Source organism: Eschrichtius robustus, chromosome 8 (genome assembly GCF_028021215.1).
Source record: "Eschrichtius robustus isolate mEscRob2 chromosome 8, mEscRob2.pri, whole genome shotgun sequence".
In the NCBI taxonomy this organism is placed as follows: Eukaryota; Metazoa; Chordata; class Mammalia; order Artiodactyla; family Eschrichtiidae; genus Eschrichtius; species Eschrichtius robustus.
Genome location: NC_090831.1, coordinates 43,846,751 through 43,918,570, shown reverse-complemented (window position 1 = coordinate 43,918,570; position 71,820 = coordinate 43,846,751).

Sequence of the window (71,820 nt, the reverse complement as noted above, 5' to 3'; positions counted from 1 at the left end):
TATCCTTTATAACTCTGCAGTTTTGTGAATTGCAGTGCCCCTGAGCTCCATTGTTCAACTCGCTTACTTGGGAGCTGGCCGCAAAAGCACAGGATTGCTTCAGGCCCTATTCTGGTCCCGGGCGGCAGGCTGAGCCTGTGGTTAATTCTTCTTCCTGATGGGAAAATAGAGTGACCTGTGCCAGTCCCAACACCTAGAGCTAGTCTCTCATTGGTTCCCCCTCTTCCCGTTCATCCTCAGGACAATTCGCAACCTGTACGGAACAGGAGGTTAAAGGTGCTGAGTCTCCAAGGAGGGAGATTGCTAGTAAAGCGGCTGGAATGGCGAACCCGAGCACAAGGAGGTGAGAAATGAGGCGCGTTTTAGAAACCTTTCCCGATCACACGGTGTACCAGCTTCTGGGTTTCTCATGCATGTTTTCGATGTAGGAAGATGCCCTTGAACCTGGAGATTTGGGACCCATGGGATGGGTACCACGCAGTACTACTTTAAAGGGTCTGCGTTTGCTCACCCAACCTCACCAAACCTCTCAGCCCCAAGAGTGTCCACCCTTATGTCTCCGTCAGCTGTGGGTCTAGATATGGTCAATCCAGGTGGCATCACAGCCCCTGAACGAAGTTTGTAAGAATTTCTCTCTCTTTCACTGTCTTTGTTTCACGGGTTTTTAAAAGTAATTGATTTTTATAATGGGGTTTAGCTGCTTTTCACTGCTGTGTTTATGCCGCTTTACACCCACTTGACTCACTTACAGAGAGATATCAATACATAGGTTTAAGATTCTTACTAGTCAGATATATTCTTGGGCGGTGAGTAGGGGGTGTTGAGTCCAGTTCCCTGAGCAAGGAGTAGGTCTTGTCTATTACATATTGGGTTTATGGAACGGTATCTGAGCTAATTTGAAACCCGTGTTTTATGCATCCCCCCGCCTCACCTTTCCCGTTGAGCAGCCATAGTGTGTTTTCTAAACGTGTGACTCTGTTCCGTTTTGTAATTCAGTTCAAGTGTAGCGGTTTTTACATTCCCTCTATTAGTGATATCTTATGACAAGTGTCTTTTTCTGTGTGACTTTTTTCACTTAGAATCGTCGTACCTAAATCCACTCATCATGCTGCTACTAGCCTTCTGACCTTGATTTCATGGGTGAGTGATATTCCATTGTACATAAGGACCACAACTTCTTTATCCTTTTTTCTCTTTCCTGGGATATTTAAGGTGTAACGAAGTGGAGGTTCTTGTCAAGAGAGCAGCCCTAAACTTTGGGGTGCCTGTGTCTTGCTGATTTTTTATTTTTCCCAATGTATACGCCCATGAGTGGAAGTGCCCTATGCTCTCTAAGCTGAGTTTTTTAGATGTTTCAGGACACACCGTACACTTCTCCAGAGTGGCTGTTGGCAATTTACATCCCGCCCATCAGCGTAGCAAGGCTCCCGGTTCTCCATGGCCTGTCCTGCATTTCTGGTTTTGACACTTTATTCAGCATGGCCCTTTTGACCGATGGGAAGCGAGACTTCTTTGTAGCGCTGATTTGCCTTTCCAGGTTGCTTGGTTGGCCAAAAAGGGCGTATGCGTTTTTTCCTGAATATATTCAGGAAAAAACGCATACGCCCTTTTTGGCCAAGGGCATGATTGTCGAGGTTTGGCCGCTTTTCCTGTGCTTTCAAGGCGATTCGAATCTACCTCCTGAAATCTGTTTCCTGCAATTCTGCCTTGCTTTCAAATCCTCTTCGGTGCCTTCCCTCAATATATTTGTGGACAAGAGTTATCCTTTATAACTCTGCAGGTTTGTGAATTGCGGTGCCCCTGAGCTCCATTGTTCAACTCGCTTACTTGGGAGCTGGCCGCAAAAGCACAGGATTGCTTCAGGCCCTATTCTGGTCCCGGGCGGCAGGCTGAGCCTGTGGTTAATTCTTCTTCCTGATGGGAAAATAGAGTGACCTGTGCCAGTCCCAACACCTAGAGCTAGTCTCTCATTGGTTCCCCCTCTTCCCGTTCATCCTCAGGACAATTCGCAACCTGTACGGAACAGGAGGTTAAAGGTGCTGAGTCTCCAAGGAGGGAGATTGCTAGTAAAGCGGCTGGAATGGCGAACCCGAGCACAAGGAGGTGAGAAATGAGGCGCGTTTTAGAAACCTTTCCCGATCACACGGTGTACCAGCTTCTGGGTTTCTCATGCATGTTTTCGATGTAGGAAGATGCCCTTGAACCTGGAGATTTGGGACCCATGGGATGGGTACCACGCAGTACCACTTTAAAGGGTCTGCGTTTGCTCACCCAACCTCACCAAACCTCTCAGCCCCAAGAGTGTCCACCCTTATGTCTCCGTCAGCTGTGGGTCTAGATATGGTCAATCCAGGTGGCATCACAGCCCCTGAACGAAGTTTGTAAGAATTTCTCTCTCTTTCACTGTCTTTGTTTCACGGGTTTTTAAAAGTAATTGATTTTTATAATGGGGTTTAGCTGCTTTTCACTGCTGTGTTTATGCCGCTTTACACCCACTTGACTCACTTACAGAGAGATATCAATACATAGGTTTAAGATTCTTACTAGTCAGATATATTCTTGGGCGGTGAGTAGGGGGTGTTGAGTCCAGTTCCCTGAGCAAGGAGTAGGTCTTGTCTATTACATATTGGGTTTATGGAACGGTATCTGAGCTAATTTGAAACCCGTGTTTTATGCATCCCCCCGCCTCACCTTTCCCGTTGAGCAGCCATAGTGTGTTTTCTAAACGTGTGACTCTGTTCCGTTTTGTAATTCAGTTCAAGTGTAGCGGTTTTTACATTCCCTCTATTAGTGATATCTTATGACAAGTGTCTTTTTCTGTGTGACTTTTTTCACTTAGAATCGTCGTACCTAAATCCACTCATCATGCTGCTACTAGCCTTATGACCTTGATTTCATGGGTGAGTGATATTCCATTGTACATAAGGACCACAACTTCTTTATCCTTTTTTCTCTTTCCTGGGATATTTAAGGTGTAACGAAGTGGAGGTTCTTGTCAAGAGAGCAGCCCTAAACTTTGGGGTGCCTGTGTCTTGCTGATTTTTTATTTTTCCCAATGTATACGCCCATGAGTGGAAGTGCCCTATGCTCTCTAAGCTGAGTTTTTTAGATGTTTCAGGACACACCGTACACTTCTCCAGAGTGGCTGTTGGCAATTTACATCCCGCCCATCAGCGTAGCAAGGCTCCCGGTTCTCCATGGCCTGTCCTGCATTTCTGGTTTTGACACTTTATTCAGCATGGCCCTTTTGACCGATGGGAAGCGAGACTTCTTTGTAGCGCTGATTTGCCTTTCCAGGTTGCTTGGTTGGCCAAAAAGGGCGTATGCGTTTTTTCCTGAATATATTCAGGAAAAAACGCATACGCCCTTTTTGGCCAAGGGCATGATTGTCGAGGTTTGGCCGCTTTTCCTGTGCTTTCAAGGCGATTCGAATCTACCTCCTGAAATCTGTTTCCTGCAATTCTGCCTTGCTTTCACATCCTCTTCGGTGCCTTCCCTCAATATATTTGTGGACAAGAGTTATCCTTTATAACTCTGCAGGTTTGTGAATTGCGGTGCCCCTGAGCTCCATTGTTCAACTCGCTTACTTGGGAGCTGGCCGCAAAAGCACAGGATTGCTTCAGGCCCTATTCTGGTCCCGGGCGGCAGGCTGAGCCTGTGGTTAATTCTTCTTCCTGATGGGAAAATAGAGTGACCTGTGCCAGTCCCAACACCTAGAGCTAGTCTCTCATTGGTTCCCCCTCTTCCCGTTCATCCTCAGGACAATTCGCAACCTGTACGGAACAGGAGGTTAAAGGTGCTGAGTCTCCAAGGAGGGAGATTGCTAGTAAAGCGGCTGGAATGGCGAACCCGAGCACAAGGAGGTGAGAAATGAGGCGCGTTTTAGAAACCTTTCCCGATCACACGGTGTACCAGCTTCTGGGTTTCTCATGCATGTTTTCGATGTAGGAAGATGCCCTTGAACCTGGAGATTTGGGACCCATGGGATGGGTACCACGCAGTACTACTTTAAAGGGTCTGCGTTTGCTCACCCAACCTCACCAAACCTCTCAGCCCCAAGAGTGTCCACCCTTATGTCTCCGTCAGCTGTGGGTCTAGATATGGTCAATCCAGGTGGCATCACAGCCCCTGAACGAAGTTTGTAAGAATTTCTCTCTCTTTCACTGTCTTTGTTTCACGGGTTTTTAAAAGTAATTGATTTTTATAATGGGGTTTAGCTGCTTTTCACTGCTGTGTTTATGCCGCTTTACACCCACTTGACTCACTTACAGAGAGATATCAATACATAGGTTTAAGATTCTTACTAGTCAGATATATTCTTGGGCGGTGAGTAGGGGGTGTTGAGTCCAGTTCCCTGAGCAAGGAGTAGGTCTTGTCTATTACATATTGGGTTTATGGAACGGTATCTGAGCTAATTTGAAACCCGTGTTTTATGCATCCCCCCGCCTCACCTTTCCCGTTGAGCAGCCATAGTGTGTTTTCTAAACGTGTGACTCTGTTCCGTTTTGTAATTCAGTTCAAGTGTAGCGGTTTTTACATTCCCTCTATTAGTGATATCTTATGACAAGTGTCTTTTTCTGTGTGACTTTTTTCACTTAGAATCGTCGTACCTAAATCCACTCATCATGCTGCTACTAGCCTTATGACCTTGATTTCACGGCTGAGTGATATTCCATTGTACATAAGGACCACAACTTCTTTATCCTTTTTTCTCTTTCCTGGGATATTTAAGGTGTAACGAAGTGGAGGTTCTTGTCAAGAGAGCAGCCCTAAACTTTGGGGTGCCTGTGTCTTGCTGATTTTTTATTTTTCCCAATGTATACGCCCATGAGTGGAAGTGCCCTATGCTCTCTAAGCTGAGTTTTTTAGATGTTTCAGGACACACCGTACACTTCTCCAGAGTGGCTGTTGGCAATTTACATCCCGCCCATCAGCGTAGCAAGGCTCCCGGTTCTCCATGGCCTGTCCTGCATTTCTGGTTTTGACACTTTATTCAGCATGGCCCTTTTGACCGATGGGAAGCGAGACTTCTTTGTAGCGCTGATTTGCCTTTCCAGGTTGCTTGGTTGGCCAAAAAGGGCGTATGCGTTTTTTCCTGAATATATTCAGGTAAAAACGCATACGCCCTTTTTGGCCAAGGGCATGATTGTCGAGGTTTGGCCGCTTTTCCTGTGCTTTCAAGGCGATTCGAATCTACCTCCTGAAATCTGTTTCCTGCAATTCTGCCTTGCTTTCACATCCTCTTCGGTGCCTTCCCTCAATATATTTGTGGACAAGAGTTATCATTTATAACTCTGCAGGTTTGTGAATTGCAGTGCCCCTGAGCTCCATTGTTCAACTCGCTTACTTGGGAGCTGGCCGCAAAAGCACAGGATTGCTTCAGGCCCTATTCTGGTCCCGGGCGGCAGGCTGAGCCTGTGGTTAATTCTTCTTCCTGATGGGAAAATAGAGTGACCTGTGCCAGTCCCAACACCTAGAGCTAGTCTCTCATTGGTTCCCCCTCTTCCCGTTCATCCTCAGGACAATTCGCAACCTGTACGGAACAGGAGGTTAAAGGTGCTGAGTCTCCAAGGAGGGAGATTGCTAGTAAAGCGGCTGGAATGGCGAACCCGAGCACAAGGAGGTGAGAAATGAGGCGCGTTTTAGAAACCTTTCCCGATCACACGGTGTACCAGCTTCTGGGTTTCTCATGCATGTTTTCGATGTAGGAAGATGCCCTTGAACCTGGAGATTTGGGACCCATGGGATGGGTACCACGCAGTACTACTTTAAAGGGTCTGCGTTTGCTCACCCAACCTCACCAAACCTCTCAGCCCCAAGAGTGTCCACCCTTATGTCTCCGTCAGCTGTGGGTCTAGATATGGTCAATCCAGGTGGCATCACAGCCCCTGAACGAAGTTTGTAGGAATTTCTCTCTCTTTCACTGTCTTTGTTTCACGGGTTTTTAAAAGTAATTGATTTTTATAATGGGGTTTAGCTGCTTTTCACTGCTGTGTTTATGCCGCTTTACACCCACTTGACTCACTTACAGAGAGATATCAATACATAGGTTTAAGATTCTTACTAGTCAGATATATTCTTGGGCGGTGAGTAGGGGGTGTTGAGTCCAGTTCCCTGAGCAAGGAGTAGGTCTTGTCTATTACATATTGGGTTTATGGAACGGTATCTGAGCTAATTTGAAACCCGTGTTTTATGCATCCCCCCGCCTCACCTTTCCCGTTGAGCAGCCATAGTGTGTTTTCTAAACGTGTGACTCTGTTCCGTTTTGTAATTCAGTTCAAGTGTAGCGGTTTTTACATTCCCTCTATTAGTGATATCTTATGACAAGTGTCTTTTTCTGTGTGACTTTTTTCACTTAGAATCGTCGTACCTAAATCCACTCATCATGCTGCTACTAGCCTTATGACCTTGATTTCACGGCTGAGTGATATTCCATTGTACATAAGGACCACAACTTCTTTATCCTTTTTTCTCTTTCCTGGGATATTTAAGGTGTAACGAAGTGGAGGTTCTTGTCAAGAGAGCAGCCCTAAACTTTGGGGTGCCTGTGTCTTGCTGATTTTTTATTTTTCCCAATGTATACGCCCATGAGTGGAAGTGCCCTATGCTCTCTAAGCTGAGTTTTTTAGATGTTTCAGGACACACCGTACACTTCTCCAGAGTGGCTGTTGGCAATTTACATCCCGCCCATCAGCGTAGCAAGGCTCCCGGTTCTCCATGGCCTGTCCTGCATTTCTGGTTTTGACACTTTATTCAGCATGGCCCTTTTGACCGATGGGAAGCGAGACTTCTTTGTAGCGCTGATTTGCCTTTCCAGGTTGCTTGGTTGGCCAAAAAGGGCGTATGCGTTTTTTCCTGAATATATTCAGGTAAAAACGCATACGCCCTTTTTGGCCAAGGGCATGATTGTCGAGGTTTGGCCGCTTTTCCTGTGCTTTCAAGGCGATTCGAATCTACCTCCTGAAATCTGTTTCCTGCAATTCTGCCTTGCATTCACATCCTCTTCGGTGCCTTCCCTCAATATATTTGTGGACAAGAGTTATCATTTATAACTCTGCAGGTTTGTGAATTGCAGTGCCCCTGAGCTCCATTGTTCAACTCGCTTACTTGGGAGCTGGCCGCAAAAGCACAGGATTGCTTCAGGCCCTATTCTGGTCCCGGGCGGCAGGCTGAGCCTGTGGTTAATTCTTCTTCCTGATGGGAAAATAGAGTGACCTGTGCCAGTCCCAACACCTAGAGCTAGTCTCTCATTGGTTCCCCCTCTTCCCGTTCATCCTCAGGACAATTCGCAACCTGTACGGAACAGGAGGTTAAAGGTGCTGAGTCTCCAAGGAGGGAGATTGCTAGTAAAGCGGCTGGAATGGCGAACCCGAGCACAAGGAGGTGAGAAATGAGGCGCGTTTTAGAAACCTTTCCCGATCACACGGTGTACCAGCTTCTGGGTTTCTCATGCATGTTTTCGATGTAGGAAGATGCCCTTGAACCTGGAGATTTGGGACCCATGGGATGGGTACCACGCAGTACTACTTTAAAGGGTCTGCGTTTGCTCACCCAACCTCACCAAACCTCTCAGCCCCAAGAGTGTCCACCCTTATGTCTCCGTCAGCTGTGGGTCTAGATATGGTCAATCCAGGTGGCATCACAGCCCCTGAACGAAGTTTGTAAGAATTTCTCTCTCTTTCACTGTCTTTGTTTCACGGGTTTTTAAAAGTAATTGATTTTTATAATGGGGTTTAGCTGCTTTTCACTGCTGTGTTTATGCCGCTTTACACCCACTTGACTCACTTACAGAGAGATATCAATACATAGGTTTAAGATTCTTACTAGTCAGATATATTCTTGGGCGGTGAGTAGGGGGTGTTGAGTCCAGTTCCCTGAGCAAGGAGTAGGTCTTGTCTATTACATATTGGGTTTATGGAACGGTATCTGAGCTAATTTGAAACCCGTGTTTTATGCATCCCCCCGCCTCACCTTTCCCGTTGAGCAGCCATAGTGTGTTTTCTAAACGTGTGACTCTGTTCCGTTTTGTAATTCAGTTCAAGTGTAGCGGTTTTTACATTCCCTCTATTAGTGATATCTTATGACAAGTGTCTTTTTCTGTGTGACTTTTTTCACTTAGAATCGTCGTACCTAAATCCACTCATCATGCTGCTACTAGCCTTATGACCTTGATTTCATGGCTGAGTGATATTCCATTGTACATAAGGACCACAACTTCTTTATCCTTTTTTCTCTTTCCTGGGATATTTAAGGTGTAACGAAGTGGAGGTTCTTGTCAAGAGAGCAGCCCTAAACTTTGGGGTGCCTGTGTCTTGCTGATTTTTTATTTTTCCCAATGTATACGCCCATGAGTGGAAGTGCCCTATGCTCTCTAAGCTGAGTTTTTTAGATGTTTCAGGACACACCGTACACTTCTCCAGAGTGGCTGTTGGCAATTTACATCCCGCCCATCAGCGTAGCAAGGCTCCCGGTTCTCCATGGCCTGTCCTGCATTTCTGGTTTTGACACTTTATTCAGCATGGCCCTTTTGACCGATGGGAAGCGAGACTTCTTTGTAGCGCTGATTTGCCTTTCCAGGTTGCTTGGTTGGCCAAAAAGGGCGTATGCGTTTTTTCCTGAATATATTCAGGTAAAAACGCATACGCCCTTTTTGGCCAAGGGCATGATTGTCGAGGTTTGGCCGCTTTTCCTGTGCTTTCAAGGCGATTCGAATCTACCTCCTGAAATCTGTTTCCTGCAATTCTGCCTTGCATTCACATCCTCTTCGGTGCCTTCCCTCAATATATTTGTGGACAAGAGTTATCATTTATAACTCTGCAGGTTTGTGAATTGCAGTGCCCCTGAGCTCCATTGTTCAACTCGCTTACTTGGGAGCTGGCCGCAAAAGCACAGGATTGCTTCAGGCCCTATTCTGGTCCCGGGCGGCAGGCTGAGCCTGTGGTTAATTCTTCTTCCTGATGGGAAAATAGAGTGACCTGTGCCAGTCCCAACACCTAGAGCTAGTCTCTCATTGGTTCCCCCTCTTCCCGTTCATCCTCAGGACAATTCGCAACCTGTACGGAACAGGAGGTTAAAGGTGCTGAGTCTCCAAGGAGGGAGATTGCTAGTAAAGCGGCTGGAATGGCGAACCCGAGCACAAGGAGGTGAGAAATGAGGCGCGTTTTAGAAACCTTTCCCGATCACACGGTGTACCAGCTTCTGGGTTTCTCATGCATGTTTTCGATGTAGGAAGATGCCCTTGAACCTGGAGATTTGGGACCCATGGGATGGGTACCACGCAGTACTACTTTAAAGGGTCTGCGTTTGCTCACCCAACCTCACCAAACCTCTCAGCCCCAAGAGTGTCCACCCTTATGTCTCCGTCAGCTGTGGGTCTAGATATGGTCAATCCAGGTGGCATCACAGCCCCTGAACGAAGTTTGTAAGAATTTCTCTCTCTTTCACTGTCTTTGTTTCACGGGTTTTTAAAAGTAATTGATTTTTATAATGGGGTTTAGCTGCTTTTCACTGCTGTGTTTATGCCGCTTTACACCCACTTGACTCACTTACAGAGAGATATCAATACATAGGTTTAAGATTCTTACTAGTCAGATATATTCTTGGGCGGTGAGTAGGGGGTGTTGAGTCCAGTTCCCTGAGCAAGGAGTAGGTCTTGTCTATTACATATTGGGTTTATGGAACGGTATCTGAGCTAATTTGAAACCCGTGTTTTATGCATCCCCCCGCCTCACCTTTCCCGTTGAGCAGCCATAGTGTGTTTTCTAAACGTGTGACTCTGTTCCGTTTTGTAATTCAGTTCAAGTGTAGCGGTTTTTACATTCCCTCTATTAGTGATATCTTATGACAAGTGTCTTTTTCTGTGTGACTTTTTTCACTTAGAATCGTCGTACCTAAATCCACTCATCATGCTGCTACTAGCCTTATGACCTTGATTTCATGGCTGAGTGATATTCCATTGTACATAAGGACCACAACTTCTTTATCCTTTTTTCTCTTTCCTGGGATATTTAAGGTGTAACGAAGTGGAGGTTCTTGTCAAGAGAGCAGCCCTAAACTTTGGGGTGCCTGTGTCTTGCTGATTTTTTATTTTTCCCAATGTATACGCCCATGAGTGGAAGTGCCCTATGCTCTCTAAGCTGAGTTTTTTAGATGTTTCAGGACACACCGTACACTTCTCCAGAGTGGCTGTTGGCAATTTACATCCCGCCCATCAGCGTAGCAAGGCTCCCGGTTCTCCATGGCCTGTCCTGCATTTCTGGTTTTGACACTTTATTCAGCATGGCCCTTTTGACCGATGGGAAGCGAGACTTCTTTGTAGCGCTGATTTGCCTTTCCAGGTTGCTTGGTTGGCCAAAAAGGGCGTATGCGTTTTTTCCTGAATATATTCAGGTAAAAACGCATACGCCCTTTTTGGCCAAGGGCATGATTGTCGAGGTTTGGCCGCTTTTCCTGTGCTTTCAAGGCGATTCGAATCTACCTCCTGAAATCTGTTTCCTGCAATTCTGCCTTGCATTCACATCCTCTTCGGTGCCTTCCCTCAATATATTTGTGGACAAGAGTTATCATTTATAACTCTGCAGGTTTGTGAATTGCAGTGCCCCTGAGCTCCATTGTTCAACTCGCTTACTTGGGAGCTGGCCGCAAAAGCACAGGATTGCTTCAGGCCCTATTCTGGTCCCGGGCGGCAGGCTGAGCCTGTGGTTAATTCTTCTTCCTGATGGGAAAATAGAGTGACCTGTGCCAGTCCCAACACCTAGAGCTAGTCTCTCATTGGTTCCCCCTCTTCCCGTTCATCCTCAGGACAATTCGCAACCTGTACGGAACAGGAGGTTAAAGGTGCTGAGTCTCCAAGGAGGGAGATTGCTAGTAAAGCGGCTGGAATGGCGAACCCGAGCACAAGGAGGTGAGAAATGAGGCGCGTTTTAGAAACCTTTCCCGATCACACGGTGTACCAGCTTCTGGGTTTCTCATGCATGTTTTCGATGTAGGAAGATGCCCTTGAACCTGGAGATTTGGGACCCATGGGATGGGTACCACGCAGTACTACTTTAAAGGGTCTGCGTTTGCTCACCCAACCTCACCAAACCTCTCAGCCCCAAGAGTGTCCACCCTTATGTCTCCGTCAGCTGTGGGTCTAGATATGGTCAATCCAGGTGGCATCACAGCCCCTGAACGAAGTTTGTAGGAATTTCTCTCTCTTTCACTGTCTTTGTTTCACGGGTTTTTAAAAGTAATTGATTTTTATAATGGGGTTTAGCTGCTTTTCACTGCTGTGTTTATGCCGCTTTACACCCACTTGACTCACTTACAGAGAGATATCAATACATAGGTTTAAGATTCTTACTAGTCAGATATATTCTTGGGCGGTGAGTAGGGGGTGTTGAGTCCAGTTCCCTGAGCAAGGAGTAGGTCTTGTCTATTACATATTGGGTTTATGGAACGGTATCTGAGCTAATTTGAAACCCGTGTTTTATGCATCCCCCCGCCTCACCTTTCCCGTTGAGCAGCCATAGTGTGTTTTCTAAACGTGTGACTCTGTTCCGTTTTGTAATTCAGTTCAAGTGTAGCGGTTTTTACATTCCCTCTATTAGTGATATCTTATGACAAGTGTCTTTTTCTGTGTGACTTTTTTCACTTAGAATCGTCGTACCTAAATCCACTCATCATGCTGCTACTAGCCTTATGACCTTGATTTCATGGCTGAGTGATATTCCATTGTACATAAGGACCACAACTTCTTTATCCTTTTTTCTCTTTCCTGGGATATTTAAGGTGTAACGAAGTGGAGGTTCTTGTCAAGAGAGCAGCCCTAAACTTTGGGGTGCCTGTGTCTTGCTGATTTTTTATTTTTCCCAATGTATACGCCCATGAGTGGAAGTGCCCTATGCTCTCTAAGCTGAGCTTTTTAGATGTTTCAGGACACACCGTACACTTCTCCATAGTGGCTGTTGGCAATTTACATCCCGCCCATCAGCGTAGCAAGGCTCCCGGTTCTCCATGGCCTGTCCTGCATTTCTGGTTTTGACACTTTATTCAGCATGGCCCTTTTGACCGATGGGAAGCGAGACTTCTTTGTAGCGCTGATTTGCCTTTCCAGGTTGCTTGGTTGGCCAAAAAGGGCGTATGCGTTTTTTCCTGAATATATTCAGGTAAAAACGCATACGCCCTTTTTGGCCAAGGGCATGATTGTCGAGGTTTGGCCGCTTTTCCTGTGCTTTCAAGGCGATTCGAATCTACCTCCTGAAATCTGTTTCCTGCAATTCTGCCTTGCTTTCACATCCTCTTCGGTGCCTTACCTCAATATATTTGTGGACAAGAGTTATCATTTATAACTCTGCAGGTTTGTGAATTGCAGTGCCCCTGAGCTCCATTGTTCAACTCGCTTACTTGGGAGCTGGCCGCAAAAGCACAGGATTGCTTCAGGCCCTATTCTGGTCCCGGGCGGCAGGCTGAGCCTGTGGTTAATTCTTCTTCCTGATGGGAAAATAGAGTGACCTGTGCCAGTCCCAACACCTAGAGCTAGTCTCTCATTGGTTCCCCCTCTTCCCGTTCATCCTCAGGACAATTCGCAACCTGTACGGAACAGGAGGTTAAAGGTGCTGAGTCTCCAAGGAGGGAGATTGCTAGTAAAGCGGCTGGAATGGCGAACCCGAGCACAAGGAGGTGAGAAATGAGGCGCGTTTTAGAAACCTTTCCCGATCACACGGTGTACCAGCTTCTGGGTTTCTCATGCATGTTTTCGATGTAGGAAGATGCCCTTGAACCTGGAGATTTGGGACCCATGGGATGGGTACCACGCAGTACTACTTTAAAGGGTCTGCGTTTGCTCACCCAACCTCACCAAACCTCTCAGCCCCAAGAGTGTCCACCCTTATGTCTCCGTCAGCTGTGGGTCTAGATATGGTCAATCCAGGTGGCATCACAGCCCCTGAACGAAGTTTGTAGGAATTTCTCTCTCTTTCACTGTCTTTGTTTCACGGGTTTTTAAAAGTAATTGATTTTTATAATGGGGTTTAGCTGCTTTTCACTGCTGTGTTTATGCCGCTTTACACCCACTTGACTCACTTACAGAGAGATATCAATACATAGGTTTAAGATTCTTACTAGTCAGATATATTCTTGGGCGGTGAGTAGGGGGTGTTGAGTCCAGTTCCCTGAGCAAGGAGTAGGTCTTGTCTATTACATATTGGGTTTATGGAACGGTATCTGAGCTAATTTGAAACCCGTGTTTTATGCATCCCCCCGCCTCACCTTTCCCGTTGAGCAGCCATAGTGTGTTTTCTAAACGTGTGACTCTGTTCCGTTTTGTAATTCAGTTCAAGTGTAGCGGTTTTTACATTCCCTCTATTAGTGATATCTTATGACAAGTGTCTTTTTCTGTGTGACTTTTTTCACTTAGAATCGTCGTACCTAAATCCACTCATCATGCTGCTACTAGCCTTATGACCTTGATTTCATGGCTGAGTGATATTCCATTGTACATAAGGACCACAACTTCTTTATCCTTTTTTCTCTTTCCTGGGATATTTAAGGTGTAACGAAGTGGAGGTTCTTGTCAAGAGAGCAGCCCTAAACTTTGGGGTGCCTGTGTCTTGCTGATTTTTAATTTTCCCAATGTATACGCCCATGAGTGGAAGTGCCCTATGCTCTCTAAGCTGAGTTTTTTAGATGTTTCAGGACACACCGTACACTTCTCCAGAGTGGCTGTTGGCAATTTACATCCCGCCCATCAGCGTAGCAAGGCTCCCGGTTCTCCATGGCCTGTCCTGCATTTCTGGTTTTGACACTTTATTCAGCATGGCCCTTTTGACCGATGGGAAGCGAGACTTCTTTGTAGCGCTGATTTGCCTTTCCAGGTTGCTTGGTTGGCCAAAAAGGGCGTATGCGTTTTTTCCTGAATATATTCAGGAAAAAACGCATACGCCCTTTTTGGCCAAGGGCATGATTGTCGAGGTTTGGCCGCTTTTCCTGTGCTTTCAAGGCGATTCGAATCTACCTCCTGAAATCTGTTTCCTGCAATTCTGCCTTGCTTTCAAATCCTCTTCGGTGCCTTCCCTCAATATATTTGTGGACAAGAGTTATCATTTATAACTCTGCAGGTTTGTGAATTGCAGTGCCCCTGAGCTCCATTGTTCAACTCGCTTACTTGGGAGCTGGCCGCAAAAGCACAGGATTGCTTCAGGCCCTATTCTGGTCCCGGGCGGCAGGCTGAGCCTGTGGTTAATTCTTCTTCCTGATGGGAAAATAGAGTGACCTGTGCCAGTCCCAACACCTAGAGCTAGTCTCTCATTGGTTCCCCCTCTTCCCGTTCATCCTCAGGACAATTCGCAACCTGTACGGAACAGGAGGTTAAAGGTGCTGAGTCTCCAAGGAGGGAGATTGCTAGTAAAGCGGCTGGAATGGCGAACCCGAGCACAAGGAGGTGAGAAATGAGGCGCGTTTTAGAAACCTTTCCCGATCACACGGTGTACCAGCTTCTGGGTTTCTCATGCATGTTTTCGATGTAGGAAGATGCCCTTGAACCTGGAGATTTGGGACCCATGGGATGGGTACCACGCAGTACTACTTTAAAGGGTCTGCGTTTGCTCACCCAACCTCACCAAACCTCTCAGCCCCAAGAGTGTCCACCCTTATGTCTCCGTCAGCTGTGGGTCTAGATATGGTCAATCCAGGTGGCATCACAGCCCCTGAACGAAGTTTGTAAGAATTTCTCTCTCTTTCACTGTCTTTGTTTCACGGGTTTTTAAAAGTAATTGATTTTTATAATGGGGTTTAGCTGCTTTTCACTGCTGTGTTTATGCCGCTTTACACCCACTTGACTCACTTACAGAGAGATATCAATACATAGGTTTAAGATTCTTACTAGTCAGATATATTCTTGGGCGGTGAGTAGGGGGTGTTGAGTCCAGTTCCCTGAGCAAGGAGTAGGTCTTGTCTATTACATATTGGGTTTATGGAACGGTATCTGAGCTAATTTGAAACCCGTGTTTTATGCATCCCCCCGCCTCACCTTTCCCGTTGAGCAGCCATAGTGTGTTTTCTAAACGTGTGATTCTGTTCCGTTTTGTAATTCAGTTCAAGTGTAGCGGTTTTTACATTCCCTCTATTAGTGATATCTTATGACAAGTGTCTTTTTCTGTGTGACTTTTTTCACTTAGAATCGTCGTACCTAAATCCACTCATCATGCTGCTACTAGCCTTATGACCTTGATTTCATGGCTGAGTGATATTCCATTGTACATAAGGACCACAACTTCTTTATCCTTTTTTCTCTTTCCTGGGATATTTAAGGTGTAACGAAGTGGAGGTTCTTGTCAAGAGAGCAGCCCTAAACTTTGGGGTGCCTGTGTCTTGCTGATTTTTTATTTTTCCCAATGTATACGCCCATGAGTGGAAGTGCCCTATGCTCTCTAAGCTGAGTTTTTTAGATGTTTCAGGACACACCGTACACTTCTCCAGAGTGGCTGTTGGCAATTTACATCCCGCCCATCAGCGTAGCAAGGCTCCCGTTTCTCCATGGCCTGTCCTGCATTTCTGGTTTTGACACTTTATTCAGCATGGCCCTTTTGACCGATGGGAAGCGAGACTTCTTTGTAGCGCTGATTTGCCTTTCCAGGTTGCTTGGTTGGCCAAAAAGGGCGTATGCGTTTTTTCCTGAATATATTCAGGAAAAAACGCATACGCCCTTTTTGGCCAAGGGCATGATTGTCGAGGTTTGGCCGCTTTTCCTGTGCTTTCAAGGCGATTCGAATCTACCTCCTGAAATCTGTTTCCTGCAATTCTGCCTTGCTTTCAAATCCTCTTCGGTGCCTTCCCTCAATATATTTGTGGACAAGAGTTATCATTTATAACTCTGCAGGTTTGTGAATTGCAGTGCCCCTGAGCTCCATTGTTCAACTCGCTTACTTGGGAGCTGGCCGCAAAAGCACAGGATTGCTTCAGGCCCTATTCTGGTCCCGGGCGGCAGGCTGAGCCTGTGGTTAATTCTTCTTCCTGATGGGAAAATAGAGTGACCTGTGCCAGTCCCAACACCTAGAGCTAGTCTCTCATTGGTTCCCCCTCTTCCCGTTCATCCTCAGGACAATTCGCAACCTGTACGGAACAGGAGGTTAAAGGTGCTGAGTCTCCAAGGAGGGAGATTGCTAGTAAAGCGGCTGGAATGGCGAACCCGAGCACAAGGAGGTGAGAAATGAGGCGCGTTTTAGAAACCTTTCCCGATCACACGGTGTACCAGCTTCTGGGTTTCTCATGCATGTTTTCGATGTAGGAAGATGCCCTTGAACCTGGAGATTTGGGACCCATGGGATGGGTACCACGCAGTACTACTTTAAAGGGTCTGCGTTTGCTCACCCAACCTCACCAAACCTCTCAGCCCCAAGAGTGTCCACCCTTATGTCTCCGTCAGCTGTGGGTCTAGATATGGTCAATCCAGGTGGCATCACAGCCCCTGAACGAAGTTTGTAAGAATTTCTCTCTCTTTCACTGTCTTTGTTTCACGGGTTTTTAAAAGTAATTGATTTTTATAATGGGGTTTAGCTGGTTTTCACTGCTGTGTTTATGCCGCTTTACACCCACTTGACTCACTTACAGAGAGATATCAATACATAGGTTTAAGATTCTTACTAGTCAGATATATTCTTGGGCGGTGAGTAGGGGGTGTTGAGTCCAGTTCCCTGAGCAAGGAGTAGGTCTTGTCTATTACATATTGGGTTTATGGAACGGTATCTGAGCTAATTTGAAACCCGTGTTTTATGCATCCCCCCGCCTCACCTTTCCCGTTGAGCAGCCATAGTGTGTTTTCTAAACGTGTGACTCTGTTCCGTTTTGTAATTCAGTTCAAGTGTAGCGGTTTTTACATTCCCTCTATTAGTGATATCTTATGACAAGTGTCTTTTTCTGTGTGACTTTTTTCACTTAGAATCGTCGTACCTAAATCCACTCATCATGCTGCTACTAGCCTTATGACCTTGATTTCATGGCTGAGTGATATTCCATTGTACATAAGGACCACAACTTCTTTATCCTTTTTTCTCTTTCCTGGGATATTTAAGGTGTAACGAAGTGGAGGTTCTTGTCAAGAGAGCAGCCCTAAACTTTGGGGTGCCTGTGTCTTGCTGATTTTTTATTTTTCCCAATGTATACGCCCATGAGTGGAAGTGCCCTATGCTCTCTAAGCTGAGTTTTTTAGATGTTCAGGACACACCGTACACTTCTCCAGAGTGGCTGTTGGCAATTTACATCCCGCCCATCAGCGTAGCAAGGCTCCCGGTTCTCCATGGCCTGTCCTGCATTTCTGGTTTTGACACTTTATTCAGCATGGCCCTTTTGACCGATGGGAAGCGAGACTTCTTTGTAGCGCTGATTTGCCTTTCCAGGTTGCTTGGTTGGCCAAAAAGGGCGTATGCGTTTTTTCCTGAATATATTCAGGTAAAAACGCATACGCCCTTTTTGGCCAAGGGCATGATTGTCGAGGTTTGGCCGCTTTTCCTGTGCTTTCAAGGCGATTCGAATCTACCTCCTCAAATCTGTTTCCTGCAATTCTGCCTTGCATTCACATCCTCTTCGGTGCCTTCCCTCAATATATTTGTGGACAAGAGTTATCATTTATAACTCTGCAGGTTTGTGAATTGCAGTGCCCCTGAGCTCCATTGTTCAACTCGCTTATTTGGGAGCTGGCCGCAAAAGCACAGGATTGCTTCAGGCCCTATTCTGGTCCCGGGCGGCAGGCTGAGCCTGTGGTTAATTCTTCTTCCTGATGGGAAAATAGAGTGACCTGTGCCAGTCCCAACACCTAGAGCTAGTCTCTCATTGGTTCCCCCTCTTCCCGTTCATCCTCAGGACAATTCGCAACCTGTACGGAACAGGAGGTTAAAGGTGCTGAGTCTCCAAGGAGGGAGATTGCTAGTAAAGCGGCTGGAATGGCGAACCCGAGCACAAGGAGGTGAGAAATGAGGCGCGTTTTAGAAACCTTTCCCGATCACACGGTGTACCAGCTTCTGGGTTTCTCATGCATGTTTTCGATGTAGGAAGATGCCCTTGAACCTGGAGATTTGGGACCCATGGGATGGGTACCACGCAGTACTACTTTAAAGGGTCTGCGTTTGCTCACCCAACCTCACCAAACCTCTCAGCCCCAAGAGTGTCCACCCTTATGTCTCCGTCAGCTGTGGGTCTAGATATGGTCAATCCAGGTGGCATCACAGCCCCTGAACGAAGTTTGTAAGAATTTCTCTCTCTTTCACTGTCTTTGTTTCACGGGTTTTTAAAAGTAATTGATTTTTATAATGGGGTTTAGCTGCTTTTCACTGCTGTGTTTATGCCGCTTTACACCCACTTGACTCACTTACAGAGAGATATCAATACATAGGTTTAAGATTCTTACTAGTCAGATATATTCTTGGGCGGTGAGTAGGGGGTGTTGAGTCCAGTTCCCTGAGCAAGGAGTAGGTCTTGTCTATTACATATTGGGTTTATGGAACGGTATCTGAGCTAATTTGAAACCCGTGTTTTATGCATCCCCCCGCCTCACCTTTCCCGTTGAGCAGCCATAGTGTGTTTTCTAAACGTGTGACTCTGTTCCGTTTTGTAATTCAGTTCAAGTGTAGCGGTTTTTACATTCCCTCTATTAGTGATATCTTATGACAAGTGTCTTTTTCTGTGTGACTTTTTTCACTTAGAATCGTCGTACCTAAATCCACTCATCATGCTGCTACTAGCCTTATGACCTTGATTTCATGGCTGAGTGATATTCCATTGTACATAAGGACCACAACTTCTTTATCCTTTTTTCTCTTTCCTGGGATATTTAAGGTGTAACGAAGTGGAGGTTCTTGTCAAGAGAGCAGCCCTAAACTTTGGGGTGCCTGTGTCTTGCTGATTTTTAATTTTCCCAATGTATACGCCCATGAGTGGAAGTGCCCTATGCTCTCTAAGCTGAGTTTTTTAGATGTTTCAGGACACACCGTACACTTCTCCAGAGTGGCTGTTGGCAATTTACATCCCGCCCATCAGCGTAGCAAGGCTCCCGGTTCTCCATGGCCTGTCCTGCATTTCTGGTTTTGACACTTTATTCAGCATGGCCCTTTTGACCGATGGGAAGCGAGACTTCTTTGTAGCGCTGATTTGCCTTTCCAGGTTGCTTGGTTGGCCAAAAAGGGCGTATGCGTTTTTTCCTGAATATATTCAGGAAAAAACGCATACGCCCTTTTTGGCCAAGGGCATGATTGTCGAGGTTTGGCCGCTTTTCCTGTGCTTTCAAGGCGATTCGAATCTACCTCCTGAAATCTGTTTCCTGCAATTCTGCCTTGCTTTCAAATCCTCTTCGGTGCCTTCCCTCAATATATTTGTGGACAAGAGTTATCATTTATAACTCTGCAGGTTTGTGAATTGCAGTGCCCCTGAGCTCCATTGTTCAACTCGCTTACTTGGGAGCTGGCCGCAAAAGCACAGGATTGCTTCAGGCCCTATTCTGGTCCCGGGCGGCAGGCTGAGCCTGTGGTTAATTCTTCTTCCTGATGGGAAAATAGAGTGACCTGTGCCAGTCCCAACACCTAGAGCTAGTCTCTCATTGGTTCCCCCTCTTCCCGTTCATCCTCAGGACAATTCGCAACCTGTACGGAACAGGAGGTTAAAGGTGCTGAGTCTCCAAGGAGGGAGATTGCTAGTAAAGCGGCTGGAATGGCGAACCCGAGCACAAGGAGGTGAGAAATGAGGCGCGTTTTAGAAACCTTTCCCGATCACACGGTGTACCAGCTTCTGGGTTTCTCATGCATGTTTTCGATGTAGGAAGATGCCCTTGAACCTGGAGATTTGGGACCCATGGGATGGGTACCACGCAGTACTACTTTAAAGGGTCTGCGTTTGCTCACCCAACCTCACCAAACCTCTCAGCCCCAAGAGTGTCCACCCTTATGTCTCCGTCAGCTGTGGGTCTAGATATGGTCAATCCAGGTGGCATCACAGCCCCTGAACGAAGTTTGTAAGAATTTCTCTCTCTTTCACTGTCTTTGTTTCACGGGTTTTTAAAAGTAATTGATTTTTATAATGGGGTTTAGCTGCTTTTCACTGCTGTGTTTATGCCGCTTTACACCCACTTGACTCACTTACAGAGAGATATCAATACATAGGTTTAAGATTCTTACTAGTCAGATATATTCTTGGGCGGTGAGTAGGGGGTGTTGAGTCCAGTTCCCTGAGCAAGGAGTAGGTCTTGTCTATTACATATTGGGTTTATGGAACGGTATCTGAGCTAATTTGAAACCCGTGTTTTATGCATCCCCCCGCCTCACCTTTCCCGTTGAGCAGCCATAGTGTGTTTTCTAAACGTGTGACTCTGTTCCGTTTTGTAATTCAGTTCAAGTGTAGCGGTTTTTACATTCCCTCTATTAGTGATATCTTATGACAAGTGTCTTTTTCTGTGTGACATTTTTCACTTAGAATCGTCGTACCTAAATCCACTCATCATGCTGCTACTAGCCTTATGACCTTGATTTCATGGCTGAGTGATATTCCATTGTACATAAGGACCACAACTTCTTTATCCTTTTTTCTCTTTCCTGGGATATTTAAGGTGTAACGAAGTGGAGGTTCTTGTCAAGAGAGCAGCCCTAAACTTTGGGGTGCCTGTGTCTTGCTGATTTTTTATTTTTCCCAATGTATACGCCCATGAGTGGAAGTGCCCTATGCTCTCTAAGCTGAGTTTTTTAGATGTTTCAGGACACACCGTACACTTCTCCAGAGTGGCTGTTGGCAATTTACATCCCGCCCATCAGCGTAGCAAGGCTCCCGGTTCTCCATGGCCTGTCCTGCATTTCTGGTTTTGACACTTTATTCAGCATGGCCCTTTTGACCGATGGGAAGCGAGACTTCTTTGTAGCGCTGATTTGCCTTTCCAGGTTGCTTGGTTGGCCAAAAAGGGCGTATGCGTTTTTTCCTGAATATATTCAGGTAAAAACGCATACGCCCTTTTTGGCCAAGGGCATGATTGTCGAGGTTTGGCCGCTTTTCCTGTGCTTTCAAGGCGATTCGAATCTACCTCCTGAAATCTGTTTCCTGCAATTCTGCCTTGCATTCACATCCTCTTCGGTGCCTTCCCTCAATATATTTGTGGACAAGAGTTATCATTTATAACTCTGCAGTTTTGTGAATTGCAGTGCCCCTGAGCTCCATTGTTCAACTCGCTTACTTGGGAGCTGGCCGCAAAAGCACAGGATTGCTTCAGGCCCTATTCTGGTCCCGGGCGGCAGGCTGAGCCTGTGGTTAATTCTTCTTCCTGATGGGAAAATAGAGTGACCTGTGCCAGTCCCAACACCTAGAGCTAGTCTCTCATTGGTTCCCCCTCTTCCCGTTCATCCTCAGGACAATTCGCAACCTGTACGGAACAGGAGGTTAAAGGTGCTGAGTCTCCAAGGAGGGAGATTGCTAGTAAAGCGGCTGGAATGGCGAACCCGAGCACAAGGAGGTGAGAAATGAGGCGCGTTTTAGAAACCTTTCCCGATCACACGGTGTACCAGCTTCTGGGTTTCTCATGCATGTTTTTGATGTAGGAAGATGCCCTTGAACCTGGAGATTTGGGACCCATGGGATGGGTACCACGCAGTACTACTTTAAAGGGTCTGCGTTTGCTCACCCAACCTCACCAAACCTCTCAGCCCCAAGAGTGTCCACCCTTATGTCTCCGTCAGCTGTGGGTCTAGATATGGTCAATCCAGGTGGCATCACAGCCCCTGAACGAAGTTTGTAAGAATTTCTCTCTCTTTCACTGTCTTTGTTTCACGGGTTTTTAAAAGTAATTGATTTTTATAATGGGGTTTAGCTGCTTTTCACTGCTGTGTTTATGCCGCTTTACACCCACTTGACTCACTTACAGAGAGATATCAATACATAGGTTTAAGATTCTTACTAGTCAGATATATTCTTGGGCGGTGAGTAGGGGGTGTTGAGTCCAGTTCCCTGAGCAAGGAGTAGGTCTTGTCTATTACATATTGGGTTTATGGAACGGTATCTGAGCTAATTTGAAACCCGTGTTTTATGCATCCCCCCGCCTCACCTTTCCCGTTGAGCAGCCATAGTGTGTTTTCTAAACGTGTGACTCTGTTCCGTTTTGTAATTCAGTTCAAGTGTAGCGGATTTTACATTCCCTCTATTAGTGATATCTTATGACAAGTGTCTTTTTCTGTGTGACTTTTTTCACTTAGAATCGTCGTACCTAAATCCACTCATCATGCTGCTACTAGCCTTATGACCTTGATTTCATGGCTGAGTGATATTCCATTGTACATAAGGACCACAACTTCTTTATCCTTTTTTCTCTTTCCTGGGATATTTAAGGTGTAACGAAGTGGAGGTTCTTGTCAAGAGAGCAGCCCTAAACTTTGGGGTGCCTGTGTCTTGCTGATTTTTTATTTTTCCCAATGTATACGCCCATGAGTGGAAGTGCCCTATGCTCTCTAAGCTGAGTTTTTTAGATATTTCAGGACACACCGTACACTTCTCCAGAGTGGCTGTTGGCAATTTACATCCCGCCCATCAGCGTAGCAAGGCTCCTGGTTCTCCATGGCCTGTCCTGCATTTCTGGTTTTGACACTTTATTCAGCATGGCCCTTTTGACCGATGGGAAGCGAGACTTCTTTGTAGCGCTGATTTGCCTTTCCAGGTTGCTTGGTTGGCCAAAAAGGGCGTATGCGTTTTTTCCTGAATATATTCAGGAAAAAACGCATACGCCCTTTTTGGCCAAGGGCATGATTGTCGAGGTTTGGCCGCTTTTCCTGTGCTTTCAAGGCGATTCGAATCTACCTCCTGAAATCTGTTTCCTGCAATTCTGCCTTGCTTTCAAATCCTCTTCGGTGCCTTCCCTCAATATATTTGTGGACAAGAGTTATCATTTATAACTCTGCAGGTTTGTGAATTGCAGTGCCCCTGAGCTCCATTGTTCAACTCGCTTACTTGGGAGCTGGCCGCAAAAGCACAGGATTGCTTCAGGCCCTATTCTGGTCCCGGGCGGCAGGCTGAGCCTGTGGTTAATTCTTCTTCCTGATGGGAAAATAGAGTGACCTGTGCCAGTCCCAACACCTAGAGCTAGTCTCTCATTGGTTCCCCCTCTTCCCGTTCATCCTCAGGACAAATCGCAACCTGTACGGAACAGGAGGTTAAAGGTGCTGAGTCTCCAAGGAGGGAGATTGCTAGTAAAGCGGCTGGAATGGCGAACCCGAGCACAAGGAGGTGAGAAATGAGGCGCGTTTTAGAAACCTTTCCCGATCACACGGTGTACCATCTTCTGGGTTTCTCATGCATGTTTTCGATGTAGGAAGATGCCCTTGAACATGGAGATTTGGGACCCATGGGATGGGTACCACGCAGTACTACTTTAAAGGGTCTGCGTTTGCTCACCCAACCTCACCAAACCTCTCAGCCCCAAGAGTGTCCACCCTTATGTCTCCGTCAGCTGTGGGTCTAGATATGGTCAATCCAGGTGGCATCACAGCCCCTGAACGAAGTTTGTAAGAATTTCTCTCTCTTTCACTGTCTTTGTTTCACGGGTTTTTAAAAGTAATTGATTTTTATAATGGGGTTTAGCTGCTTTTCACTGCTGTGTTTATGCCGCTTTACACCCACTTGACTCACTTACAGAGAGATATCAATACATAGGTTTAAGATTCTTACTAGTCAGATATATTCTTGGGCGGTGAGTAGGGGGTGTTGAGTCCAGTTCCCTGAGCAAGGAGTAGGTCTTGTCTATTACATATTGGGTTTATGGAACGGTATCTGAGCTAATTTGAAACCCGTGTTTTATGCATCCCCCCGCCTCACCTTTCCCGTTGAGCAGCCATAGTGTGTTTTCTAAACGTGTGATTCTGTTCCGTTTTGTAATTCAGTTCAAGTGTAGCGGTTTTTACATTCCCTCTATTAGTGATATCTTATGACAAGTGTCTTTTTCTGTGTGACATTTTTCACTTAGAATCGTCGTACCTAAATCCACTCATCATGCTGCTACTAGCCTTATGACCTTGATTTCATGGCTGAGTGATATTCCATTGTACATAAGGACCACAACTTCTTTATCCTTTTTTCTCTTTCCTGGGATATTTAAGGTGTAACGAAGTGGAGGTTCTTGTCAAGAGAGCAGCCCTAAACTTTGGGGTGCCTGTGTCTTGCTGATTTTTTATTTTTCCCAATGTATACGCCCATGAGTGGAAGTGCCCTATGCTCTCTAAGCTGAGTTTTTTAGATGTTTCAGGACACACCGTACACTTCTCCAGAGTGGCTGTTGGCAATTTACATCCCGCCCATCAGCGTAGCAAGGCTCCCGGTTCTCCATGGCCTGTCCTGCATTTCTGGTTTTGACACTTTATTCAGCATGGCCCTTTTGACCGATGGGAAGCGAGACTTCTTTGTAGCGCTGATTTGCCTTTCCAGGTTGCTTGGTTGGCCAAAAAGGGCGTATGCGTTTTTTCCTGAATATATTCAGGAAAAAACGCATACGCCCTTTTTGGCCAAGGGCATGATTGTCGAGGTTTGGCCGCTTTTCCTGTGCTTTCAAGGCGATTCGAATCTACCTCCTGAAATCTGTTTCCTGCAATTCTGCCTTGCTTTCACATCCTCTTCGGTGCCTTCCCTCAATATATTTGTGGACAAGAGTTATCATTTATAACTCTGCAGGTTTGTGAATTGCAGTGCCCCTGAGCTCCATTGTTCAACTCGCTTACTTGGGAGCTGGCCGCAAAAGCACAGGATTGCTTCAGGCCCTATTCTGGTCCCGGGCGGCAGGCTGAGCCTGTGGTTAATTCTTCTTCCTGATGGGAAAATAGAGTGACCTGTGCCAGTCCCAACACCTAGAGCTAGTCTCTCATTGGTTCCCCCTCTTCCCGTTCATCCTCAGGACAAATCGCAACCTGTACGGAACAGGAGGTTAAAGGTGCTGAGTCTCCAAGGAGGGAGATTGCTAGTAAAGCGGCTGGAATGGCGAACCCGAGCACAAGGAGGTGAGAAATGAGGCGCGTTTTAGAAACCTTTCCCGATCACACGGTGTACCATCTTCTGGGTTTCTCATGCATGTTTTCGATGTAGGAAGATGCCCTTGAACCTGGAGATTTGGGACCCATGGGATGGGTACCACGCAGTACTACTTTAAAGGGTCTGCGTTTGCTCACCCAACCTCACCAAACCTCTCAGCCCCAAGAGTGTCCACCCTTATGTCTCCGTCAGCTGTGGGTCTAGATATGGTCAATCCAGGTGGCATCACAGCCCCTGAACGAAGTTTGTAAGAATTTCTCTCTCTTTCACTGTCTTTGTTTCACGGGTTTTTAAAAGTAATTGATTTTTATAATGGGGTTTAGCTGCTTTTCACTGCTGTGTTTATGCCGCTTTACACCCACTTGACTCACTTACAGAGAGATATCAATACATAGGTTTAAGATTCTTACTAGTCAGATATATTCTTGGGCGGTGAGTAGGGGGTGTTGAGTCCAGTTCCCTGAGCAAGGAGTAGGTCTTGTCTATTACATATTGGGTTTATGGAACGGTATCTGAGCTAATTTGAAACCCGTGTTTTATGCATCCCCCCGCCTCACCTTTCCCGTTGAGCAGCCATAGTGTGTTTTCTAAACGTGTGACTCTGTTCCGTTTTGTAATTCAGTTCAAGTGTAGCGGTTTTTACATTCCCTCTATTAGTGATATCTTATGACAAGTGTCTTTTTCTGTGTGACTTTTTTCACTTAGAATCGTCGTACCTAAATCCACTCATCATGCTGCTACTAGCCTTATGACCTTGATTTCATGGCTGAGTGATATTCCATTGTACATAAGGACCACAACTTCTTTATCCTTTTTTCTCTTTCCTGGGATATTTAAGGTGTAACGAAGTGGAGGTTCTTGTCAAGAGAGCAGCCCTAAACTTTGGGGTGCCTGTGTCTTGCTGATTTTTAATTTTCCCAATGTATACGCCCATGAGTGGAAGTGCCCTATGCTCTCTAAGCTGAGTTTTTTAGATGTTTCAGGACACACCGTACACTTCTCCAGAGTGGCTGTTGGCAATTTACATCCCGCCCATCAGCGTAGCAAGGCTCCCGGTTCTCCATGGCCTGTCCTGCATTTCTGGTTTTGACACTTTATTCAGCATGGCCCTTTTGACCGATGGGAAGCGAGACTTCTTTGTAGCGCTGATTTGCCTTTCCAGGTTGCTTGGTTGGCCAAAAAGGGCGTATGCGTTTTTTCCTGAATATATTCAGGAAAAAACGCATACGCCCTTTTTGGCCAAGGGCATGATTGTCGAGGTTTGGCCGCTTTTCCTGTGCTTTCAAGGCGATTCGAATCTACCTCCTGAAATCTGTTTCCTGCAATTCTGCCTTGCTTTCAAATCCTCTTCGGTGCCTTCCCTCAATATATTTGTGGACAAGAGTTATCATTTATAACTCTGCAGGTTTGTGAATTGCAGTGCCCCTGAGCTCCATTGTTCAACTCGCTTACTTGGGAGCTGGCCGCAAAAGCACAGGATTGCTTCAGGCCCTATTCTGGTCCCGGGCGGCAGGCTGAGCCTGTGGTTAATTCTTCTTCCTGATGGGAAAATAGAGTGACCTGTGCCAGTCCCAACACCTAGAGCTAGTCTCTCATTGGTTCCCCCTCTTCCCGTTCATCCTCAGGACAAATCGCAACCTGTACGGAACAGGAGGTTAAAGGTGGTGAGTCTCCAAGGAGGGAGATTGCTAGTAAAGCGGCTGGAATGGCGAACCCGAGCACAAGGAGGTGAGAAATGAGGCGCGTTTTAGAAACCTTTCCCGATCACACGGTGTACCAGCTTCTGGGTTTCTCATGCATGTTTTTGATGTAGGAAGATGCCCTTGAACCTGGAGATTTGGGACCCATGGGATGGGTACCACGCAGTACTACTTTAAAGGGTCTGCGTTTGCTCACCCAACCTCACCAAACCTCTCAGCCCCAAGAGTGTCCACCCTTATGTCTCCGTCAGCTGTGGGTCTAGATATGGTCAATCCAGGTGGCATCACAGCCCCTGAACGAAGTTTGTAAGAATTTCTCTCTCTTTCACTGTCTTTGTTTCACGGGTTTTTAAAAGTAATTGATTTTTATAATGGGGTTTAGCTGCTTTTCACTGCTGTGTTTATGCCGCTTTACACCCACTTGACTCACTTACAGAGAGATATCAATACATAGGTTTAAGATTCTTACTAGTCAGATATATTCTTGGGCGGTGAGTAGGGGGTGTTGAGTCCAGTTCCCTGAGCAAGGAGTAGGTCTTGTCTATTACATATTGGGTTTATGGAACGGTATCTGAGCTAATTTGAAACCCGTGTTTTATGCATCCCCCCGCCTCACCTTTCCCGTTGAGCAGCCATAGTGTGTTTTCTAAACGTGTGACTCTGTTCCGTTTTGTAATTCAGTTCAAGTGTAGCGGTTTTTACATTCCCTCTATTAGTGATATCTTATGACAAGTGTCTTTTTCTGTGTGACTTTTTTCACTTAGAATCGTCGTACCTAAATCCACTCATCATGCTGCTACTAGCCTTATGACCTTGATTTCATGGCTGAGTGATATTCCATTGTACATAAGGACCACAACTTCTTTATCCTTTTTTCTCTTTCCTGGGATATTTAAGGTGTAACGAAGTGGAGGTTCTTGTCAAGAGAGCAGCCCTAAACTTTGGGGTGCCTGTGTCTTGCTGATTTTTTATTTTTCCCAATGTATACGCCCATGAGTGGAAGTGCCCTATGCTCTCTAAGCTGAGTTTTTTAGATGTTTCAGGACACACCGTACACTTCTCCAGAGTGGCTGTTGGCAATTTACATCCCGCCCATCAGCGTAGCAAGGCTCCTGGTTCTCCATGGCCTGTCCTGCATTTCTGGTTTTGACACTTTATTCAGCATGGCCCTTTTGACCGATGGGAAGCGAGACTTCTTTGTAGCGCTGATTTGCCTTTCCAGGTTGCTTGGTTGGCCAAAAAGGGCGTATGCGTTTTTTCCTGAATATATTCAGGAAAAAACGCATACGCCCTTTTTGGCCAAGGGCATGATTGTCGAGGTTTGGCCGCTTTTCCTGTGCTTTCAAGGCGATTCGAATCTACCTCCTGAAATCTGTTTCCTGCAATTCTGCCTTGCTTTCAAATCCTCTTCGGTGCCTTCCCTCAATATATTTGTGGACAAGAGTTATCATTTATAACTCTGCAGGTTTGTGAATTGCAGTGCCCCTGAGCTCCATTGTTCAACTCGCTTACTTGGGAGCTGGCCGCAAAAGCACAGGATTGCTTCAGGCCCTATTCTGGTCCCGGGCGGCAGGCTGAGCCTGTGGTTAATTCTTCTTCCTGATGGGAAAATAGAGTGACCTGTGCCAGTCCCAACACCTAGAGCTAGTCTCTCATTGGTTCCCCCTCTTCCCGTTCATCCTCAGGACAAATCGCAACCTGTACGGAACAGGAGGTTAAAGGTGCTGAGTCTCCAAGGAGGGAGATTGCTAGTAAAGCGGCTGGAATGGCGAACCCGAGCACAAGGAGGTGAGAAATGAGGCGCGTTTTAGAAACCTTTCCCGATCACACGGTGTACCATCTTCTGGGTTTCTCATGCATGTTTTCGATGTAGGAAGATGCCCTTGAACATGGAGATTTGGGACCCATGGGATGGGTACCACGCAGTACTACTTTAAAGGGTCTGCGTTTGCTCACCCAACCTCACCAAACCTCTCAGCCCCAAGAGTGTCCACCCTTATGTCTCCGTCAGCTGTGGGTCTAGATATGGTCAATCCAGGTGGCATCACAGCCCCTGAACGAAGTTTGTAAGAATTTCTCTCTCTTTCACTGTCTTTGTTTCACGGGTTTTTAAAAGTAATTGATTTTTATAATGGGGTTTAGCTGCTTTTCACTGCTGTGTTTATGCCGCTTTACACCCACTTGACTCACTTACAGAGAGATATCAATACATAGGTTTAAGATTCTTACTAGTCAGATATATTCTTGGGCGGTGAGTAGGGGGTGTTGAGTCCAGTTCCCTGAGCAAGGAGTAGGTCTTGTCTATTACATATTGGGTTTATGGAACGGTATCTGAGCTAATTTGAAACCCGTGTTTTATGCATCCCCCCGCGTCACCTTTCCCGTTGAGCAGCCATAGTGTGTTTTCTAAACGTGTGACTCTGTTCCGTTTTGTAATTCAGTTCAAGTGTAGCGGTTTTTACATTCCCTCTATTAGTGATATCTTATGACAAGTGTCTTTTTCTGTGTGACTTTTTTCACTTAGAATCGTCGTACCTAAATCCACTCATCATGCTGCTACTAGCCTTATGACCTTGATTTCATGGCTGAGTGATATTCCATTGTACATAAGGACCACAACTTCTTTATCCTTTTTTCTCTTTCCTGGGATATTTAAGGTGTAACGAAGTGGAGGTTCTTGTCAAGAGAGCAGCCCTAAACTTTGGGGTGCCTGTGTCTTGCTGATTTTTTATTTTTCCCAATGTATACGCCCATGAGTGGAAGTGCCCTATGCTCTCTAAGCTGAGTTTTTTAGATATTTCAGGACACACCGTACACTTCTCCAGAGTGGCTGTTGGCAATTTACATCCCGCCCATCAGCGTAGCAAGGCTCCCGGTTCTCCATGGCCTGTCCTGCATTTCTGGTTTTGACACTTTATTCAGCATGGCCCTTTTGACCGATGGGAAGCGAGACTTCTTTGTAGCGCTGATTTGCCTTTCCAGGTTGCTTGGTTGGCCAAAAAGGGCGTATGCGTTTTTTCCTGAATATATTCAGGAAAAAACGCATACGCCCTTTTTGGCCAAGGGCATGATTGTCGAGGTTTGGCCGCTTTTCCTGTGCTTTCAAGGCGATTCGAATCTACCTCCTGAAATCTGTTTCCTGCAATTCTGCCTTGCTTTCAAATCCTCTTCGGTGCCTTCCCTCAATATATTTGTGGACAAGAGTTATCATTTATAACTCTGCAGGTTTGTGAATTGCAGTGCCCCTGAGCTCCATTGTTCAACTCGCTTACTTGGGAGCTGGCCGCAAAAGCACAGGATTGCTTCAGGCCCTATTCTGGTCCCGGGCGGCAGGCTGAGCCTGTGGTTAATTCTTCTTCCTGATGGGAAAATAGAGTGACCTGTGCCAGTCCCAACACCTAGAGCTAGTCTCTCATTGGTTCCCCCTCTTCCCGTTCATCCTCAGGACAAATCGCAACCTGTACGGAACAGGAGGTTAAAGGTGCTGAGTCTCCAAGGAGGGAGATTGCTAGTAAAGCGGCTGGAATGGCGAACCCGAGCACAAGGAGGTGAGAAATGAGGCGCGTTTTAGAAACCTTTCCCGATCACACGGTGTACCATCTTCTGGGTTTCTCATGCATGTTTTCGATGTAGGAAGATGCCCTTGAACATGGAGATTTGGGACCCATGGGATGGGTACCACGCAGTACTACTTTAAAGGGTCTGCGTTTGCTCACCCAACCTCACCAAACCTCTCAGCCCCAAGAGTGTCCACCCTTATGTCTCCGTCAGCTGTGGGTCTAGATATGGTCAATCCAGGTGGCATCACAGCCCCTGAACGAAGTTTGTAAGAATTTCTCTCTCTTTCACTGTCTTTGTTTCACGGGTTTTTAAAAGTAATTGATTTTTATAATGGGGTTTAGCTGCTTTTCACTGCTGTGTTTATGCCGCTTTACACCCACTTGACTCACTTACAGAGAGATATCAATACATAGGTTTAAGATTCTTACTAGTCAGATATATTCTTGGGCGGTGAGTAGGGGGTGTTGAGTCCAGTTCCCTGAGCAAGGAGTAGGTCTTGTCTATTACATATTGGGTTTATGGAACGGTATCTGAGCTAATTTGAAACCCGTGTTTTATGCATCCCCCCGCCTCACCTTTCCCGTTGAGCAGCCATAGTGTGTTTTCTAAACGTGTGATTCTGTTCCGTTTTGTAATTCAGTTCAAGTGTAGCGGTTTTTACATTCCCTCTATTAGTGATATCTTATGACAAGTGTCTTTTTCTGTGTGACATTTTTCACTTAGAATCGTCGTACCTAAATCCACTCATCATGCTGCTACTAGCCTTATGACCTTGATTTCATGGCTGAGTGATATTCCATTGTACATAAGGACCACAACTTCTTTATCCTTTTTTCTCTTTCCTGGGATATTTAAGGTGTAACGAAGTGGAGGTTCTTGTCAAGAGAGCAGCCCTAAACTTTGGGGTGCCTGTGTCTTGCTGATTTTTTATTTTTCCCAATGTATACGCCCATGAGTGGAAGTGCCCTATGCTCTCTAAGCTGAGTTTTTTAGATGTTTCAGGACACACTGTACACTTCTCCAGAGTGGCTGTTGGCAATTTACATCCCGCCCATCAGCGTAGCAAGGCTCCCGTTTCTCCATGGCCTGTCCTGCATTTCTGGTTTTGACACTTTATTCAGCATGGCCCTTTTGACCGATGGGAAGCGAGACTTCTTTGTAGCGCTGATTTGCCTTTCCAGGTTGCTTGGTTGGCCAAAAAGGGCGTATGCGTTTTTTCCTGAATATATTCAGGTAAAAACGCATACGCCCTTTTTGGCCAAGGGCATGATTGTCGAGGTTTGGCCGCTTTTCCTGTGCTTTCAAGGCGATTCGAATCTACCTCCTGAAATCTGTTTCCTGCAATTCTGCCTTGCTTTCACATCCTCTTCGGTGCCTTCCCTCAATATATTTGTGGACAAGAGTTATCATTTATAACTCTGCAGGTTTGTGAATTGCAGTGCCCCTGAGCTCCATTGTTCAACTCGCTTACTTGGGAGCTGGCCGCAAAAGCACAGGATTGCTTCAGGCCCTATTCTGGTCCCGGGCGGCAGGCTGAGCCTGTGGTTAATTCTTCTTCCTGATGGGAAAATAGAGTGACCTGTGCCAGTCCCAACACCTAGAGCTAGTCTCTCATTGGTTCCCCCTCTTCCCGTTCATCCTCAGGACAATTCGCAACCTGTACGGAACAGGAGGTTAAAGGTGCTGAGTCTCCAAGGAGGGAGATTGCTAGTAAAGCGGCTGGAATGGCGAACCCGAGCACAAGGAGGTGAGAAATGAGGCGCGTTTTAGAAACCTTTCCCGATCACACGGTGTACCAGCTTCTGGGTTTCTCATGCATGTTTTCGATGTAGGAAGATGCCCTTGAACCTGGAGATTTGGGACCCATGGGATGGGTACCACGCAGTACTACTTTAAAGGGTCTGCGTTTGCTCACCCAACCTCACCAAACCTCTCAGCCCCAAGAGTGTCCACCCTTATGTCTCCGTCAGCTGTGGGTCTAGATATGGTCAATCCAGGTGGCATCACAGCCCCTGAACGAAGTTTGTAAGAATTTCTCTCTCTTTCACTGTCTTTGTTTCACGGGTTTTTAAAAGTAATTGATTTTTATAATGGGGTTTAGCTGCTTTTCACTGCTGTGTTTATGCCGCTTTACACCCACTTGACTCACTTACAGAGAGATATCAATACATAGGTTTAAGATTCTTACTAGTCAGATATATTCTTGGGCGGTGAGTAGGGGGTGTTGAGTCCAGTTCCCTGAGCAAGGAGTAGGTCTTGTCTATTACATATTGGGTTTATGGAACGGTATCTGAGCTAATTTGAAACCCGTGTTTTATGCATCCCCCCGCCTCACCTTTCCCGTTGAGCAGCCATAGTGTGTTTTCTAAACGTGTGACTCTGTTCCGTTTTGTAATTCAGTTCAAGTGTAGCGGTTTTTACATTCCCTCTATTAGTGATATCTTATGACAAGTGTCTTTTTCTGTGTGACTTTTTTCACTTAGAATCGTCGTACCTAAATCCACTCATCATGCTGCTACTAGCCTTATGACCTTGATTTCATGGCTGAGTGATATTCCATTGTACATAAGGACCACAACTTCTTTATCCTTTTTTCTCTTTCCTGGGATATTTAAGGTGTAACGAAGTGGAGGTTCTTGTCAAGAGAGCAGCCCTAAACTTTGGGGTGCCTGTGTCTTGCTGATTTTTAGTTTTCCCAATGTATACGCCCATGAGTGGAAGTGCCCTATGCTCTCTAAGCTGAGTTTTTTAGATGTTTCAGGACACACCGTACACTTCTCCAGAGTGGCTGTTGGCAATTTACATCCCGCCCTTCAGCGTAGCAAGGCTCCCGGTTCTCCATGGCCTGTCCTGCATTTCTGGTTTTGACACTTTATTCAGCATGGCCCTTTTGACCGATGGGAAGCGAGACTTCTTTGTAGCGCTGATTTGCCTTTCCAGGTTGCTTGGTTGGCCAAAAAGGGCGTATGCGTTTTTTCCTGAATATATTCAGGTAAAAACGCATACGCCCTTTTTGGCCAAGGGCATGATTGTCGAGGTTTGGCCGCTTTTCCTGTGCTTTCAAGGCGATTCGAATCTACCTCCTGAAATCTGTTTCCTGCAATTCTGCCTTGCATTCACATCCTCTTCGGTGCCTTCCCTCAATATATTTGTGGACAAGAGTTATCATTTATAACTCTGCAGGTTTGTGAATTGCAGTGCCCCTGAGCTCCATTGTTCAACTCGCTTACTTGGGAGCTGGCCGCAAAAGCACAGGATTGCTTCAGGCCCTATTCTGGTCCCGGGCGGCAGGCTGAGCCTGTGGTTAATTCTTCTTCCTGATGGGAAAATAGAGTGACCTGTGCCAGTCCCAACACCTAGAGCTAGTCTCTCATTGGTTCCCCCTCTTCCCGTTCATCCTCAGGACAATTCGCAACCTGTACGGAACAGGAGGTTAAAGGTGCTGAGTCTCCAAGGAGGGAGATTGCTAGTAAAGCGGCTGGAATGGCGAACCCGAGCACAAGGAGGTGAGAAATGAGGCGCGTTTTAGAAACCTTTCCCGATCACACGGTGTACCAGCTTCTGGGTTTCTCATGCATGTTTTTGATGTAGGAAGATGCCCTTGAACCTGGAGATTTGGGACCCATGGGATGGGTACCACGCAGTACTACTTTAAAGGGTCTGCGTTTGCTCACCCAACCTCACCAAACCTCTCAGCCCCAAGAGTGTCCACCCTTATGTCTCCGTCAGCTGTGGGTCTAGATATGGTCAATCCAGGTGGCATCACAGCCCCTGAACGAAGTTTGTAAGAATTTCTCTCTCTTTCACTGTCTTTGTTTCACGGGTTTTTAAAAGTAATTGATTTTTATAATGGGGTTTAGCTGCTTTTCACTGCTGTGTTTATGCCGCTTTACACCCACTTGACTCACTTACAGAGAGATATCAATACATAGGTTTAAGATTCTTACTAGTCAGATATATTCTTGGGCGGTGAGTAGGGGGTGTTGAGTCCAGTTCCCTGAGCAAGGAGTAGGTCTTGTCTATTACATATTGGGTTTATGGAACGGTATCTGAGCTAATTTGAAACCCGTGTTTTATGCATCCCCCCGCGTCACCTTTCCCGTTGAGCAGCCATAGTGTGTTTTCTAAACGTGTGACTCTGTTCCGTTTTGTAATTCAGTTCAAGTGTAGCGGTTTTTACATTCCCTCTATTAGTGATATCTTATGACAAGTGTCTTTTTCTGTGTGACTTTTTTCACTTAGAATCGTCGTACCTAAATCCACTCATCATGCTGCTACTAGCCTTATGACCTTGATTTCATGGCTGAGTGATATTCCATTGTACATAAGGACCACAACTTCTTTATCCTTTTTTCTCTTTCCTGGGATATTTAAGGTGTAACGAAGTGGAGGTTCTTGTCAAGAGAGCAGCCCTAAACTTTGGGGTGCCTGTGTCTTGCTGATTTTTTATTTTTCCCAATGTATACGCCCATGAGTGGAAGTGCCCTATGCTCTCTAAGCTGAGTTTTTTAGATATTTCAGGACACACCGTACACTTCTCCAGAGTGGCTGTTGGCAATTTACATCCCGCCCATCAGCGTAGCAAGGCTCCTGGTTCTCCATGGCCTGTCCTGCATTTCTGGTTTTGACACTTTATTCAGCATGGCCCTTTTGACCGATGGGAAGCGAGACTTCTTTGTAGCGCTGATTTGCCTTTCCAGGTTGCTTGGTTGGCCAAAAAGGGCGTATGCGTTTTTTCCTGAATATATTCAGGTAAAAACGCATACGCCCTTTTTGGCCAAGGGCATGATTGTCGAGGTTTGGCCGCTTTTCCTGTGCTTTCAAGGCGATTCGAATCTACCTCCTGAAATCTGTTTCCTGCAATTCTGCCTTGCATTCACATCCTCTTCGGTGCCTTCCCTCAATATATTTGTGGACAAGAGTTATCATTTATAACTCTGCAGGTTTGTGAATTGCAGTGCCCCTGAGCTCCATTGTTCAACTCGCTTACTTGGGAGCTGGCCGCAAAAGCACAGGATTGCTTCAGGCCCTATTCTGGTCCCGGGCGGCAGGCTGAGCCTGTGGTTAATTCTTCTTCCTGATGGGAAAATAGAGTGACCTGTGCCAGTCCCAACACCTAGAGCTAGTCTCTCATTGGTTCCCCCTCTTCCCGTTCATCCTCAGGACAATTCGCAACCTGTACGGAACAGGAGGTTAAAGGTGCTGAGTCTCCAAGGAGGGAGATTGCTAGTAAAGCGGCTGGAATGGCGAACCCGAGCACAAGGAGGTGAGAAATGAGGCGCGTTTTAGAAACCTTTCCCGATCACACGGTGTACCAGCTTCTGGGTTTCTCATGCATGTTTTTGATGTAGGAAGATGCCCTTGAACCTGGAGATTTGGGACCCATGGGATGGGTACCACGCAGTACTACTTTAAAGGGTCTGCGTTTGCTCACCCAACCTCACCAAACCTCTCAGCCCCAAGAGTGTCCACCCTTATGTCTCCGTCAGCTGTGGGTCTAGATATGGTCAATCCAGGTGGCATCACAGCCCCTGAACGAAGTTTGTAAGAATTTCTCTCTCTTTCACTGTCTTTGTTTCACGGGTTTTTAAAAGTAATTGATTTTTATAATGGGGTTTAGCTGCTTTTCACTGCTGTGTTTATGCCGCTTTACACCCACTTGACTCACTTACAGAGAGATATCAATACATAGGTTTAAGATTCTTACTAGTCAGATATATTCTTGGGCGGTGAGTAGGGGGTGTTGAGTCCAGTTCCCTGAGCAAGGAGTAGGTCTTGTCTATTACATATTGGGTTTATGGAACGGTATCTGAGCTAATTTGAAACCCGTGTTTTATGCATCCCCCCGCGTCACCTTTCCCGTTGAGCAGCCATAGTGTGTTTTCTAAACGTGTGACTCTGTTCCGTTTTGTAATTCAGTTCAAGTGTAGCGGTTTTTACATTCCCTCTATTAGTGATATCTTATGACAAGTGTCTTTTTCTGTGTGACTTTTTTCACTTAGAATCGTCGTACCTAAATCCACTCATCATGCTGCTACTAGCCTTATGACCTTGATTTCATGGCTGAGTGATATTCCATTGTACATAAGGACCACAACTTCTTTATCCTTTTTTCTCTTTCCTGGGATATTTAAGGTGTAACGAAGTGGAGGTTCTTGTCAAGAGAGCAGCCCTAAACTTTGGGGTGCCTGTGTCTTGCTGATTTTTTATTTTTCCCAATGTATACGCCCATGAGTGGAAGTGCCCTATGCTCTCTAAGCTGAGTTTTTTAGATATTTCAGGACACACCGTACACTTCTCCAGAGTGGCTGTTGGCAATTTACATCCCGCCCATCAGCGTAGCAAGGCTCCTGGTTCTCCATGGCCTGTCCTGCATTTCTGGTTTTGACACTTTATTCAGCATGGCCCTTTTGACCGATGGGAAGCGAGACTTCTTTGTAGCGCTGATTTGCCTTTCCAGGTTGCTTGGTTGGCCAAAAAGGGCGTATGCGTTTTTTCCTGAATATATTCAGGAAAAAACGCATACGCCCTTTTTGGCCAAGGGCATGATTGTCGAGGTTTGGCCGCTTTTCCTGTGCTTTCAAGGCGATTCGAATCTACCTCCTGAAATCTGTTTCCTGCAATTCTGCCTTGCTTTCAAATCCTCTTCGGTGCCTTCCCTCAATATATTTGTGGACAAGAGTTATCATTTATAACTCTGCAGGTTTGTGAATTGCAGTGCCCCTGAGCTCCATTGTTCAACTCGCTTACTTGGGAGCTGGCCGCAAAAGCACAGGATTGCTTCAGGCCCTATTCTGGTCCCGGGCGGCAGGCTGAGCCTGTGGTTAATTCTTCTTCCTGATGGGAAAATAGAGTGACCTGTGCCAGTCCCAACACCTAGAGCTAGTCTCTCATTGGTTCCCCCTCTTCCCGTTCATCCTCAGGACAAATCGCAACCTGTACGGAACAGGAGGTTAAAGGTGCTGAGTCTCCAAGGAGGGAGATTGCTAGTAAAGCGGCTGGAATGGCGAACCCGAGCACAAGGAGGTGAGAAATGAGGCGCGTTTTAGAAACCTTTCCCGATCACACGGTGTACCATCTTCTGGGTTTCTCATGCATGTTTTCGATGTAGGAAGATGCCCTTGAACATGGAGATTTGGGACCCATGGGATGGGTACCACGCAGTACTACTTTAAAGGGTCTGCGTTTGCTCACCCAACCTCACCAAACCTCTCAGCCCCAAGAGTGTCCACCCTTATGTCTCCGTCAGCTGTGGGTCTAGATATGGTCAATCCAGGTGGCATCACAGCCCCTGAACGAAGTTTGTAAGAATTTCTCTCTCTTTCACTGTCTTTGTTTCACGGGTTTTTAAAAGTAATTGATTTTTATAATGGGGTTTAGCTGCTTTTCACTGCTGTGTTTATGCCGCTTTACACCCACTTGACTCACTTACAGAGAGATATCAATACATAGGTTTAAGATTCTTACTAGTCAGATATATTCTTGGGCGGTGAGTAGGGGGTGTTGAGTCCAGTTCCCTGAGCAAGGAGTAGGTCTTGTCTATTACATATTGGGTTTATGGAACGGTATCTGAGCTAATTTGAAACCCGTGTTTTATGCATCCCCCCGCCTCACCTTTCCCGTTGAGCAGCCATAGTGTGTTTTCTAAACGTGTGATTCTGTTCCGTTTTGTAATTCAGTTCAAGTGTAGCGGTTTTTACATTCCCTCTATTAGTGATATCTTATGACAAGTGTCTTTTTCTGTGTGACATTTTTCACTTAGAATCGTCGTACCTAAATCCACTCATCATGCTGCTACTAGCCTTATGACCTTGATTTCATGGCTGAGTGATATTCCATTGTACATAAGGACCACAAATTCTTTATCCTTTTTTCTCTTTCCTGGCATATTTAAGGTGTAACGAAGTGGAGGTTCTTGTCAAGAGAGCAGCCCTAAACTTTGGGGTGCCTGTGTCTTGCTGATTTTTATTTTTCCCAATGTATACGCCCATGAGTGGAAGTGCCCTATGCTCTCTAAGCTGAGTTTTTTAGATGTTTCAGGACACACCGTACACTTCTCCAGAGTGGCTGTTGGCAATTTACATCCCGCCCATCAGCGTAGCAAGGCTCCCGTTTCTCCATGGCCTGTCCTGCATTTCTGGTTTTGACACTTTATTCAGCATGGCCCTTTTGACCGATGGGAAGCGAGACTTCTTTGTAGCGCTGATTTGCCTTTCCAGGTTGCTTGGTTGGCCAAAAAGGGCGTATGCGTTTTTTCCTGAATATATTCAGGAAAAAACGCATACGCCCTTTTTGGCCAAGGGCATGATTGTCGAGGTTTGGCCGCTTTTCCTGTGCTTTCAAGGCGATTCGAATCTACCTCCTGAAATCTGTTTCCTGCAATTCTGCCTTGCTTTCACATCCTCTTCGGTGCCTTCCCTCAATATATTTGTGGACAAGAGTTATCATTTATAACTCTGCAGGTTTGTGAATTGCAGTGCCCCTGAGCTCCATTGTTCAACTCGCTTACTTGGGAGCTGGCCGCAAAAGCACAGGATTGCTTCAGGCCCTATTCTGGTCCCGGGCGGCAGGCTGAGCCTGTGGTTAATTCTTCTTCCTGATGGGAAAATAGAGTGACCTGTGCCAGTCCCAACACCTAGAGCTAGTCTCTCATTGGTTCCCCCTCTTCCCGTTCATCCTCAGGACAATTCGCAACCTGTACGGAACAGGAGGTTAAAGGTGCTGAGTCTCCAAGGAGGGAGATTGCTAGTAAAGCGGCTGGAATGGCGAACCCGAGCACAAGGAGGTGAGAAATGAGGCGCGTTTTAGAAACCTTTCCCGATCACACGGTGTACCAGCTTCTGGGTTTCTCATGCATGTTTTCGATGTAGGAAGATGCCCTTGAACCTGGAGATTTGGGACCCATGGGATGGGTACCACGCAGTACTACTTTAAAGGGTCTGCGTTTGCTCACCCAACCTCACCAAACCTCTCAGCCCCAAGAGTGTCCACCCTTATGTCTCCGTCAGCTGTGGGTCTAGATATGGTCAATCCAGGTGGCATCACAGCCCCTGAACGAAGTTTGTAAGAATTTCTCTCTCTTTCACTGTCTTTGTTTCACGGGTTTTTAAAAGTAATTGATTTTTATAATGGGGTTTAGCTGCTTTTCACTGCTGTGTTTATGCCGCTTTACACCCACTTGACTCACTTACAGAGAGATATCAATACATAGGTTTAAGATTCTTACTAGTCAGATATATTCTTGGGCGGTGAGTAGGGGGTGTTGAGTCCAGTTCCCTGAGCAAGGAGTAGGTCTTGTCTATTACATATTGGGTTTATGGAACGGTATCTGAGCTAATTTGAAACCCGTGTTTTATGCATCCCCCCGCCTCACCTTTCCCGTTGAGCAGCCATAGTGTGTTTTCTAAACGTGTGACTCTGTTCCGTTTTGTAATTCAGTTCAAGTGTAGCGGTTTTTACATTCCCTCTATTAGTGATATCTTATGACAAGTGTCTTTTTCTGTGTGACTTTTTTCACTTAGAATCGTCGTACCTAAATCCACTCATCATGCTGCTACTAGCCTTATGACCTTGATTTCATGGCTGAGTGATATTCCATTGTACATAAGGACCACAACTTCTTTATCCTTTTTTCTCTTTCCTGGGATATTTAAGGTGTAACGAAGTGGAGGTTCTTGTCAAGAGAGCAGCCCTAAACTTTGGGGTGCCTGTGTCTTGCTGATTTTTTATTTTTCCCAATGTATACGCCCATGAGTGGAAGTGCCCTATGCTCTCTAAGCCGAGTTTTTTAGATGTTTCAGGACACACCGTACACTTCTCCAGAGTGGCTGTTGGCAATTTACATCCCGCCCATCAGCGTAGCAAGGCTCCCGGTTCTCCATGGCCTGTCCTGCATTTCTGGTTTTGACACTTTATTCAGCATGGCCCTTTTGACCGATGGGAAGCGAGACTTCTTTGTAGCGCTGATTTGCCTTTCCAGGTTGCTTGGTTGGCCAAAAAGGGCGTATGCGTTTTTTCCTGAATATATTCAGGTAAAAACGCATACGCCCTTTTTGGCCAAGGGCATGATTGTCGAGGTTTGGCCGCTTTTCCTGTGCTTTCAAGGCGATTCGAATCTACCTCCTGAAATCTGTTTCCTGCAATTCTGCCTTGCATTCACATCCTCTTCAGTGCCTTCCCTCAATATATTTGTGGACAAGAGTTATCATTTATAACTCTGCAGGTTTGTGAATTGCAGTGCCCCTGAGCTCCATTGTTCAACTCGCTTACTTGGGAGCTGGCCGCAAAAGCACAGGATTGCTTCAGGCCCTATTCTGGTCCCGGGCGGCAGGCTGAGCCTGTGGTTAATTCTTCTTCCTGATGGGAAAATAGAGTGACCTGTGCCAGTCCCAACACCTAGAGCTAGTCTCTCATTGGTTCCCCCTCTTCCCGTTCATCCTCAGGACAATTCGCAACCTGTACGGAACAGGAGGTTAAAGGTGCTGAGTCTCCAAGGAGGGAGATTGCTAGTAAAGCGGCTGGAATGGCGAACCCGAGCACAAGGAGGTGAGAAATGAGGTGCGTTTTAGAAACCTTTCCCGATCACACGGTGTACCAGCTTCTGGGTTTCTCATGCATGTTTTCGATGTAGGAAGATGCCCTTGAACCTGGAGATTTGGGACCCATGGGATGGGTACCACGCAGTACTACTTTAAAGGGTCTGCGTTTGCTCACCCAACCTCACCAAACCTCTCAGCCCCAAGAGTGTCCACCCTTATGTCTCCGTCAGCTGTGGGTCTAGATATGGTCAATCCAGGTGGCATCACAGCCCCTGAACGAAGTTTGTAAGAATTTCTCTCTCTTTCACTGTCTTTGTTTCACGGGTTTTTAAAAGTAATTGATTTTTATAATGGGGTTTAGCTGCTTTTCACTGCTGTGTTTATGCCGCTTTACACCCACTTGACTCACTTACAGAGAGATATCAATACATAGGTTTAAGATTCTTACTAGTCAGATATATTCTTGGGCGGTGAGTAGGGGGTGTTGAGTCCAGTTCCCTGAGCAAGGAGTAGGTCTTGTCTATTACATATTGGGTTTATGGAACGGTATCTGAGCTAATTTGAAACCCGTGTTTTATGCATCCCCCCGCCTCACCTTTCCCGTTGAGCAGCCATAGTGTGTTTTCTAAACGTGTGACTCTGTTCCGTTTTCTAATTCAGTTCAAGTGTAGCGGTTTTTACATTCCCTCTATTAGTGATATCTTATGACAAGTGTATTTTTCTGTGTGACTTTTTTCACTTAGAATCGTCGTACCTAAATCCACTCATCATGCTGCTACTAGCCTTATGACCTTGATTTCATGGCTGAGTGATATTCCATTGTACATAAGGACCACAACTTCTTTATCCTTTTTTCTCTTTCCTGGGATATTTAAGGTGTAACGAAGTGGAGGTTCTTGTCAAGAGAGCAGCCCTAAACTTTGGGGTGCCTGTGTCTTGCTGATTTTTTATTTTTCCCAATGTATACGCCCATGAGTGGAAGTGCCCTATGCTCTCTAAGCTGAGTTTTTTAGATGTTTCAGGACACACCGTACACTTCTCCAGAGTGGCTGTTGGCAATTTACATCCCGCCCATCAGCGTAGCAAGGCTCCCGGTTCTCCATGGCCTGTCCTGCATTTCTGGTTTTGACACTTTATTCAGCATGGCCCTTTTGACCGATGGGAAGCGAGACTTCTTTGTAGCGCTGATTTGCCTTTCCAGGTTGCTTGGTTGGCCAAAAAGGGCGTATGCGTTTTTTCCTGAATATATTCAGGTAAAAACGCATACGCCCTTTTTGGCCAAGGGCATGATTGTCGAGGTTTGGCCGCTTTTCCTGTGCTTTCAAGGCGATTCGAATCTACCTCCTGAAATCTGTTTCCTGCAATTCTGCCTTGCATTCACATCCTCTTCGGTGCCTTCCCTCAATATATTTGTGGACAAGAGTTATCATTTATAACTCTGCAGGTTTGTGAATTGCAGTGCCCCTGAGCTCCATTGTTCAACTCGCTTACTTGGGAGCTGGCCGCAAAAGCACAGGATTGCTTCAGGCCCTATTCTGGTCCCGGGCGGCAGGCTGAGCCTGTGGTTAATTCTTCTTCCTGATGGGAAAATAGAGTGACCTGTGCCAGTCCCAACACCTAGAGCTAGTCTCTCATTGGTTCCCCCTCTTCCCGTTCATCCTCAGGACAATTCGCAACCTGTACGGAACAGGAGGTTAAAGGTGCTGAGTCTCCAAGGAGGGAGATTGCTAGTAAAGCGGCTGGAATGGCGAACCCGAGCACAAGGAGGTGAGAAATGAGGCGCGTTTTAGAAACCTTTCCCGATCACACGGTGTACCAGCTTCTGGGTTTCTCATGCATGTTTTCGATGTAGGAAGATGCCCTTGAACCTGGAGATTTGGGACCCATGGGATGGGTACCACGCAGTACTACTTTAAAGGGTCTGCGTTTGCTCACCCAACCTCACCAAACCTCTCAGCCCCAAGAGTGTCCACCCTTATGTCTCCGTCAGCTGTGGGTCTAGATATGGTCAATCCAGGTGGCATCACAGCCCCTGAACGAAGTTTGTAAGAATTTCTCTCTCTTTCACTGTCTTTGTTTCACGGGTTTTTAAAAGTAATTGATTTTTATAATGGGGTTTAGCTGCTTTTCACTGCTGTGTTTATGCCGCTTTACACCCACTTGACTCACTTACAGAGAGATATCAATACATAGGTTTAAGATTCTTACTAGTCAGATATATTCTTGGGCGGTGAGTAGGGGGTGTTGAGTCCAGTTCCCTGAGCAAGGAGTAGGTCTTGTCTATTACATATTGGGTTTATGGAACGGTATCTGAGCTAATTTGAAACCCGTGTTTTATGCATCCCCCCGCCTCACCTTTCCCGTTGAGCAGCCATAGTGTGTTTTCTAAACGTGTGACTCTGTTCCGTTTTGTAATTCAGTTCAAGTGTAGCGGTTTTTACATTCCCTCTATTAGTGATATCTTATGACAAGTGTCTTTTTCTGTGTGACTTTTTTCACTTAGAATCGTCGTACCTAAATCCACTCATCATGCTGCTACTAGCCTTATGACCTTGATTTCATGGCTGAGTGATATTCCATTGTACATAAGGACCACAACTTCTTTATCCTTTTTTCTCTTTCCTGGGATATTTAAGGTGTAACGAAGTGGAGGTTCTTGTCAAGAGAGCAGCCCTAAACTTTGGGGTGCCTGTGTCTTGCTGATTTTTTATTTTTCCCAATGTATACGCCCATGAGTGGAAGTGCCCTATGCTCTCTAAGCCGAGTTTTTTAGATGTTTCAGGACACACCGTACACTTCTCCAGAGTGGCTGTTGGCAATTTACATCCCGCCCATCAGCGTAGCAAGGCTCCCGGTTCTCCATGGCCTGTCCTGCATTTCTGGTTTTGACACTTTATTCAGCATGGCCCTTTTGACCGATGGGAAGCGAGACTTCTTTGTAGCGCTGATTTGCCTTTCCAGGTTGCTTGGTTGGCCAAAAAGGGCGTATGCGTTTTTTCCTGAATATATTCAGGTAAAAACGCATACGCCCTTTTTGGCCAAGGGCATGATTGTCGAGGTTTGGCCGCTTTTCCTGTGCTTTCAAGGCGATTCGAATCTACCTCCTGAAATCTGTTTCCTGCAATTCTGCCTTGCATTCACATCCTCTTCGGTGCCTTCCCTCAATATATTTGTGGACAAGAGTTATCATTTATAACTCTGCAGGTTTGTGAATTGCAGTGCCCCTGAGCTCCATTGTTCAACTCGCTTACTTGGGAGCTGGCCGCAAAAGCACAGGATTGCTTCAGGCCCTATTCTGGTCCCGGGCGGCAGGCTGAGCCTGTGGTTAATTCTTCTTCCTGATGGGAAAATAGAGTGACCTGTGCCAGTCCCAACACCTAGAGCTAGTCTCTCATTGGTTCCCCCTCTTCCCGTTCATCCTCAGGACAATTCGCAACCTGTACGGAACAGGAGGTTAAAGGTGCTGAGTCTCCAAGGAGGGAGATTGCTAGTAAAGCGGCTGGAATGGCGAACCCGAGCACAAGGAGGTGAGAAATGAGGCGCGTTTTAGAAACCTTTCCCGATCACACGGTGTACCAGCTTCTGGGTTTCTCATGCATGTTTTCGATGTAGGAAGATGCCCTTGAACCTGGAGATTTGGGACCCATGGGATGGGTACCACGCAGTACTACTTTAAAGGGTCTGCGTTTGCTCACCCAACCTCACCAAACCTCTCAGCCCCAAGAGTGTCCACCCTTATGTCTCCGTCAGCTGTGGGTCTAGATATGGTCAATCCAGGTGGCATCACAGCCCCTGAACGAAGTTTGTAAGAATTTCTCTCTCTTTCACTGTCTTTGTTTCACGGGTTTTTAAAAGTAATTGATTTTTATAATGGGGTTTAGCTGCTTTTCACTGCTGTGTTTATGCCGCTTTACACCCACTTGACTCACTTACAGAGAGATATCAATACATAGGTTTAAGATTCTTACTAGTCAGATATATTCTTGGGCGGTGAGTAGGGGGTGTTGAGTCCAGTTCCCTGAGCAAGGAGTAGGTCTTGTCTATTACATATTGGGTTTATGGAACGGTATCTGAGCTAATTTGAAACCCGTGTTTTATGCATCCCCCCGCCTCACCTTTCCCGTTGAGCAGCCATAGTGTGTTTTCTAAACGTGTGACTCTGTTCCGTTTTGTAATTCAGTTCAAGTGTAGCGGTTTTTACATTCCCTCTATTAGTGATATCTTATGACAAGTGTCTTTTTCTGTGTGACTTTTTTCACTTAGAATCGTCGTACCTAAATCCACTCATCATGCTGCTACTAGCCTTATGACCTTGATTTCATGGCTGAGTGATATTCCATTGTACATAAGGACCACAACTTCTTTATCCTTTTTTCTCTTTCCTGGGATATTTAAGGTGTAACGAAGTGGAGGTTCTTGTCAAGAGAGCAGCCCTAAACTTTGGGGTGCCTGTGTCTTGCTGATTTTTTATTTTTCCCAATGTATACGCACATGAGTGGAAGTGCCCTATGCTCTCTAAGCCGAGTTTTTTAGATGTTTCAGGACACACCGTACACTTCTCCAGAGTGGCTGTTGGCAATTTACATCCCGCCCATCAGCGTAGCAAGGCTCCCGGTTCTCCATGGCCTGTCCTGCATTTCTGGTTTTGACACTTTATTCAGCATGGCCCTTTTGACCGATGGGAAGCGAGACTTCTTTGTAGCGCTGATTTGCCTTTCCAGGTTGCTTGGTTGGCCAAAAAGGGCGTATGCGTTTTTTCCTGAATATATTCAGGTAAAAACGCATACGCCCTTTTTGGCCAAGGGCATGATTGTCGAGGTTTGGCCGCTTTTCCTGTGCTTTCAAGGCGATTCGAATCTACCTCCTGAAATCTGTTTCCTGCAATTCTGCCTTGCATTCACATCCTCTTCGGTGCCTTCCCTCAATATATTTGTGGACAAGAGTTATCATTTATAACTCTGCAGGTTTGTGAATTGCAGTGCCCCTGAGCTCCATTGTTCAACTCGCTTACTTGGGAGCTGGCCGCAAAAGCACAGGATTGCTTCAGGCCCTATTCTGGTCCCGGGCGGCAGGCTGAGCCTGTGGTTAATTCTTCTTCCTGATGGGAAAATAGAGTGACCTGTGCCAGTCCCAACACCTAGAGCTAGTCTCTCATTGGTTCCCCCTCTTCCCGTTCATCCTCAGGACAAATCGCAACCTGTACGGAACAGGAGGTTAAAGGTGCTGAGTCTCCAAGGAGGGAGATTGCTAGTAAAGCGGCTGGAATGGCGAACCCGAGCACAAGGAGGTGAGAAATGAGGCGCGTTTTAGAAACCTTTCCCGATCACACGGTGTACCAGCTTCTGGGTTTCTCATGCATGTTTTCGATGTAGGAAGATGCCCTTGAACCTGGAGATTTGGGACCCATGGGATGGGTACCACGCAGTACTACTTTAAAGGGTCTGCGTTTGCTCACCCAACCTCACCAAACCTCTCAGCCCCAAGAGTGTCCACCCTTATGTCTCCGTCAGCTGTGGGTCTAGATATGGTCAATCCAGGTGGCATCACAGCCCCTGAACGAAGTTTGTAAGAATTTCTCTCTCTTTCACTGTCTTTGTTTCACGGGTTTTTAAAAGTAATTGATTTTTATAATGGGGTTTAGCTGCTTTTCACTGCTGTGTTTATGCCGCTTTACACCCACTTGACTCACTTACAGAGAGATATCAATACATAGGTTTAAGATTCTTACTAGTCAGATATATTCTTGGGCGGTGAGTAGGGGGTGTTGAGTCCAGTTCCCTGAGCAAGGAGTAGGTCTTGTCTATTACATATTGGGTTTATGGAACGGTATCTGAGCTAATTTGAAACCCGTGTTTTATGCATCCCCCCGCCTCACCTTTCCCGTTGAGCAGCCATAGTGTGTTTTCTAAACGTGTGACTCTGTTCCGTTTTCTAATTCAGTTCAAGTGTAGCGGTTTTTACATTCCCTCTATTAGTGATATCTTATGACAAGTGTCTTTTTCTGTGTGACTTTTTTCACTTAGAATCGTCGTACCTAAATCCACTCATCATGCTGCTACTAGCCTTATGACCTTGATTTCATGGCTGAGTGATATTCCATTGTACATAAGGACCACAACTTCTTTATCCTTTTTTCTCTTTCCTGGGATATTTAAGGTGTAACGAAGTGGAGGTTCTTGTCAAGAGAGCAGCCCTAAACTTTGGGGTGCCTGTGTCTTGCTGATTTTTTATTTTTCCCAATGTATACGCCCATGAGTGGAAGTGCCCTATGCTCTCTAAGCTGAGTTTTTTAGATGTTTCAGGACACACCGTACACTTCTCCAGAGTGGCTGTTGGCAATTTACATCCCGCCCATCAGCGTAGCAAGGCTCCCGGTTCTCCATGGCCTGTCCTGCATTTCTGGTTTTGACACTTTATTCAGCATGGCCCTTTTGACCGATGGGAAGCGAGACTTCTTTGTAGCGCTGATTTGCCTTTCCAGGTTGCTTGGTTGGCCAAAAAGGGCGTATGCGTTTTTTCCTGAATATATTCAGGTAAAAACGCATACGCCCTTTTTGGCCAAGGGCATGATTGTCGAGGTTTGGCCGCTTTTCCTGTGCTTTCAAGGCGATTCGAATCTACCTCCTGAAATCTGTTTCCTGCAATTCTGCCTTGCATTCACATCCTCTTCGGTGCCTTCCCTCAATATATTTGTGGACAAGAGTTATCATTTATAACTCTGCAGGTTTGTGAATTGCAGTGCCCCTGAGCTCCATTGTTCAACTCGCTTACTTGGGAGCTGGCCGCAAAAGCACAGGATTGCTTCAGGCCCTATTCTGGTCCCGGGCGGCAGGCTGAGCCTGTGGTTAATTCTTCTTCCTGATGGGAAAATAGAGTGACCTGTGCCAGTCCCAACACCTAGAGCTAGTCTCTCATTGGTTCCCCCTCTTCCCGTTCATCCTCAGGACAATTTGCAACCTGTACGGAACAGGAGGTTAAAGGTGCTGAGTCTCCAAGGAGGGAGATTGCTAGTAAAGCGGCTGGAATGGCGAACCCGAGCACAAGGAGGTGAGAAATGAGGCGCGTTTTAGAAACCTTTCCCGATCACACGGTGTACCAGCTTCTGGGTTTCTCATGCATGTTTTCGATGTAGGAAGATGCCCTTGAACCTGGAGATTTGGGACCCATGGGATGGGTACCACGCAGTACTACTTTAAAGGGTCTGCGTTTGCTCACCCAACCTCACCAAACCTCTCAGCCCCAAGAGTGTCCACCCTTATGTCTCCGTCAGCTGTGGGTCTAGATATGGTCAATCCAGGTGGCATCACAGCCCCTGAACGAAGTTTGTAAGAATTTCTCTCTCTTTCACTGTCTTTGTTTCACGGGTTTTTAAAAGTAATTGATTTTTATAATGGGGTTTAGCTGCTTTTCACTGCTGTGTTTATGCCGCTTTACACCCACTTGACTCACTTACAGAGAGATATCAATACATAGGTTTAAGATTCTTACTAGTCAGATATATTCTTGGGCGGTGAGTAGGGGGTGTTGAGTCCAGTTCCCTGAGCAAGGAGTAGGTCTTGTCTATTACATATTGGGTTTATGGAACGGTATCTGAGCTAATTTGAAACCCGTGTTTTATGCATCCCCCCGCCTCACCTTTCCCGTTGAGCAGCCATAGTGTGTTTTCTAAACGTGTGACTCTGTTCCGTTTTGTAATTCAGTTCAAGTGTAGCGGTTTTTACATTCCCTCTATTAGTGATATCTTATGACAAGTGTCTTTTTCTGTGTGACTTTTTTCACTTAGAATCGTCGTACCTAAATCCACTCATCATGCTGCTACTAGCCTTATGACCTTGATTTCATGGCTGAGTGATATTCCATTGTACATAAGGACCACAACTTCTTTATCCTTTTTTCTCTTTCCTGGGATATTTAAGGTGTAACGAAGTGGAGGTTCTTGTCAAGAGAGCAGCCCTAAACTTTGGGGTGCCTGTGTCTTGCTGATTTTTAATTTTCCCAATGTATACGCCCATGAGTGGAAGTGCCCTATGCTCTCTAAGCTGAGTTTTTTAGATGTTTCAGGACACACCGTACACTTCTCCAGAGTGGCTGTTGGCAATTTACATCCCGCCCATCAGCGTAGCAAGGCTCCCGGTTCTCCATGGCCTGTCCTGCATTTCTGGTTTTGACACTTTATTCAGCATGGCCCTTTTGACCGATGGGAAGCGAGACTTCTTTGTAGCGCTGATTTGCCTTTCCAGGTTGCTTGGTTGGCCAAAAAGGGCGTATGCGTTTTTTCCTGAATATATTCAGGAAAAAACGCATACGCCCTTTTTGGCCAAGGGCATGATTGTCGAGGTTTGGCCGCTTTTCCTGTGCTTTCAAGGCGATTCGAATCTACCTCCTGAAATCTGTTTCCTGCAATTCTGCCTTGCTTTCAAATCCTCTTCGGTGCCTTCCCTCAATATATTTGTGGACAAGAGTTATCATTTATAACTCTGCAGGTTTGTGAATTGCAGTGCCCCTGAGCTCCATTGTTCAACTCGCTTACTTGGGAGCTGGCCGCAAAAGCACAGGATTGCTTCAGGCCCTATTCTGGTCCCGGGCGGCAGGCTGAGCCTGTGGTTAATTCTTCTTCCTGATGGGAAAATAGAGTGACCTGTGCCAGTCCCAACACCTAGAGCTAGTCTCTCATTGGTTCCCCCTCTTCCCGTTCATCCTCAGGACAAATCGCAACCTGTACGGAACAGGAGGTTAAAGGTGCTGAGTCTCCAAGGAGGGAGATTGCTAGTAAAGCGGCTGGAATGGCGAACCCGAGCACAAGGAGGTGAGAAATGAGGCGCGTTTTAGAAACCTTTCCCGATCACACGGTGTACCATCTTCTGGGTTTCTCATGCATGTTTTCGATGTAGGAAGATGCCCTTGAACCTGGAGATTTGGGACCCATGGGATGGGTACCACGCAGTACTACTTTAAAGGGTCTGCGTTTGCTCACCCAACCTCACCAAACCTCTCAGCCCCAAGAGTGTCCACCCTTATGTCTCCGTCAGCTGTGGGTCTAGATATGGTCAATCCAGGTGGCATCACAGCCCCTGAACGAAGTTTGTAAGAATTTCTCTCTCTTTCACTGTCTTTGTTTCACGGGTTTTTAAAAGTAATTGATTTTTATAATGGGGTTTAGCTGCTTTTCACTGCTGTGTTTATGCCGCTTTACACCCACTTGACTCACTTACAGAGAGATATCAATACATAGGTTTAAGATTCTTACTAGTCAGATATATTCTTGGGTGGTGAGTAGGGGGTGTTGAGTCCAGTTCCCTGAGCAAGGAGTAGGTCTTGTCTATTACATATTGGGTTTATGGAACGGTATCTGAGCTAATTTGAAACCCGTGTTTTATGCATCCCCCCGCCTCACCTTTCCCGTTGAGCAGCCATAGTGTGTTTTCTAAACGTGTGATTCTGTTCCGTTTTGTAATTCAGTTCAAGTGTAGCGGTTTTTACATTCCCTCTATTAGTGATATCTTATGACAAGTGTCTTTTTCTGTGTGACATTTTTCACTTAGAATCGTCGTACCTAAATCCACTCATCATGCTGCTACTAGCCTTATGACCTTGATTTCATGGCTGAGTGATATTCCATTGTACATAAGGACCACAACTTCTTTATCCTTTTTTCTCTTTCCTGGGATATTTAAGGTGTAACGAAGTGGAGGTTCTTGTCAAGAGAGCAGCCCTAAACTTTGGGGTGCCTGTGTCTTGCTGATTTTTTATTTTTCCCAATGTATACGCCCATGAGTGGAAGTGCCCTATGCTCTCTAAGCTGAGTTTTTTAGATGTTTCAGGACACACCGTACACTTCTCCAGAGTGGCTGTTGGCAATTTACATCCCGCCCATCAGCGTAGCAAGGCTCCCGTTTCTCCATGGCCTGTCCTGCATTTCTGGTTTTGACACTTTATTCAGCATGGCCCTTTTGACCGATGGGAAGCGAGACTTCTTTGTAGCGCTGATTTGCCTTTCCAGGTTGCTTGGTTGGCCAAAAAGGGCGTATGCGTTTTTTCCTGAATATATTCAGGAAAAAACGCATACGCCCTTTTTGGCCAAGGGCATGATTGTCGAGGTTTGGCCGCTTTTCCTGTGCTTTCAAGGCGATTCGAATCTACCTCCTGAATTCTGTTTCCTGCAATTCTGCCTTGCTTTCAAATCCTCTTCGGTGCCTTCCCTCAATATATTTGTGGACAAGAGTTATCATTTATAACTCTGCAGGTTTGTGAATTGCAGTGCCCCTGAGCTCCATTGTTCAACTCGCTTACTTGGGAGCTGGCCGCAAAAGCACAGGATTGCTTCAGGCCCTATTCTGGTCCCGGGCGGCAGGCTGAGCCTGTGGTTAATTCTTCTTCCTGATGGGAAAATAGAGTGACCTGTGCCAGTCCCAACACCTAGAGCTAGTCTCTCATTGGTTCCCCCTCTTCCCGTTCATCCTCAGGACAAATCGCAACCTGTACGGAACAGGAGGTTAAAGGTGCTGAGTCTCCAAGGAGGGAGATTGCTAGTAAAGCGGCTGGAATGGCGAACCCGAGCACAAGGAGGTGAGAAATGAGGCGCGTTTTAGAAACCTTTCCCGATCACACGGTGTACCAGCTTCTGGGTTTCTCATGCATGTTTTCGATGTAGGAAGATGCCCTTGAACCTGGAGATTTGGGACCCATGGGATGGGTACCACGCAGTACTACTTTAAAGGGTCTGCGTTTGCTCACCCAACCTCACCAAATCTCTCAGCCCCAAGAGTGTCCACCCTTATGTCTCCGTCAGCTGTGGGTCTAGATATGGTCAATCCAGGTGGCATCACAGCCCCTGAACGAAGTTTGTAAGAATTTCTCTCTCTTTCACTGTCTTTGTTTCACGGGTTTTTAAAAGTAATTGATTTTTATAATGGGGTTTAGCTGCTTTTCACTGCTGTGTTTATGCCGCTTTACACCCACTTGACTCACTTACAGAGAGATATCAATACATAGGTTTAAGATTCTTACTAGTCAGATATATTCTTGGGCGGTGAGTAGGGGGTGTTGAGTCCAGTTCCCTGAGCAAGGAGTAGGTCTTGTCTATTACATATTGGGTTTATGGAACGGTATCTGAGCTAATTTGAAACCCGTGTTTTATGCATCCCCCCGCCTCACCTTTCCCGTTGAGCAGCCATAGTGTGTTTTCTAAACGTGTGACTCTGTTCCGTTTTGTAATTCAGTTCAAGTGTAGCGGTTTTTACATTCCCTCTATTAGTGATATCTTATGACAAGTGTCTTTTTCTGTGTGACTTTTTTCACTTAGAATCGTCGTACCTAAATCCACTCATCATGCTGCTACTAGCCTTATGACCTTGATTTCATGGCTGAGTGATATTCCATTGTACATAAGGACCACAACTTCTTTATCCTTTTTTCTCTTTCCTGGGATATTTAAGGTGTAACGAAGTGGAGGTTCTTGTCAAGAGAGCAGCCCTAAACTTTGGGGTGCCTGTGTCTTGCTGATTTTTAGTTTTCCCAATGTATACGCCCATGAGTGGAAGTGCCCTATGCTCTCTAAGCTGAGTTTTTTAGATGTTTCAGGACACACCGTACACTTCTCCAGAGTGGCTGTTGGCAATTTACATCCCGCCCATCAGCGTAGCAAGGCTCCCGGTTCTCCATGGCCTGTCCTGCATTTCTGGTTTTGACACTTTATTCAGCATGGCCCTTTTGACCGATGGGAAGCGAGACTTCTTTGTAGCGCTGATTTGCCTTTCCAGGTTGCTTGGTTGGCCAAAAAGGGCGTATGCGTTTTTTCCTGAATATATTCAGGTAAAAACGCATACGCCCTTTTTGGCCAAGGGCATGATTGTCGAGGTTTGGCCGCTTTTCCTGTGCTTTCAAGGCGATTCGAATCTACCTCCTGAAATCTGTTTCCTGCAATTCTGCCTTGCATTCACATCCTCTTCGGTGCCTTCCCTCAATATATTTGTGGACAAGAGTTATCATTTATAACTCTGCAGGTTTGTGAATTGCAGTGCCCCTGAGCTCCATTGTTCAACTCGCTTACTTGGGAGCTGGCCGCAAAAGCACAGGATTGCTTCAGGCCCTATTCTGGTCCCGGGCGGCAGGCTGAGCCTGTGGTTAATTCTTCTTCCTGATGGGAAAATAGAGTGACCTGTGCCAGTCCCAACACCTAGAGCTAGTCTCTCATTGGTTCCCCCTCTTCCCGTTCATCCTCAGGACAATTCGCAACCTGTACGGAACAGGAGGTTAAAGGTGCTGAGTCTCCAAGGAGGGAGATTGCTAGTAAAGCGGCTGGAATGGCGAACCCGAGCACAAGGAGGTGAGAAATGAGGCGCGTTTTAGAAACCTTTCCCGATCACACGGTGTACCATCTTCTGGGTTTCTCATGCATGTTTTCGATGTAGGAAGATGCCCTTGAACCTGGAGATTTGGGACCCATGGGATGGGTACCACGCAGTACTACTTTAAAGGGTCTGCGTTTGCTCACCCAACCTCACCAAACCTCTCAGCCCCAAGAGTTTCCACCCTTATGTCTCCGTCAGCTGTGGGTCCAGATATGGTCAATCCAGGTGGCATCACAGCCCCTGAACGAAGTTTGTAAGAATTTCTCTCTCTTTCACTGTCTTTGTTTCACGGGTTTTTAAAAGTAATTGATTTTTATAATGGGGTTTAGCTGCTTTTCACTGCTGTGTTTATGCCGCTTTACACCCACTTGACTCACTTACAGAGAGATATCAATACATAGGTTTAAGATTCTTACTAGTCAGATATATTCTTGGGCGGTGAGTAGGGGGTGTTGAGTCCAGTTCCCTGAGCAAGGAGTAGGTCTTGTCTATTACATATTGGGTTTATGGAACGGTATCTGAGCTAATTTGAAACCCGTGTTTTATGCATCCCCCCGCCTCACCTTTCCCGTTGAGCAGCCATAGTGTGTTTTCTAAACGTGTGACTCTGTTCCGTTTTGTAATTCAGTTCAAGTGTAGCGGTTTTTACATTCCCTCTATTAGTGATATCTTATGACAAGTGTCTTTTTCTGTGTGACTTTTTTCACTTAGAATCGTCGTACCTAAATCCACTCATCATGCTGCTACTAGCCTTATGACCTTGATTTCATGGCTGAGTGATATTCCATTGTACATAAGGACCACAACTTCTTTATCCTTTTTTCTCTTTCCTGGGATATTTAAGGTGTAACGAAGTGGAGGTTCTTGTCAAGAGAGCAGCCCTAAACTTTGGGGTGCCTGTGTCTTGCTGATTTTTTATTTTTCCCAATGTATACGCACATGAGTGGAAGTGCCCTATGCTCTCTAAGCCGAGTTTTTTAGATGTTTCAGGACACACCGTACACTTCTCCAGAGTGGCTGTTGGCAATTTACATCCCGCCCATCAGCGTAGCAAGGCTCCCGGTTCTCCATGGCCTGTCCTGCATTTCTGGTTTTGACACTTTATTCAGCATGGCCCTTTTGACCGATGGGAAGCGAGACTTCTTTGTAGCGCTGATTTGCCTTTCCAGGTTGCTTGGTTGGCCAAAAAGGGCGTATGCGTTTTTTCCTGAATATATTCAGGTAAAAACGCATACGCCCTTTTTGGCCAAGGGCATGATTGTCGAGGTTTGGCCGCTTTTCCTGTGCTTTCAAGGCGATTCGAATCTACCTCCTGAAATCTGTTTCCTGCAATTCTGCCTTGCATTCACATCCTCTTCGGTGCCTTCCCTCAATATATTTGTGGACAAGAGTTATCATTTATAACTCTGCAGGTTTGTGAATTGCAGTGCCCCTGAGCTCCATTGTTCAACTCGCTTACTTGGGAGCTGGCCGCAAAAGCACAGGATTGCTTCAGGCCCTATTCTGGTCCCGGGCGGCAGGCTGAGCCTGTGGTTAATTCTTCTTCCTGATGGGAAAATAGAGTGACCTGTGCCAGTCCCAACACCTAGAGCTAGTCTCTCATTGGTTCCCCCTCTTCCCGTTCATCCTCAGGACAATTTGCAACCTGTACGGAACAGGAGGTTAAAGGTGCTGAGTCTCCAAGGAGGGAGATTGCTAGTAAAGCGGCTGGAATGGCGAACCCGAGCACAAGGAGGTGAGAAATGAGGCGCGTTTTAGAAACCTTTCCCGATCACACGGTGTACCAGCTTCTGGGTTTCTCATGCATGTTTTCGATGTAGGAAGATGCCCTTGAACCTGGAGATTTGGGACCCATGGGATGGGTACCACGCAGTACTACTTTAAAGGGTCTGCGTTTGCTCACCCAACCTCACCAAACCTCTCAGCCCCAAGAGTGTCCACCCTTATGTCTCCGTCAGCTGTGGGTCTAGATATGGTCAATCCAGGTGGCATCACAGCCCCTGAACGAAGTTTGTAAGAATTTCTCTCTCTTTCACTGTCTTTGTTTCACGGGTTTTTAAAAGTAATTGATTTTTATAATGGGGTTTAGCTGCTTTTCACTGCTGTGTTTATGCCGCTTTACACCCACTTGACTCACTTACAGAGAGATATCAATACATAGGTTTAAGATTCTTACTAGTCAGATATATTCTTGGGCGGTGAGTAGGGGGTGTTGAGTCCAGTTCCCTGAGCAAGGAGTAGGTCTTGTCTATTACATATTGGGTTTATGGAACGGTATCTGAGCTAATTTGAAACCCGTGTTTTATGCATCCCCCCGCCTCACCTTTCCCGTTGAGCAGCCATAGTGTGTTTTCTAAACGTGTGACTCTGTTCCGTTTTGTAATTCAGTTCAAGTGTAGCGGTTTTTACATTCCCTCTATTAGTGATATCTTATGACAAGTGTCTTTTTCTGTGTGACTTTTTTCACTTAGAATCGTCGTACCTAAATCCACTCATCATGCTGCTACTAGCCTTATGACCTTGATTTCATGGCTGAGTGATATTCCATTGTACATAAGGACCACAACTTCTTTATCCTTTTTTCTCTTTCCTGGGATATTTAAGGTGTAACGAAGTGGAGGTTCTTGTCAAGAGAGCAGCCCTAAACTTTGGGGTGCCTGTGTCTTGCTGATTTTTAATTTTCCCAATGTATACGCCCATGAGTGGAAGTGCCCTATGCTCTCTAAGCTGAGTTTTTTAGATGTTTCAGGACACACCGTACACTTCTCCAGAGTGGCTGTTGGCAATTTACATCCCGCCCATCAGCGTAGCAAGGCTCCCGGTTCTCCATGGCCTGTCCTGCATTTCTGGTTTTGACACTTTATTCAGCATGGCCCTTTTGACCGATGGGAAGCGAGACTTCTTTGTAGCGCTGATTTGCCTTTCCAGGTTGCTTGGTTGGCCAAAAAGGGCGTATGCGTTTTTTCCTGAATATATTCAGGAAAAAACGCATACGCCCTTTTTGGCCAAGGGCATGATTGTCGAGGTTTGGCCGCTTTTCCTGTGCTTTCAAGGCGATTCGAATCTACCTCCTGAAATCTGTTTCCTGCAATTCTGCCTTGCTTTCAAATCCTCTTCGGTGCCTTCCCTCAATATATTTGTGGACAAGAGTTATCATTTATAACTCTGCAGGTTTGTGAATTGCAGTGCCCCTGAGCTCCATTGTTCAACTCGCTTACTTGGGAGCTGGCCGCAAAAGCACAGGATTGCTTCAGGCCCTATTCTGGTCCCGGGCGGCAGGCTGAGCCTGTGGTTAATTCTTCTTCCTGATGGGAAAATAGAGTGACCTGTGCCTGTCCCAACACCTAGAGCTAGTCTCTCATTGGTTCCCCCTCTTCCCGTTCATCCTCAGGACAAATCGCAACCTGTACGGAACAGGAGGTTAAAGGTGCTGAGTCTCCAAGGAGGGAGATTGCTAGTAAAGCGGCTGGAATGGCGAACCCGAGCACAAGGAGGTGAGAAATGAGGCGCGTTTTAGAAACCTTTCCCGATCACACGGTGTACCATCTTCTGGGTTTCTCATGCATGTTTTCGATGTAGGAAGATGCCCTTGAACCTGGAGATTTGGGACCCATGGGATGGGTACCACGCAGTACTACTTTAAAGGGTCTGCGTTTGCTCACCCAACCTCACCAAACCTCTCAGCCCCAAGAGTGTCCACCCTTATGTCTCCGTCAGCTGTGGGTCTAGATATGGTCAATCCAGGTGGCATCACAGCCCCTGAACGAAGTTTGTAAGAATTTCTCTCTCTTTCACTGTCTTTGTTTCACGGGTTTTTAAAAGTAATTGATTTTTATAATGGGGTTTAGCTGCTTTTCACTGCTGTGTTTATGCCGCTTTACACCCACTTGACTCACTTACAGAGAGATATCAATACATAGGTTTAAGATTCTTACTAGTCAGATATATTCTTGGGCGGTGAGTAGGGGGTGTTGAGTCCAGTTCCCTGAGCAAGGAGTAGGTCTTGTCTATTACATATTGGGTTTATGGAACGGTATCTGAGCTAATTTGAAACCCGTGTTTTATGCATCCCCCCGCCTCAACTTTCCCGTTGAGCAGCCATAGTGTGTTTTCTAAACGTGTGACTCTGTTCCGTTTTGTAATTCAGTTCAAGTGTAGCGGTTTTTACATTCCCTCTATTAGTGATATCTTATGACAAGTGTCTTTTTCTGTGTGACTTTTTTCACTTAGAATCGTCGTACCTAAATCCACTCATCATGCTGCTACTAGCCTTATGACCTTGATTTCATGGCTGAGTGATATTCCATTGTACATAAGGACCACAACTTCTTTATCCTTTTTTCTCTTTCCTGGGATATTTAAGGTGTAACGAAGTGGAGGTTCTTGTCAAGAGAGCAGCCCTAAACTTTGGGGTGCCTGTGTCTTGCTGATTTTTTATTTTTCCCAATGTATACGCACATGAGTGGAAGTGCCCTATGCTCTCTAAGCCGAGTTTTTTAGATGTTTCAGGACACACCGTACACTTCTCCAGAGTGGCTGTTGGCAATTTACATCCCGCCCATCAGCGTAGCAAGGCTCCCGGTTCTCCATGGCCTGTCCTGCATTTCTGGTTTTGACACTTTATTCAGCATGGCCCTTTTGACCGATGGGAAGCGAGACTTCTTTGTAGCGCTGATTTGCCTTTCCAGGTTGCTTGGTTGGCCAAAAAGGGCGTATGCGTTTTTTCCTGAATATATTCAGGTAAAAACGCATACGCCCTTTTTGGCCAAGGGCATGATTGTCGAGGTTTGGCCGCTTTTCCTGTGCTTTCAAGGCGATTCTAATCTACCTCCTGAAATCTGTTTCCTGCAATTCTGCCTTGCATTCACATCCTCTTCGGTGCCTTCCCTCAATATATTTGTGGACAAGAGTTATCATTTATAACTCTGCAGGTTTGTGAATTGCAGTGCCCCTGAGCTCCATTGTTCAACTCGCTTACTTGGGAGCTGGCCGCAAAAGCACAGGATTGCTTCAGGCCCTATTCTGGTCCCGGGCGGCAGGCTGAGCCTGTGGTTAATTCTTCTTCCTGATGGGAAAATAGAGTGACCTGTGCCAGTCCCAACACCTAGAGCTAGTCTCTCATTGGTTCCCCCTCTTCCCGTTCATCCTCAGGACAATTTGCAACCTGTACGGAACAGGAGGTTAAAGGTGCTGAGTCTCCAAGGAGGGAGATTGCTAGTAAAGCGGCTGGAATGGCGAACCCGAGCACAAGGAGGTGAGAAATGAGGCGCGTTTTAGAAACCTTTCCCGATCACACGGTGTACCAGCTTCTGGGTTTCTCATGCATGTTTTCGATGTAGGAAGATGCCCTTGAACCTGGAGATTTGGGACCCATGGGATGGGTACCACGCAGTACTACTTTAAAGGGTCTGCGTTTGCTCACCCAACCTCACCAAACCTCTCAGCCCCAAGAGTGTCCACCCTTATGTCTCCGTCAGCTGTGGGTCTAGATATGGTCAATCCAGGTGGCATCACAGCCCCTGAACGAAGTTTGTAAGAATTTCTCTCTCTTTCACTGTCTTTGTTTCACGGGTTTTTAAAAGTAATTGATTTTTATAATGGGGTTTAGCTGCTTTTCACTGCTGTGTTTATGCCGCTTTACACCCACTTGACTCACTTACAGAGAGATATCAATACATAGGTTTAAGATTCTTACTAGTCAGATATATTCTTGGGCGGTGAGTAGGGGGTGTTGAGTCCAGTTCCCTGAGCAAGGAGTAGGTCTTGTCTATTACATATTGGGTTTATGGAACGGTATCTGAGCTAATTTGAAACCCGTGTTTTATGCATCCCCCCGCCTCACCTTTCCCGTTGAGCAGCCATAGTGTGTTTTCTAAACGTGTGACTCTGTTCCGTTTTGTAATTCAGTTCAAGTGTAGCGGTTTTTACATTCCCTCTATTAGTGATATCTTATGACAAGTGTCTTTTTCTGTGTGACTTTTTTCACTTAGAATCGTCGTACCTAAATCCACTCATCATGCTGCTACTAGCCTTATGACCTTGATTTCATGGCTGAGTGATATTCCATTGTACATAAGGACCACAACTTCTTTATCCTTTTTTCTCTTTCCTGGGATATTTAAGGTGTAACGAAGTGGAGGTTCTTGTCAAGAGAGCAGCCCTAAACTTTGGGGTGCCTGTGTCTTGCTGATTTTTAATTTTCCCAATGTATACGCCCATGAGTGGAAGTGCCCTATGCTCTCTAAGCTGAGTTTTTTAGATGTTTCAGGACACACCGTACACTTCTCCAGAGTGGCTGTTGGCAATTTACATCCCGCCCATCAGCGTAGCAAGGCTCCCGGTTCTCCATGGCCTGTCCTGCATTTCTGGTTTTGACACTTTATTCAGCATGGCCCTTTTGACCGATGGGAAGCGAGACTTCTTTGTAGCGCTGATTTGCCTTTCCAGGTTGCTTGGTTGGCCAAAAAGGGCGTATGCGTTTTTTCCTGAATATATTCAGGAAAAAACGCATACGCCCTTTTTGGCCAAGGGCATGATTGTCGAGGTTTGGCCGCTTTTCCTGTGCTTTCAAGGCGATTCGAATCTACCTCCTGAAATCTGTTTCCTGCAATTCTGCCTTGCTTTCAAATCCTCTTCGGTGCCTTCCCTCAATATATTTGTGGACAAGAGTTATCATTTATAACTCTGCAGGTTTGTGAATTGCAGTGCCCCTGAGCTCCATTGTTCAACTCGCTTACTTGGGAGCTGGCCGCAAAAGCACAGGATTGCTTCAGGCCCTATTCTGGTCCCGGGCGGCAGGCTGAGCCTGTGGTTAATTCTTCTTCCTGATGGGAAAATAGAGTGACCTGTGCCAGTCCCAACACCTAGAGCTAGTCTCTCATTGGTTCCCCCTCTTCCCGTTCATCCTCAGGACAAATCGCAACCTGTACGGAACAGGAGGTTAAAGGTGCTGAGTCTCCAAGGAGGGAGATTGCTAGTAAAGCGGCTGGAATGGCGAACCCGAGCACAAGGAGGTGAGAAATGAGGCGCGTTTTAGAAACCTTTCCCGATCACACGGTGTACCATCTTCTGGGTTTCTCATGCATGTTTTCGATGTAGGAAGATGCCCTTGAACCTGGAGATTTGGGACCCATGGGATGGGTACCACGCAGTACTACTTTAAAGGGTCTGCGTTTGCTCACCCAACCTCACCAAACCTCTCAGCCCCAAGAGTGTCCACCCTTATGTCTCCGTCAGCTGTGGGTCTAGATATGGTCAATCCAGGTGGCATCACAGCCCCTGAACGAAGTTTGTAAGAATTTCTCTCTCTTTCACTGTCTTTGTTTCACGGGTTTTTAAAAGTAATTGATTTTTATAATGGGGTTTAGCTGCTTTTCACTGCTGTGTTTATGCCGCTTTACACCCACTTGACTCACTTACAGAGAGATATCAATACATAGGTTTAAGATTCTTACTAGTCAGATATATTCTTGGGTGGTGAGTAGGGGGTGTTGAGTCCAGTTCCCTGAGCAAGGAGTAGGTCTTGTCTATTACATATTGGGTTTATGGAACGGTATCTGAGCTAATTTGAAACCCGTGTTTTATGCATCCCCCCGCCTCACCTTTCCCGTTGAGCAGCCATAGTGTGTTTTCTAAACGTGTGATTCTGTTCCGTTTTGTAATTCAGTTCAAGTGTAGCGGTTTTTACATTCCCTCTATTAGTGATATCTTATGACAAGTGTCTTTTTCTGTGTGACATTTTTCACTTAGAATCGTCGTACCTAAATCCACTCATCATGCTGCTACTAGCCTTATGACCTTGATTTCATGGCTGAGTGATATTCCATTGTACATAAGGACCACAACTTCTTTATCCTTTTTTCTCTTTCCTGGGATATTTAAGGTGTAACGAAGTGGAGGTTCTTGTCAAGAGAGCAGCCCTAAACTTTGGGGTGCCTGTGTCTTGCTGATTTTTTATTTTTCCCAATGTATACGCCCATGAGTGGAAGTGCCCTATGCTCTCTAAGCTGAGTTTTTTAGATGTTTCAGGACACACCGTACACTTCTCCAGAGTGGCTGTTGGCAATTTACATCCCGCCCATCAGCGTAGCAAGGCTCCCGTTTCTCCATGGCCTGTCCTGCATTTCTGGTTTTGACACTTTATTCAGCATGGCCCTTTTGACCGATGGGAAGCGAGACTTCTTTGTAGCGCTGATTTGCCTTTCCAGGTTGCTTGGTTGGCCAAAAAGGGCGTATGCGTTTTTTCCTGAATATATTCAGGAAAAAACGCATACGCCCTTTTTGGCCAAGGGCATGATTGTCGAGGTTTGGCCGCTTTTCCTGTGCTTTCAAGGCGATTCGAATCTACCTCCTGAATTCTGTTTCCTGCAATTCTGCCTTGCTTTCAAATCCTCTTCGGTGCCTTCCCTCAATATATTTGTGGACAAGAGTTATCATTTATAACTCTGCAGGTTTGTGAATTGCAGTGCCCCTGAGCTCCATTGTTCAACTCGCTTACTTGGGAGCTGGCCGCAAAAGCACAGGATTGCTTCAGGCCCTATTCTGGTCCCGGGCGGCAGGCTGAGCCTGTGGTTAATTCTTCTTCCTGATGGGAAAATAGAGTGACCTGTGCCAGTCCCAACACCTAGAGCTAGTCTCTCATTGGTTCCCCCTCTTCCCGTTCATCCTCAGGACAAATCGCAACCTGTACGGAACAGGAGGTTAAAGGTGCTGAGTCTCCAAGGAGGGAGATTGCTAGTAAAGCGGCTGGAATGGCGAACCCGAGCACAAGGAGGTGAGAAATGAGGCGCGTTTTAGAAACCTTTCCCGATCACACGGTGTACCAGCTTCTGGGTTTCTCATGCATGTTTTCGATGTAGGAAGATGCCCTTGAACCTGGAGATTTGGGACCCATGGGATGGGTACCACGCAGTACTACTTTAAAGGGTCTGCGTTTGCTCACCCAACCTCACCAAATCTCTCAGCCCCAAGAGTGTCCACCCTTATGTCTCCGTCAGCTGTGGGTCTAGATATGGTCAATCCAGGTGGCATCACAGCCCCTGAACGAAGTTTGTAAGAATTTCTCTCTCTTTCACTGTCTTTGTTTCACGGGTTTTTAAAAGTAATTGATTTTTATAATGGGGTTTAGCTGCTTTTCACTGCTGTGTTTATGCCGCTTTACACCCACTTGACTCACTTACAGAGAGATATCAATACATAGGTTTAAGATTCTTACTAGTCAGATATATTCTTGGGCGGTGAGTAGGGGGTGTTGAGTCCAGTTCCCTGAGCAAGGAGTAGGTCTTGTCTATTACATATTGGGTTTATGGAACGGTATCTGAGCTAATTTGAAACCCGTGTTTTATGCATCCCCCCGCCTCACCTTTCCCGTTGAGCAGCCATAGTGTGTTTTCTAAACGTGTGACTCTGTTCCGTTTTGTAATTCAGTTCAAGTGTAGCGGTTTTTACATTCCCTCTATTAGTGATATCTTATGACAAGTGTCTTTTTCTGTGTGACTTTTTTCACTTAGAATCGTCGTACCTAAATCCACTCATCATGCTGCTACTAGCCTTATGACCTTGATTTCATGGCTGAGTGATATTCCATTGTACATAAGGACCACAACTTCTTTATCCTTTTTTCTCTTTCCTGGGATATTTAAGGTGTAACGAAGTGGAGGTTCTTGTCAAGAGAGCAGCCCTAAACTTTGGGGTTCCTGTGTCTTGCTGATTTTTTATTTTTCCCAATGTATACGCACATGAGTGGAAGTGCCCTATGCTCTCTAAGCTGAGTTTTTTAGATGTTTCAGGACACACCGTACACTTCTCCAGAGTGGCTGTTGGCAATTTACATCCCGCCCATCAGCGTAGCAAGGCTACCGGTTCTCCATGGCCTGTCCTGCATTTCTGGTTTTGACACTTTATTCAGCATGGCCCTTTTGACCGATGGGAAGCGAGACTTCTTTGTAGCGCTGATTTGCCTTTCCAGGTTGCTTGGTTGGCCAAAAAGGGCGTATGCGTTTTTTCCTGAATATATTCAGGTAAAAACGCATACGCCCTTTTTGGCCAAGGGCATGGTTGTCGAGGTTTGGCCGCTTTTCCTGTGCTTTCAAGGCGATTCGAATCTACCTCCTGAAATCTGTTTCCTGCAATTCTGCCTTGCATTCACATCCTCTTCGGTGCCTTCCCTCAATATATTTGTGGACAAGAGTTATCATTTATAACTCTGCAGGTTTGTGAATTGCAGTGCCCCTGAGCTCCATTGTTCAACTCGCTTACTTGGGAGCTGGCCGCAAAAGCACAGGATTGCTTCAGGCCCTATTCTGGTCCCGGGCGGCAGGCTGAGCCTGTGGTTAATTCTTCTTCCTGATGGGAAAATAGAGTGACCTGTGCCAGTCCCAACACCTAGAGCTAGTCTCTCATTGGTTCCCCCTCTTCCCGTTCATCCTCAGGACAATTTGCAACCTGTACGGAACAGGAGGTTAAAGGTGCTGAGTCTCCAAGGAGGGAGATTGCTAGTAAAGCGGCTGGAATGGCGAACCCGAGCACAAGGAGGTGAGAAATGAGGCGCGTTTTAGAAACCTTTCCCGATCACACGGTGTACCAGCTTCTGGGTTTCTCATGCATGTTTTCGATGTAGGAAGATGCCCTTGAACCTGGAGATTTGGGACCCATGGGATGGGTACCACGCAGTACTACTTTAAAGGGTCTGCGTTTGCTCACCCAACCTCACCAAACCTCTCAGCCCCAAGAGTGTCCACCCTTATGTCTCCGTCAGCTGTGGGTCTAGATATGGTCAATCCAGGTGGCATCACAGCCCCTGAACGAAGTTTGTAAGAATTTCTCTCTCTTTCACTGTCTTTGTTTCACGGGTTTTTAAAAGTAATTGATTTTTATAATGGGGTTTAGCTGCTTTTCACTGCTGTGTTTATGCCGCTTTACACCCACTTGACTCACTTACAGAGAGATATCAATACATAGGTTTAAGATTCTTACTAGTCAGATATATTCTTGGGCGGTGAGTAGGGGGTGTTGAGTCCAGTTCCCTGAGCAAGGAGTAGGTCTTGTCTATTACATATTGGGTTTATGGAACGGTATCTGAGCTAATTTGAAACCCGTGTTTTATGCATCCCCCCGCCTCACCTTTCCCGTTGAGCAGCCATAGTGTGTTTTCTAAACGTGTGACTCTGTTCCGTTTTGTAATTCAGTTCAAGTGTAGCGGTTTTTACATTCCCTCTATTAGTGATATCTTATGACAAGTGTCTTTTTCTGTGTGACTTTTTTCACTTAGAATCGTCGTACCTAAATCCACTCATCATGCTGCTACTAGCCTTATGACCTTGATTTCATGGCTGAGTGATATTCCATTGTACATAAGGACCACAACTTCTTTATCCTTTTTTCTCTTTCCTGGGATATTTAAGGTGTAACGAAGTGGAGGTTCTTGTCAAGAGAGCAGCCCTAAACTTTGGGGTGCCTGTGTCTTGCTGATTTTTAATTTTCCCAATGTATACGCCCATGAGTGGAAGTGCCCTATGCTCTCTAAGCTGAGTTTTTTAGATGTTTCAGGACACACCGTACACTTCTCCAGAGTGGCTGTTGGCAATTTACATCCCGCCCATCAGCGTAGCAAGGCTCCCGGTTCTCCATGGCCTGTCCTGCATTTCTGGTTTTGACACTTTATTCAGCATGGCCCTTTTGACCGATGGGAAGCGAGACTTCTTTGTAGCGCTGATTTGCCTTTCCAGGTTGCTTGGTTGGCCAAAAAGGGCGTATGCGTTTTTTCCTGAATATATTCAGGAAAAAACGCATACGCCCTTTTTGGCCAAGGGCATGATTGTCGAGGTTTGGCCGCTTTTCCTGTGCTTTCAAGGCGATTCGAATCTACCTCCTGAAATCTGTTTCCTGCAATTCTGCCTTGCTTTCAAATCCTCTTCGGTGCCTTCCCTCAATATATTTGTGGACAAGAGTTATCATTTATAACTCTGCAGGTTTGTGAATTGCAGTGCCCCTGAGCTCCATTGTTCAACTCGCTTACTTGGGAGCTGGCCGCAAAAGCACAGGATTGCTTCAGGCCCTATTCTGGTCCCGGGCGGCAGGCTGAGCCTGTGGTTAATTCTTCTTCCTGATGGGAAAATAGAGTGACCTGTGCCAGTCCCAACACCTAGAGCTAGTCTCTCATTGGTTCCCCCTCTTCCCGTTCATCCTCAGGACAAATCGCAACCTGTACGGAACAGGAGGTTAAAGGTGCTGAGTCTCCAAGGAGGGAGATTGCTAGTAAAGCGGCTGGAATGGCGAACCCGAGCACAAGGAGGTGAGAAATGAGGCGCGTTTTAGAAACCTTTCCCGATCACACGGTGTACCATCTTCTGGGTTTCTCATGCATGTTTTCGATGTAGGAAGATGCCCTTGAACCTGGAGATTTGGGACCCATGGGATGGGTACCACGCAGTACTACTTTAAAGGGTCTGCGTTTGCTCACCCAACCTCACCAAACCTCTCAGCCCCAAGAGTGTCCACCCTTATGTCTCCGTCAGCTGTGGGTCTAGATATGGTCAATCCAGGTGGCATCACAGCCCCTGAACGAAGTTTGTAAGAATTTCTCTCTCTTTCACTGTCTTTGTTTCACGGGTTTTTAAAAGTAATTGATTTTTATAATGGGGTTTAGCTGCTTTTCACTGCTGTGTTTATGCCGCTTTACACCCACTTGACTCACTTACAGAGAGATATCAATACATAGGTTTAAGATTCTTACTAGTCAGATATATTCTTGGGTGGTGAGTAGGGGGTGTTGAGTCCAGTTCCCTGAGCAAGGAGTAGGTCTTGTCTATTACATATTGGGCTTATGGAACGGTATCTGAGCTAATTTGAAACCCGTGTTTTATGCATCCCCCCGCCTCACCTTTCCCGTTGAGCAGCCATAGTGTGTTTTCTAAACGTGTGATTCTGTTCCGTTTTGTAATTCAGTTCAAGTGTAGCGGTTTTTACATTCCCTCTATTAGTGATATCTTATGACAAGTGTCTTTTTCTGTGTGACATTTTTCACTTAGAATCGTCGTACCTAAATCCACTCATCATGCTGCTACTAGCCTTATGACCTTGATTTCATGGCTGAGTGATATTCCATTGTACATAAGGACCACAACTTCTTTATCCTTTTTTCTCTTTCCTGGGATATTTAAGGTGTAACGAAGTGGAGGTTCTTGTCAAGAGAGCAGCCCTAAACTTTGGGGTGCCTGTGTCTTGCTGATTTTTTATTTTTCCCAATGTATACGCCCATGAGTGGAAGTGCCCTATGCTCTCTAAGCTGAGTTTTTTAGATGTTTCAGGACACACCGTACACTTCTCCAGAGTGGCTGTTGGCAATTTACATCCCGCCCATCAGCGTAGCAAGGCTCCCGTTTCTCCATGGCCTGTCCTGCATTTCTGGTTTTGACACTTTATTCAGCATGGCCCTTTTGACCGATGGGAAGCGAGACTTCTTTGTAGCGCTGATTTGCCTTTCCAGGTTGCTTGGTTGGCCAAAAAGGGCGTATGCGTTTTTTCCTGAATATATTCAGGAAAAAACGCATACGCCCTTTTTGGCCAAGGGCATGATTGTCGAGGTTTGGCCGCTTTTCCTGTGCTTTCAAGGCGATTCGAATCTACCTCCTGAATTCTGTTTCCTGCAATTCTGCCTTGCTTTCAAATCCTCTTCGGTGCCTTCCCTCAATATATTTGTGGACAAGAGTTATCATTTATAACTCTGCAGGTTTGTGAATTGCAGTGCCCCTGAGCTCCATTGTTCAACTCGCTTACTTGGGAGCTGGCCGCAAAAGCACAGGATTGCTTCAGGCCCTATTCTGGTCCCGGGCGGCAGGCTGAGCCTGTGGTTAATTCTTCTTCCTGATGGGAAAATAGAGTGACCTGTGCCAGTCCCAACACCTAGAGCTAGTCTCTCATTGGTTCCCCCTCTTCCCGTTCATCCTCAGGACAAATCGCAACCTGTACGGAACAGGAGGTTAAAGGTGCTGAGTCTCCAAGGAGGGAGATTGCTAGTAAAGCGGCTGGAATGGCGAACCCGAGCACAAGGAGGTGAGAAATGAGGCGCGTTTTAGAAACCTTTCCCGATCACACGGTGTACCAGCTTCTGGGTTTCTCATGCATGTTTTCGATGTAGGAAGATGCCCTTGAACCTGGAGATTTGGGACCCATGGGATGGGTACCACGCAGTACTACTTTAAAGGGTCTGCGTTTGCTCACCCAACCTCACCAAATCTCTCAGCCCCAAGAGTGTCCACCCTTATGTCTCCGTCAGCTGTGGGTCTAGATATGGTCAATCCAGGTGGCATCACAGCCCCTGAACGAAGTTTGTAAGAATTTCTCTCTCTTTCACTGTCTTTGTTTCACGGGTTTTTAAAAGTAATTGATTTTTATAATGGGGTTTAGCTGCTTTTCACTGCTGTGTTTATGCCGCTTTACACCCACTTGACTCACTTACAGAGAGATATCAATACATAGGTTTAAGATTCTTACTAGTCAGATATATTCTTGGGCGGTGAGTAGGGGGTGTTGAGTCCAGTTCCCTGAGCAAGGAGTAGGTCTTGTCTATTACATATTGGGTTTATGGAACGGTATCTGAGCTAATTTGAAACCCGTGTTTTATGCATCCCCCCGCCTCACCTTTCCCGTTGAGCAGCCATAGTGTGTTTTCTAAACGTGTGACTCTGTTCCGTTTTGTAATTCAGTTCAAGTGTAGCGGTTTTTACATTCCCTCTATTAGTGATATCTTATGACAAGTGTCTTTTTCTGTGTGACTTTTTTCACTTAGAATCGTCGTACCTAAATCCACTCATCATGCTGCTACTAGCCTTATGACCTTGATTTCATGGCTGAGTGATATTCCATTGTACATAAGGACCACAACTTCTTTATCCTTTTTTCTCTTTCCTGGGATATTTAAGGTGTAACGAAGTGGAGGTTCTTGTCAAGAGAGCAGCCCTAAACTTTGGGGTGCCTGTGTCTTGCTGATTTTTAATTTTCCCAATGTATACGCCCATGAGTGGAAGTGCCCTATGCTCTCTAAGCTGAGTTTTTTAGATGTTTCAGGACACACCGTACACTTCTCCAGAGTGGCTGTTGGCAATTTACATCCCGCCCATCAGCGTAGCAAGGCTCCCGGTTCTCCATGGCCTGTCCTGCATTTCTGGTTTTGACACTTTATTCAGCATGGCCCTTTTGACCGATGGGAAGCGAGACTTCTTTGTAGCGCTGATTTGCCTTTCCAGGTTGCTTGGTTGGCCAAAAAGGGCGTATGCGTTTTTTCCTGAATATATTCAGGAAAAAACGCATACGCCCTTTTTGGCCAAGGGCATGATTGTCGAGGTTTGGCCGCTTTTCCTGTGCTTTCAAGGCGATTCGAATCTACCTCCTGAAATCTGTTTCCTGCAATTCTGCCTTGCTTTCAAATCCTCTTCGGTGCCTTCCCTCAATATATTTGTGGACAAGAGTTATCATTTATAACTCTGCAGGTTTGTGAATTGCAGTGCCCCTGAGCTCCATTGTTCAACTCGCTTACTTGGGAGCTGGCCGCAAAAGCACAGGATTGCTTCAGGCCCTATTCTGGTCCCGGGCGGCAGGCTGAGCCTGTGGTTAATTCTTCTTCCTGATGGGAAAATAGAGTGACCTGTGCCAGTCCCAACACCTAGAGCTAGTCTCTCATTGGTTCCCCCTCTTCCCGTTCATCCTCAGGACAAATCGCAACCTGTACGGAACAGGAGGTTAAAGGTGCTGAGTCTCCAAGGAGGGAGATTGCTAGTAAAGCGGCTGGAATGGCGAACCCGAGCACAAGGAGGTGAGAAATGAGGCGCGTTTTAGAAACCTTTCCCGATCACACGGTGTACCATCTTCTGGGTTTCTCATGCATGTTTTCGATGTAGGAAGATGCCCTTGAACCTGGAGATTTGGGACCCATGGGATGGGTACCACGCAGTACTACTTTAAAGGGTCTGCGTTTGCTCACCCAACCTCACCAAACCTCTCAGCCCCAAGAGTGTCCACCCTTATGTCTCCGTCAGCTGTGGGTCTAGATATGGTCAATCCAGGTGGCATCACAGCCCCTGAACGAAGTTTGTAAGAATTTCTCTCTCTTTCACTGTCTTTGTTTCACGGGTTTTTAAAAGTAATTGATTTTTATAATGGGGTTTAGCTGCTTTTCACTGCTGTGTTTATGCCGCTTTACACCCACTTGACTCACTTACAGAGAGATATCAATACATAGGTTTAAGATTCTTACTAGTCAGATATATTCTTGGGTGGTGAGTAGGGGGTGTTGAGTCCAGTTCCCTGAGCAAGGAGTAGGTCTTGTCTATTACATATTGGGTTTATGGAACGGTATCTGAGCTAATTTGAAACCCGTGTTTTATGCATCCCCCCGCCTCACCTTTCCCGTTGAGCAGCCATAGTGTGTTTTCTAAACGTGTGATTCTGTTCCGTTTTGTAATTCAGTTCAAGTGTAGCGGTTTTTACATTCCCTCTATTAGTGATATCTTATGACAAGTGTCTTTTTCTGTGTGACATTTTTCACTTAGAATCGTCGTACCTAAATCCACTCATCATGCTGCTACTAGCCTTATGACCTTGATTTCATGGCTGAGTGATATTCCATTGTACATAAGGACCACAACTTCTTTATCCTTTTTTCTCTTTCCTGGGATATTTAAGGTGTAACGAAGTGGAGGTTCTTGTCAAGAGAGCAGCCCTAAACTTTGGGGTGCCTGTGTCTTGCTGATTTTTTATTTTTCCCAATGTATACGCCCGTGAGTGGAAGTGCCCTATGCTCTCTAAGCTGAGTTTTTTAGATGTTTCAGGACACACCGTACACTTCTCCAGAGTGGCTGTTGGCAATTTACATCCCGCCCATCAGCGTAGCAAGGCTCCCGTTTCTCCATGGCCTGTCCTGCATTTCTGGTTTTGACACTTTATTCAGCATGGCCCTTTTGACCGATGGGAAGCGAGACTTCTTTGTAGCGCTGATTTGCCTTTCCAGGTTGCTTGGTTGGCCAAAAAGGGCGTATGCGTTTTTTCCTGAATATATTCAGGAAAAAACGCATACGCCCTTTTTGGCCAAGGGCATGATTGTCGAGGTTTGGCCGCTTTTCCTGTGCTTTCAAGGCGATTCGAATCTACCTCCTGAATTCTGTTTCCTGCAATTCTGCCTTGCTTTCAAATCCTCTTCGGTGCCTTCCCTCAATATATTTGTGGACAAGAGTTATCATTTATAACTCTGCAGGTTTGTGAATTGCAGTGCCCCTGAGCTCCATTGTTCAACTCGCTTACTTGGGAGCTGGCCGCAAAAGCACAGGATTGCTTCAGGCCCTATTCTGGTCCCGGGCGGCAGGCTGAGCCTGTGGTTAATTCTTCTTCCTGATGGGAAAATAGAGTGACCTGTGCCAGTCCCAACACCTAGAGCTAGTCTCTCATTGGTTCCCCCTCTTCCCGTTCATCCTCAGGACAAATCGCAACCTGTACGGAACAGGAGGTTAAAGGTGCTGAGTCTCCAAGGAGGGAGATTGCTAGTAAAGCGGCTGGAATGGCGAACCCGAGCACAAGGAGGTGAGAAATGAGGCGCGTTTTAGAAACCTTTCCCGATCACACGGTGTACCAGCTTCTGGGTTTCTCATGCATGTTTTCGATGTAGGAAGATGCCCTTGAACCTGGAGATTTGGGACCCATGGGATGGGTACCACGCAGTACTACTTTAAAGGGTCTGCGTTTGCTCACCCAACCTCACCAAACCTCTCAGCCCCAAGAGTGTCCACCCTTATGTCTCCGTCAGCTGTGGGTCTAGATATGGTCAATCCAGGTGGCATCACAGCCCCTGAACGAAGTTTGTAAGAATTTCTCTCTCTTTCACTGTCTTTGTTTCACGGGTTTTTAAAAGTAATTGATTTTTATAATGGGGTTTAGCTGCTTTTCACTGCTGTGTTTATGCCGCTTTACACCCACTTGACTCACTTACAGAGAGATATCAATACATAGGTTTAAGATTCTTACTAGTCAGATATATTCTTGGGCGGTGAGTAGGGGGTGTTGAGTCCAGTTCCCTGAGCAAGGAGTAGGTCTTGTCTATTACATATTGGGTTTATGGAACGGTATCTGAGCTAATTTGAAACCCGTGTTTTATGCATCCCCCCGCCTCACCTTTCCCGTTGAGCAGCCATAGTGTGTTTTCTAAACGTGTGACTCTGTTCCGTTTTGTAATTCAGTTCAAGTGTAGCGGTTTTTACATTCCCTCTATTAGTGATATCTTATGACAAGTGTCTTTTTCTGTGTGACTTTTTTCACTTAGAATCGTCGTACCTAAATCCACTCATCATGCTGCTACTAGCCTTATGACCTTGATTTCATGGCTGAGTGATATTCCATTGTACATAAGGACCACAACTTCTTTATCCTTTTTTCTCTTTCCTGGGATATTTAAGGTGTAACGAAGTGGAGGTTCTTGTCAAGAGAGCAGCCCTAAACTTTGGGGTTCCTGTGTCTTGCTGATTTTTTATTTTTCCCAATGTATACGCACATGAGTGGAAGTGCCCTATGCTCTCTAAGCTGAGTTTTTTAGATGTTTCAGGACACACCGTACACTTCTCCAGAGTGGCTGTTGGCAATTTACATCCCGCCCATCAGCGTAGCAAGGCTACCGGT